Below are 60,948 nucleotides of genomic sequence, written 5' to 3'. Positions count from 1 at the left end.
TCTGGATTTGATATTGCAACAAACTCTGACACCACCATCTAATCTATCCTAGCTGTCAATCTATATCTCCCCATCCGTCATGTGTCTATCATCATTCATCTAATCTTATCTACTTCCTATCTCCCCATCCATCAACTATGTGTCTATCTATCATCCCTCCCTCCCTCCCTCCCCAGAAGCCATTCTACCCCTAGTTTACAAAGAAAAACAAGAGGGATTCCAGGAGGGGCTGAAGACCCCCGCCCCATTTATTTATTTATTAATTGGTGGGTTGATCGAGTCAATGTACGGGCCGCTCAGCCAGCAGCTGCAGCCTCCTCCACGCTGCTCTCTCCCTCTCATTTGAAAATCCACCCGAAACCACTTTCCGTCCGGTCCTTTCTGTCTCTCCCAACTTCCCCCGTGGGGGTATGGGGTGCTTTTTTCCCCCACCCCGTCCTTCAAGCCGTCTTCTTTTTGACGTGGGCGCAGTCATATTTGCCACGTATGATGCGGACTTTGACGCCGGGCAGGTCCTGCTTGCGCCCACCTTCTACCAGGACGGCCATGTGCTCCTGGAGGTTGTGTCCCTCGCCGGGGATGTAGCACACCAGCTCTTTGCCCGTGCTGAGTCGCACCAGGGCGCACTTCCGGTTGGCCGAGTTGGGCTTCTTGGGCTTCCGGATCAGGACCTTTAAGACCACCCCTTTCAGCTGAGGATGCCCCTCTAGGGGCCCCGGGGGAGACGGGGGGCGCTTGGGACGGCCCAGACGGTGCATCTGCATCAGCGTGGCCATCCAGCGGGCACCTGCGGGATGAGAAGAGAGAAGATGGTGATAAGAGTGGGGGACCAGTCATCCCTCAGGGTCTCCCCTCAAACGCGGGATCTTTCTGCTCCCTGTCCCCGTGCCCTACATCACCACCCCTCCGCCCCAAGGTTACCCAGGTCGCCCAGGTCCCCCCTGCCCCAAATCCCAAGTCCCCCCCCCTCTGTGGCTTATTCCCCCTGAATCCTCAGATCCTCCCTACTGGAACCCTGCCAAGGATCTGCACCCCAGATGCCTCCCAATCCCAACCCCAGATCCTCTTCTCTTGTCCCTGCCTCCCACAGGTACCTTGCCCTCCCCACTTCCCCCCCTCACCCCCCCCCCCCGTTCCAAGGTCCACCCACAGTCCCAGGTTACCCCTCCAGAGGAGACGCATCAGGTCTGGTTACCTCCCACGTCTCCCCAGCTGCCCCTTCGCCACCCCTAGGACTCCCCTCCACAAAGTTTATCTCCCCCACTCCAAGCTTGGCAGAGCCTACCAGGTCCTCCCACTCCGCCTAAACCCCTATAGCTCCCCCCTCCCTATAGCTTACTTCCCCCCTCACCCCCAGATCTTCCCCGTCGGCATTTCATCTGCAGGACCCCACCCCCTTTTCCCCAGGACCCCAATGGCCCCCACCCCAAGGCCCCTCCCCAGGTACTTCCCAAAGCCTCACCAGCTGTCCCCCAGGACCCCTCCCACCCCAAGCTCCGCCCATTCTCTCAGGTTACCCCGCCCCTGAACCCCCCAATTTCCCAAGATCCTCCCCGCCACACCCCAAGCCCCGCACGCGTTCCCAGGTTACCCCGCCCCAGTATTTCCCCGATGCTTCCTCAAATCCTAACCCCTGCCCAGCCCACCTGATGACCCCCAGCCCCACATTCTTCCCCCACCTCGGCCTAGGAAGAACCCGGCAACCGCCATCAGCGCAGGACAGCAGAGAAGCGACGAGACTAGAGCGCCGCCGGAAACGCGGGAGGCGTACCCGGAAGTTCGAACCCGATCGGCCGGTACTGTTCCTCGCGCGGGGGACTTCAACTCCCAGAGGACCCCGCGCCGAGAAGCCCCGCCCCCGCGGCCTGTCTCCTCTCCCGTTGCCTGAGGGCAAATCTCAACGCGGAACCTGGGAGGCACCGCGGAGCATGCGCAGAAGGCGCTTGGTGATCAAGCTTCTGAAGAATGTAAGCCCTCCCCCTCCCCGAATCCGGAGTGGGGGAGGGGGAATTTATTAATTTATACATAAATTTATACAATTTATGCAGGGGTCCTCGATTTACAGCCACCACGGAGCTCAACAGTTCCGTCGCTAAGTGAGCCACCTTGCCACCGTTCAGTGAATCCCTGCCCTGGTTCAACGGGTACCACGGTGGGGACCTCAGAGGTCATCTATGCTGACCCCTCCGCAGGGGTCAGGAGATCCTTACAGACTCAGAGTTGGAAGAGACCTCAGAGGTCATCTAGACCAGGGATCTCCAACCTTGGCAACTTTTAAGACTTGTGAACTTCAACTCCCAGAATCCTTCAGCCAGCAAAGCTTTGCCCTGATCTAGACCAACCCCCTCCTCAAGCAGGAGGCCCTTTGGGAATTATAGAAGGACAGAGTTGGAAGGGTCATTGGACGTCATCTAGTCCAGCCCCCTCGCAACCCTCATGGAAGCAAAAATGGACAAAGGGACCTTGGAGGTAATCTAGACCAACCCCTCAAGCAGGAGACCCTTAAAGCAGGGGTCTCCAACCTTGGCAACTTTTAAGACTTATGGACTTCAACTCAAGAGTTCTTTGAAGTCTTAAAGTTGCCAAGGTTGGAGACCCCTGCCTTAGAGAATAGCGGCAGCTACCCCAATACCTGGATGAATCTGTCTATCTAGACCCGTTCTAGTCCGGCTTCCGACCCGGATACAGCACGGAGACAGCTTTGGTCGCATTGGTGGATGATCTCTGGAGGGCCAGGGACAGGGGTTATTCCTTGGCCCTGGTCCTATTAGACCTCTCAGCGGCTTTTGATACCATCAACCATGGTATCCTGCTGCGCCGGTTGGGGGGATTGGGAGTGGGAGGCACCGTTTACCGGTGGTTCTCCTCCTATCTCTCCGAGGACGGTGTTGACGGGGGCAGAGTCGGCCGCGAGGGCTCTCACTTGTGGGGTGCCGCAGGGGTCGATTCTCTCGCCCCTTCTGTTCAACATCTATATGAAGCCGTTGGGTGAGATCATCAGTGGCTTTGGGGTGAGATACCAACTGTACGCTGATGATACTCAGCTGTACTTTTCCACCCCAGGCCACCCCAACGAAGCTGTTGAAGTGCTGTCCCGGTGTTTGGAAGCCGTATGGGTCTGGATGGGGAGAAACAGGATCAAGCTCAATCCCTCTAAGACGGAGTGGCTGTGGATGCCGGCACCCCGATACAGTCAGCTGCAGCCGTGACTGACTGTTGGAGGCAAGTTATTGGCCCCAATGGAAAGGGTGCGCAACTTGGGTGTTCTCCTGGATGAACGGCTGTCATTTGAAGATCATTTGACGGCCGTCTCCAGGGGGGCCTTCCACCAGGTTCGCCTGGTTCGTCAGTTGCGCCCCTTCCTTGATCGGGATGCCTTGTGCACAGTCACTCATGCGCTCGTTACCTCTCGCTTGGATTATTGTAATGCTCTCTACATGGGGCTCCCCTTGAGATGCACTCGGAGGCTTCAGTTGGTCCAGAATGCAGCTGCGCGGGTGATAGAGGGAGCTACATGTAGCTCCCAAGTAACACCACTGCTGCGCAGACTGTATTGGCTACCTGTGGTCTTTCGGGTGCACTTTAAGGTTTTGGTTACTACCTTTAAAGCGCTCCATGGCTTGGGGCCTGGGTACTTACGGGACCGCCTGCTGTTACCTCATGCCTCCCACTGACCCATACGCTCACACAGAGAGGGTCTTCTCAGGGTGCCGTCCGCCAAGCAATGTCGGCTGGCGGCCCCCAGGGGAAGGTCCTTCTCTGTGGGGGCTCCTACCCTCTGGAACGAACTTCCCCCGGGCTTACGCCAAATACCTGACCTTCGGACCTTCCGCCACGAATTGAAAACACATTTATTTATTCGTGCGGGGCTGGCTTAAATTTTATTAGTTTTAAATTTTTATTATTAATTTTTAATGGGTTTTAGTTTTATATGTTCCAAAATTTTAGGCCAATTATGTAATAAGTTTTTTAATTTGTATTTTAATTGTATATTGCACTGTTTGTTTTACCTTGGCTGTACACCGCCCTGAGTCCTTCGGGAGAAGGGCGGTATAAAAATCGAATAAATAATAATAATAATAATAAAGAATCATAGAAGGACAGAGTTGGAAGGGGCCTCGGAGGTCGACCTTCATTATAAATATGAACTGGATCCCCTCCAACTCTTGCCTTTGATATTTCTTCAATAGAATTATAGAACAAAAGGGGGTTGAACTAGAGGACCTCTGAGGTCCCTTCTAGCTCTACTCCGATTGATTGATCTTCATCGTTATTCCTCCTCCTCCTCCTCCTCCCAGCACTGATGGTGTTCCCTAGTTGGGTTGTGAAACATCTGCGAGAAAACCACCCAGCTCAGAGAGCACACAGGACCCCCCCCCCAGTCCTCCTCCTCCTCCTTCCACTTTCATGCTAGAAATATTCTGTATTTATCGGAGACCCCCCCCCCCAAAAGTGCCTTGAAGTCTTCTCCCGCAGGTGAGCTCAGCCCGATGGGAGCCAGCCAGGTGAGGGGGGGGATCCCTGGATGCCAGCCAATCAGCACAAGCCCAGGTGGCAACAAGCCTGGCCGGGGAATTCTCCCTCTGCTTTTTGAAACCCAGAGCCGGGCATCGGACGGGCTGCCAGTTCAAATCCCTCTTTTCCTCCCTCCCTCCCTCATTGCGTGCAAAACAAGGAGTGTCTCCCGTGACCGGAATTTGCCCCCGGGGCTTTCCCGGTTGCGTAATTGCCTTTGGCATCCTCCGCTGCCCTTTGACGGGAAACTGCGCGTGGGAAAGCGGGCCAGACAAAGCCCCGCCTTTTGGTTGGGATCCCTCCCCCGCGGGCTCCGAGTCCGTCTTTGTTCTGGGTTGCGGGACAGGCTCTTTGCTCCGGGCTCTTGCGTGGCGTGTGTGTGTCTGTGTACTGCGACCTTCGCTCCCCTTCCTCTTTGCCTCTCCCCACGGCAGCGCCGGTGAGTGGGTCCCTCCACCTGCCAGCTTTGGGTTGGGAGGGCTGGGTAAGCTCTCTCCCCGGTGGGGGGGAGGGATCGGAAGGGAGGAAGGGAGGGAGGGAGGGAAGAAAGGAGGAAAAGGGGGAGGAAGGAAGGAAAAGAGGGAGGAAGAAAGGAAGGGAGAAAGGAAAAGTGGGAGGGATGGAGGAAGGAAGGAAAAGAGGGAGGAAGGAAGAAAAGAAGGGAGGAAAAGGGGAAGGGAGAAAGGAAGGAAGGAAGGAGGGAAAAGAGGGAGGGAGGGAGGAAGGAAAAGAGGGAGGAAGGAAGGAAAAGAGGAAAGGAGGAAAAGAGGAAGGAAGGAAGGAAGGAAGGAAAAGAGGGTGGGTGGGAGGGAGGGTGGGATGGAGGAAGGAGGAAAAGAGGGAGGGAGGAAGAAGGAAGGAAGAAGGAAAGAAGGAAGGAAAAGAGGGAGGGAGGGAGGGAGGGAGGAAGAAGAGAAGGGAGGAAAAGAGAAAGGGAGGGAGAAAGGAAGGAAGGAAGGAAAAGAGGGAGGGAGGAAGAAAGGATGGGAGGGAGGAAGGAAGGAAGGAAAAGAGGGAGGGAGGGAGGAAAGAAGGGAGGAAAAGGGGAAGGGAGAAAGGAAGGAAGGAAGGAAGGAAGGAAAAGAGGGAGGAAGGAAGGAAGAAAGGAAGAGAGGAAAAGAGGGAGGGAGGGAATTCGAATCGAGCTGGAAGTCGAAGTTGGGAGATTTTCTAGTCCAGCCCCCTGATTGAGGAAGGAGCAAGGGGTGGGGTCGTGGGGAGTGAAGGGCTGCCCAGAAGGAGCCCTGGGCCCACCTGGGGGGGGGAGTCATCCATTGTGGAACCAAAATCAAAGGCCAAATGAGTGCCATGGGGAAGGGCAGCTCCAAGGCAAAGCAGGAATGCTGGAGGAGGTGGGGGAGGAAGGGCTCTGGGCACACCCTCTTTTGAAGACCTTCGGAGCCCCCAGTGGGAGTAGGGCAACTCCTCCCAAGCGGGGTGGGACGGGAGGTGGGGGCCCCGTAGCCCCATATCCCCCTTGCCGGCTCTTCTTATTAGCCAGAGGGCTTCCAAAAGACCCCTTCCCCATGCTCACCCCCCCAATCTTAGCCCGAGAGACTCCTCCCCATGTCTGCCCCTCCCAGAAGCTTCCTTGCGATCCACAAGGAAAACCAGCCGAGGCATTCACACCTGGTTCGCCCCCACCTTTGAACCTGGGACAGTGAAAGTACAGGCTCCACCCCCCCTCCAGGTGTCCCAGCCCTGTGTCATCCCCCCTCCCACCTCCGGGTTTTTCCACCTGCTCTCACCCTTCCTTCTCTACCCGCCAGCTGCCACTTTTCTCGCCCACCGACTTGCTAGGAAGAAGAAAGAAGAAGGGGAGTCATGGCAGGCCCCACGCTGAAGATCGAAGGGACTGAGGTGGCCCTGGGGGGCTCTGGGGGGACCGTAGTTAACATCACCCTCCGCCAGGAGTCCGGGATGGCTTACCTGTGCAAAGGTGCGGCGTCTCTGGTTCGCCGCAGAGCAGCCGCCAAGGATGCCACTGGCGCTCCCCCCTCCCGCCGCCCACGCAGGGGGGAGCAGAAAGCCTTGGGGGTAAGATTTGGGGTTTGGGGGAGGGGGTTCAGGTCTGGGGACGATGGATCGGACAGGGGTCTTGCCTTGCTGAGCCCGGAGGGACCGTATCGCCTCTTTGTTGTGACCACAATACAGGTTTGATTAGTTTATAGTATACAACGCACACCCAAATCACAGGAAAAGGGGGGGGGAGGAAAAAAGGAAGGGCAGAGTATAGAAAAGAAGAGAAAAAAGAGGCATTGACATCTGACTCTATCAAAATATACGTAGTCCTCGACTTACAACAGTTCGTTTTGCAACTGTTCGACACGTATAACAGCATCGGAAACAGTTGATGTACAACAGTTTTTTCCCCTACACTTACCTTGCAATCACACAATCAAACTTCAGATGCTTGGCCGCCGCTTCGCCTTTATGACAGTCACAGGGCCCACGGGGGAGGGGGGGATTTCCCACAATCGATCCCCTTTTGCCGCCTTTGGCGAGCAGCCAAGCCAGTGGAGAAACCCGATTCATGGAACAACTGTGTTCCTAATTGAACCCCTGCTCTGACTCGCTGAATGACCATCGTAAAATCTCGTTTGTGGTCATGAGTTGAGGACTCCCTGTAAGATCGTAACATCAAACGTTCACTTTTACCTTTTGGCCATTTGTATATCAACAAAACTCATTGGGAAACCCAGACTTGCTTTTCATAGTTTTTTCCCCCACCACAAGCAGAAAGTCCAGAAACGGTTTCCGAGTAGAGACAAAAGTAATTGTAGGGTTTTTTGTTTTTTTAACAAAGTATGCAAGAACTCTAGATGCTCAGTGGCACCTCTCCACCTGCATCATGACTCCCCTTCCCTCCCCCCAGTCCTCAGACCAGAGGCAATTCTGAGCAGGGTTCTCACTAAACGGGCAGGTTCTCACTAAGCTGAACCGCTGTGTCCACCTAAGAGCTCTTCAGTGATCCTGAACCTGATCCTGGCACATTCATCCACTTTGGGGTTTTGCACCCTGAACCGAACCAGGAAGGAACCGAGGGATTGTTCCTTTCTCTTGGTTCCGGCCACAAACAGAACAGGCACTGGGTCCAATCAGGTCTCTAGCTAACTTCTCCTGGTTTCCTCCCCCCCATGGTAACCCCACCCTGGTCCTCTTGTGCTGGGATTACCTGTGCTCTCCCCTCTCCACCCCCCACAGGTAGCCCAGATTCTGCTTGGCATTGTCTGCATTGGCATCGGCGTGGCACTGAGCATGGTTGAGCCAAATGGTGACATACCCTACTACTACAAGAGAGCAATCTATAACGGAGTTCCTTTCTGGTCAGGCAGTCTGGTGAGCACTGGGGGGAGGGAGGAACAGGGGGGAGGAACCTCCTGGGTCAGCGGGCTCCCCAAGAACCTGCAGGGGAGGATTGGGGTGATGGAAGAAAGACGGCATAGTGACACGGCTATGAGGGAGGCTGGACTGCTGCCTTGCAGACATCTCTAGCAGTCAGTACAGTGCCCAAGGGGGTGGTGTACCGGCCTATGGGTTGGGGGCTTGCTTCCTGCTGGTGGGGAGGGAGGGAGGCCCCGATAGATATCACCTCTCACCTGTTGGCTTCCCTCCTTTAGTTCATTCTCTCCGGCACCTTCTCTGCGGTGGGCGCACGACACGGCGGCAACTGGGTAAGTGGGGAGGGTCCTGTCCCTGACCTGTCACAAGGACCTGGTGCCCATTCTCAGCTGTGCCCTTCCTTGTCTCTTAGGTCCACCTGGCCACGTTCCTCAACCTGGGCAGCGTTGTGGGGGGTTCGGTGGCCTTCACGGTGGGTTTGACGGAATTCCCATCGCTGACTTACCAACCCTACTTTGTCGAGAGCCTCTGCAAGCACAGAACCGAAGGCCGGAGCTACCGGTACTGGGAGCAGACAACCAGCCCTCCGTATGACAACCAGAAGGACCAAGAGCGAGCCAGCCAGTGCCAGGAGGCACTCTGGGCGCTCATGGTGAGTGTGTCTTCCCCGGAGAGGGAGGCAGGCAGCGGCGCCCTGTAGAAGACAGCAGTCCCAGGATGAGACCTTTGAAGTACGGTCCTCCCTCTGTTGGCTTGTTCTGAATGTCAGCCTGAGGGGCAGGCAGGGCTCATCTGCCCTCAGGTGGCTTCAGGTGTTTGGCTCCTGGGAAGAGGCGCCCATTGGTCATCACATTCCCTCCTCCTGACTCCCCACTGAGGACCCTGCCTGAGTCCCAGCTGTGTAGACAGAGCACAGGAACCAGTGCCAGTTGACTCTGGTGGACCGAGCATGGGTGTGCGTGGCCAATCTCTTGCCCCCCCCACTCTTTCTGATTTGAGCCCCCCTCCCTCCCCAGCGCATGTGGAGCTCCACCCATATCCTCCTGTTGATCCTGCACTCTGCGGCTCTGGCCATCGCTCTCTTCTGCTTCGGATACGGCCTCCATCGCCTGTGCTGCTCCTGCTGGGTAGGTCGACGAAAGGGTTCAGGGCTCTGGCCCCCAGTTAACATGGCTGGATTGGGCATTCTGGAGGGCAGGGCCCCCTCTCCAGGGATCCATTGTGGTGGGAGAGGGTTTCACCCGCCTTGGCTCCCTGGCTGTTGTTGCTCCTGGTACTCCAGAAAACTTCACACTGCATCGCTCGGCATCATAAGAAGAGCTGTTACAAATCATCCTAAACTCACAAGAGTTTGTTCAGTGACCGTTCAAAGTGACAGCAACACTGAAATGGTTAACCACCTTTGTCGTACCCTGCGGTCCCACCATCGAATGTCAGACGCCGAGTGAGCGGTTCACACTTCTGACCGTTGCTAAGTGCCAAGGTTGCGCAATCCCTTTTTGCAAGCAAAGTCTGTGGGGGAAGCCAGATTCGCTTAACAACCAGGTTTTTTGACTTTGCAATGCGGTGGGGATTCACTTAACGACTGGGACGAGAAAACATCATAAAATGGGAGCAAAACGCCCGGAACAAAAGAAATGGTTGGCTCGAGGGTGGTTGTATGTCGAAAACTGTATCTTCCTCTGGATTGGAATGAACAGTGGGGAGGGGTGTGTTTCATGGGAACTGACCAGTCCTGGGGAAGCCGTTGTAAGCTAGGTTCGCTTTTCTTTTCCTTGCAGGGGGGCTGGCAGGACTACATGGCCATGGAGGATGCAGATGCTTCTGAAGAGCCGGGCAAAGAGCAGAATCCTGCGTGAGGGGCATGGAGGGGAGCCTCCCCCCCAACCCAGCCTTTGGATCTTCCCAGGAATCGAACGGCAACCCAGCGCTTCCCAAAGTCAGATGCTCCTTTCGTCGCTTCTCACGCCAGCCAACTCTCCTCCTTGCACACCCGATTAATAAAAGTTGAATTTCTGGAATTTTAGCTCTTGTCTCTTGGGTGGGATGGCCGAACTCGGGACCCCATGGGGCGCGTGGGCAGAAGGTGTCATCCGTCCCACTTAGTTTAATTAACTTCCTTTTTCCAAGACTAGACTTTACTGCACAGCTGTGAAACTCGCCATATCATGTGGACGTCATGTGACTTTTTTTTGCCTGTGTGGTCTGCAGGTGACGCATCCGGCCCACAGACTGCCAGTTGGACACCCTTGCTTTACTGAGAACAAAGCAGTTCCAGATTAGAGCAGGGGTCCCCAATCCCCCATTCTGTGGACCGTCATTGGGCCGCAGCACACAGGCAACCGGGTTGCGCAAGCAAACGAAGTACCCCATCTACGGGACACAGGCAGTCCATGAAACCGCGTTCCCTCCGGAAAACCCTCTCTCTACGGAACCCAAATGGTTGGGAGTCCACTGGACTAGATGATCTCTCTGACCCCGGGAAACTTGCCTTTGCTGTCAGGAGTTGTAGAGAGGTCTGACAGGCACAGAACAGCATCTGGGTATAAAAGGCCAAAGGGCTTTGCAGCCTAAACTGGGGCTGGACTAGATGACCTCCAAGGTTCCTCCATGCCGATCACATCTCTGCTAGCTGCCTTGTTACCGCTTGGTCCAGGAGACCGCTGTGCAGGATGAGTTTAGGATGGGGGGGAGCTGGTTCTTGGTCCCTCCCCCCCTTTGGGAGCTGGGACCCTCCCCTCCGCGGCCACCTGACACACTCCTCCATCCCTCCCATCTTGCTTCTCCTGGCTCCATTTTAAAACCAGCCCCCCCCCCCGCCAATTCTGCCACTATGATGGATGTTGTCCGCTCTTCTACTCCTCCTTGCGGAAGAACCGAGGACTGACTGACTGACTGTCTATCATCTCTCTCTCTCTCATCTCTCTGTCTGTCTTCTATCATCTCTATATCATCTACCTGTCATCTCTATCTTTTTTTATTTATTTATTTTGTCACAACAGTATAAACAAACATCAACATAAACAATAATTCATGAGAGAAAAAGTATATATAAGTAAAAGTATAAGTAAAAGTATGCATATAATACTATAATGAAGAGAACAATAGGACAGGAATGGTAGGCACTTTTGTGCTCTTATGCACGCCCCTTATAGTCCTCTTAGGAATGGGGTGTGGTCAATAAAATCGCTCAGATCCGGGATGGGTTGGACATAGATTGGGTAGATCCGGACGGGATGACGCGGGCACGTCTTGAGAACATTGTTTGGGCTGAGTTTGATCCTGTGACTCCCGATGACATGGACAGGATACTGGGGAGGTTGAATGCCACCACATGTTTATTGGACCCATGTCCCTCCTGGTTAGTACTGGCCACCCAGGAGGTTACACGAGGCTGGCTCCAGGGAATTATCAGCGCTTCTCTGAGGGAGGGAGTTTTCCCAGCTGCCTTGAAAGAGGCGGTGGTGAGGCCCCTCCTTAAGAAGCCTTCCCTGGACCCAGCTATTTTAGCTAATTATCGTCCAGTCTCCAATCTTCGCTTTCTGGCGAAGGTTGTAGAGAGTGTGGTGGCTTGGCAACTCCCCCAGTGCCTGGAGGAAACTGTTTATCTAGACCCGTGCCAGTCCGGCTTCAGGCCTGGGTACAGCACAGAGACGGCTTTGGTCGCGTTGGTTGATGATCTCTGGAGGGCACGGGACAGAGGTTGTTCCTCTGTTCTTGTCCTGTTAGATCTATCAGCGGTGTTCGATACCATCGACCATGGTATCCTGCTGTGGCGGTTGGAGGGCTTGGGGGTGGGAGGCACTGTTTTACGGTGGTTCTCCTCCTACCTCTCCGACCGCTCGTAGACGGTGTTGACAGGGGGGCAGAGATCGACCCCTAGGCAACTCACTTGTGGGGTGCCGCAGGTGTCGATTCTCTCACCCCTCTTGTTCAACATCTATATGAAGCCGCTGGGAGAGATCATCCGTGGTTTCGGAGTGAGCTGTCAGCTGTATGCTGACGACACTCAATTGTACATCTCCACCCCGAACCACCCCAACGAAGCCGTCGATGTGATGACTCAGTGTCTTGAGGCCGTTCGGGTCTGGATGGGGACGAACAGGCTCCGACTCAACCCATCCAAGACGGAGTGGTTGTGGATGCCGGCGTCCCGGCACAGTCAGCTTACTCCATTGCTGACTGTGGGGGGCAAATCGTTAGCCCCCAGGGAATCGGTGCGCAATTTAGGCGTTCTCCTGGATGCACGGCTGTCTTTAGAAGACCACTTGACAGCTGTCGCCAGGGGAGCTTTTCATCAGGTTCGCTTGATTCGCCGATTGCACCCTTTCCTGAACCGGGACACGTTATGCACGGTCACTCATGCCCTCGTCACTTCCCGTCTGGATTACTGCAATGCTCTCTACATGGGGCTCTCCTTGAGGAGCACCCAGAGGCTCCAACTGGTGCAGAATGCGGCCGCGCAGGGGATTGAGGGAGCTCCTCGTAGCTCCCATGTAACACCTCTCCTGCGCAGGCTGCATTGGTTGCCGGTGGTCTTCCGGGTGCGCTTCAAGGTGTTGGTTATCACCTTTAAAGCGCTCCATTGCATTGGACCGGGATATTTACGGGACCGCCTGCTGCCGACAGTTACCTCCCATTGTCCGATACGTCCAGTGCGCGCCCACAGGGAGGGTCTTCTTAGGGTGCCGTCGGCTAGTCAATGTTGGCTGGCGGCCCCGGGGAAGGGCGTTCTCTGTGGGGGCCCCGGCTTTATGGAATGAGCTGGCGGTGGGACTCCATCTCCTCCCTGATCTCCGGACCTTTAAGCGCGAGCTCAAGACTTTCTTTTTTCACCAAGCGGGGCTGGCCTGACTGATTTTAGTATGGGGGTTTTAGTGGGTTTTAATAGGGTTTTTACCAAGGTTTTAGTTTTGATAAATTTTAGCTAATATTTTAAGTTACAGCGATTGAATCAGTTTTTTAAATTTGATAGTGTATTTTAAATTTGTTGGGATTTTTGTCATTTTATTGGCTGTACACCACCCTCAGTCTTCGGAGAAGGGCAGTATAAAAATATGAATAAATAAATAAATAAATAAATAATAGTAGACAGTTTTTGGTTGAAGATTTTGGGGTTTTGAGTAGAGACTATAGAGTCAGGTAGTGACTTCCAAGCATTTACAACTCTGTTACAAAAGTCATATTTTCTACAATCAAGTTTGAAGCGGTTGACATTAAGTTTAAATCTATTGTTTGCTCTTGTATTGTTGCGATTGAAGCTGAAGTAGTATTTTACAGGGAGGATATTACAATAGATGATTCTGTGTGTTAAACACAGATCATGTTGGAGTCGGCGGAGTTCTAAGTTTTCTAAACCCAGGATTTCAAGCCTGGTGGTATAAGGTATTTTGTTGTTTTCGGAGGAGTGAAGAACTCTTCTAGTAAAATATTCCTGGATGCGTTCAATAGTATTAATGTCAGAGATGTGGTATGGGTTCCAGACGGATGAGCTGTGTTCAAGAATAGGTCTGGCAAAAGTTTTGTATGCTTTGGTTAGTAGTGTAGATTTTTTGGAAAAGAAGCTACATAAAATTAAGTTTACAACTCTTAGAGCTTTTTTTGTTATGTAGTTGCAGTGAGCTTTGGCATTTAGGTCATTTGATATGAAAACTCCAAGGTCTTTGACAGGTCCCTACCTGTCGTCAGTAAGGTAATGTCCAACAAGCTTGTACTTGATATTGGGGTTCTTTTCACCAATATGTAAGACTGAGCATTTGCTGGTTGATATTTGAAGTTGCCAAGTTTTAGACCAATCAGAAACAAAGTAGGTCATTTTGAAGAGTAGAAGTATTGTTAGTGGTATTGAATAGTTTGACGTCTTCAGCGAAGAGAACACAATAACTTGAGATGAGGTCACAGAGATCATTTATGTATAGTATGAAGAGCATTGGTCCGAGAACACTACCTTGCGGAACGCCACTTTTGACAGGAACAGGATTTGATATAGCGTTGCCAATTTTGACCACTTGTTGTCTGTTTGATCTATCCAATTGTGGAGAGGTCCTGAAATGCGTAGGATTTTAGTTTTAAGAGAAGTTTGTCATGTACTACTGAGTCAAAAGCTTTGCAGAAGTCTATGTAGATTGCATCTATTGCTTTTCCTTGATCAAGGTTGGTAGTCCATATGTTTTTGCAGTGAAGAAGTTGTAAGTTACAAGAGAATTTTTTTCTGAAACCAAATTGTTTATTAGAGAGTAGATTATTAGTTTCAAGGTGGAGTGTAATGGATTGGTTTATGATAGATTCCATTACTTTACATGTGACGCAACATAGAGAGATAGGTCTGTAATTTTCAACTAGGCTGGGGTCTCCTTTTTTGAAGATAGGGATGACTGTGGCTAGAGACCAGAGTTTTGGAAGGGAACTCTACCATCTCTCTCTCTCTCTCTCTCTCCATCCATCCATCCATCCATCCATCCATCCATCCATGGTTCTCCGGCGAGGGGGAGTGAAAGAGCGGAGCAGACCGCAATAGATATTGGGGAAGACCGGGGAAGGGAGAAACCAGCGCCGCCCGCGTCTTTCTCTCCGCGGCCGCCGAGCTGAGTTGCTGTCGGAGCGACCCTGGCCGATGCCAAGCGGGGAGGGCAGGGAAAAGGGGAAGGGGGGAGAAAGGCCAGGGGGTGGGTGGGCGGAGCGCCGAGGGGGTTGCCGGGAGTCGTAGTCCACCCTCCCTCCCCAGCAAAGGCGGCGGCGGGCGGGGAGAACGCCCTTTCTCGGGCGCCCAGGTGTTTCCCCCAGGTGGCATCTCAGCCCCCTCCCCATCGGACAGGTAAGGGGAAGGGAAAGAGGGGAACCCCTAAGGAGTGGGGGGCGCCGCCCTGCCCCTTCCCTGCCCCCCCCGAAGACCCCCATAGCCTGCTGTTGGACAGCTCCCTCAGATCCCCCTCCCCAAATACAAGGCCGCCTACCTCAAGGGGCGCCTGCTCTTCCCGACGCCCCCGTCCCGTCCCGGATCCCTGCAGGGTCCGCAACCTCTCTTTTGAGTGTGGGTGGGGGCTACCCCCGGCCGGCTTTCCCACTATCCCCACCCCTCCCGCGAGGAGAGGAAGCGGAGGCTACGGCTCAGAGGTCCGGGGCTCCGAATCCCCCGAGAAGGGGGACCCCGAGCTGCGGATCTCACCCCCCTCACCCCCGAAGCTTTCGGGGCGGTGGGCTCTTCTTTGGGTTCGGCGGGGTCTGGGATCCTAACGGGAAGGAAGGGGTCTGCCCCCACCCCGTCTTCCTCCTGGGGTCCCCCTCCCATCTTTGCGTGATTTGGGGAGGGGGGCACTGCCTGCGTCATGTTTGAACCTTTTGATGCCGGAACCCCCCCCCCCCAATTAAGGAGAGGAACAGGGGAGGAAGGGATAGGTCAGCAATGCGGCATTGACTGCCGGGGAGGGGGGGCGGGGCAAAGGCAGGCAGGGAGGCGAGCCTAGCCCGTGTTTGGACCGGCTTGCTTCATGTTGCACTGATGAGGTTACCTACTTTGGTAATGAGACGTCTGGAAGGAAACCACCGTGGTCAGAGAGCACCAGAGAGCCCACAGTACTCCTCCTCCTCCTCCCCCCCCTCCACAAACCCCCTCCCTTCTAGCACTGATGCTGTTCCCTAGTTAGGTCGTGAAACATCTGCAGGAAAACTACCCAGCTCAGAGAGAACCAAGGACCCCACAGCGGTCCAGATCTCTGCCAACGAATGCCACCCTCTATTTCAGCGGCCCAGATGGGCAGCTCTTTGGATCCCTCCAAGCCCAGAAGGTCTTCCACTTCCTACTTAACCGGCGTCTGATCCTCTCTGTGTCTTGCCAGAAGATGGTCTCCTGAGGAAGCTCCCATGCTGAACGAGAAGACCAGAGCCCGAGTTGCGCTTGGGATGGTTCCGATCTAGGCCACTTGGCGTTGGGACTGCCTCTTCTTCCCTTGCCCCCGTTTCAGCGTCTGACGTGTCCGAAGGTAGGACGGTTGACGCAAAGGAGGGGAGGTGTCCGGATTCCCCTGGAAAGTTAATTGCTTAGACAACTTGAGCCCATGGAGGACGCCCCTCATGTGAAAGGAGGGTCAACTTAATTTGACCATTAATTTATTTTGATCAATGTCGTTCTCTGAAGCGCCGGAAGGCAGGACGAGAAACGACGGATGGAAACTCATCTAGGAGAGAAGCAACCTGGAACTAAAGAGAAATTTCCTAACAGGGAGGACAAATAACAGGGTGGAATGGCTTGCCACCAGAAGTTGTGGGCACTCCGTCACTGGAGGTCTTTAAGAAGAGACCAAACAGCCATTTGTCTGGATTGGGATGGGCCGGGTCTCCTGCTGGAACGGGGGGTTGGACTAGATGACCTCCAAGGTCCATTCCAACTCTATGATTCTGTGATTCTGTAAAGGTCTGTGGCTTGAGCAGGGGGTTGGACTAGATGACCTTAGAAGTTCCTTCCAGCTCTGTGATTTTGTAATCCTGAAATATTACAGGGTCTCCTGCTTACTTACTTTGGAAAAGTGTGAATCAGGTATTACAGATCGGTCACACAAGAAGAGCAGATTATCCAAAAAGAGAAGCCACTTTCTGATTGGTGATTCAATTGTAAGGGATGTAAATTTAGGGAAGGATATGGAGGTTTTGAAAGAGGTCAGGTGTCTACCTGGTGCTACTGCCAGCAGAGACAAGAGGCGTATTCTTAAGATAGTCAAGAATGCCAGTAAGGATTCTGGTATTGATGCTATTATACATCTTGGCACAAATGATCTGTCCCAAAAGGATGTACTTTCTGTGCAGAATGATTTCCAGAGCTTGGGGTATGAACCAGGGGTGAAATCTAAAAATTTTCCCTACCAGTTCTGTGGGCGTGGCTTAATTGGTGGGCGTGACTTGGTGATCAGATGGCTTGGTGGGCGTGGCCAATAATAATAAATAATAAAAATAATAAACAAAGTATAAAAAAACAATAAGAGATACCAAAAACCAACTTTCACACTTTACACACACACAACACAACTGACTCACACACAGTGTAAAAGCAGCTGCACTTCACACTTCACATAGCCAAAAAAAGCTCAAAAACCAACTTTCACACTTTACACACACACAACTAACACACACACACAATACAGCTTTCTGAGATTTTGTGTGTTTGTGTAGTTAGAGTAAAACACTACAAAAACACACCAAATCTCAGAAAGCTGCACAAATATTTTATTTTATTTTATTTTATTTTATTTTATTTTATTTTATTTTATTTTATTTTATTTTATTTTATTTTATTTTATTTTATTGTGGACTTCAAATCCCAGAGTTCCTCAGCTAGTAAAGCCAGCCAGTTGATCACCGAGGAAATAGATTAGCTGAGCGATTGATGCTGTCTGGCTGAAACTGAAACTGCTTTCGGGCTGTGGCCATGCGTTCCTCAGTAATCAGGAAAGTGCCTTAGAAACATGTTTTCTACAAGTAAGAGTACAAGTAAGGTTCTGCTGTTTTTTACTTTTAAAGGCCTGTTTCAGCTGAAGCAAAACCGGCTTTTAAAAGTTAAAAAAAAAACACCTCTGCAGATGGTGCGGCTCAGCAGAGGCAGGGGGTGTGGGGCCAGGGATTTTGCTACCGGTCCTCCAAACCAGCAGCCACCATCGCTACCGGATTGCACGATCCCGTCCGATCTGGGAGCATTTCACCCCTGGTATGAACTTAATAGTATAGATTGTAGGCTTATCTTTTCAGAGGTTTTACCACTACATAAGGAACAAAAAGGTAAAGGCCAGTTTGTAGTGGAGTTTAATGTGTGGCTAAAGGAGTGGTGTAAAAGGGAAGGTTTTGGCTTTATTAGTCACAATGTCTGCAACTGGTCCAATGAAAAACTGTACAAAAGAGATGGATTGCATCCATCAAAGAAAGGGACTGAAAATTACTTAGCAATAAATTCAAGGTTTTCTGGATAAACATTTAAACAATGGGGACAGAGAATTAATTGATACAGAAAATTTCTGTCCCCAGCAATCCAAAATTAATAGGGTTATCAGTGCATGTAACATAGATGTCTGTGTGGGTAAGATTATCAGCCCTGCTATCAAGCAAAACCAAGCATTTAACAGTGAATGCCATACCATGTGCACTAAACCAACAGGTGGCATGAAAGTAGGGGCAGTCAACACAGGTTATGTAGACAGTAAACACAGGGTCAATCCAAATGGACTCAAATGTCTATACACCAATGCACAGAGTATGAGGAATAAACAGAGTGAATTAGAAATTCAAGTAAATGAGGGTAGATATGATATCGTTGTCATTATGGAAACTTGATGGGATGAAACCCACAAATGGAACATACAGCTAGAGGGATATAAATTATTTAAAAGAAATAGACCAAATAAAAGAGGAGGTGGAGTTGCACTATATATAAGAAATAACTATATCTCTACAGAAATAGGGCACAACAATGATGAAAATCATCTTGAATGTATTTGGGTCAATATAAAAGAGGTGAAAAATGATATTGCCATAGGTCTATACTATAGGCCACCCAACCAAACAAAGGAAGTAGATGAACTTTTTGCTAGTCAGCTAACTAAGTTATGTAGGAAGCACATCACAGTAGTAATGGGGGATTTTAACTATCCTGACATCAACTGGGAGACAAACTCTGCACCAAGTGGAAGATCCAACAGGTTCCTAACAAACCTAGCAGACAACTTTGTTTCCCAAAAAATAGAGAAGGCGACAAGGGGATCAGCCATATTGGACTTAATTCTCACTAACAGAGATGAAAGATAGAAGGTGTTGAAGCTACAGGAACCTTGAGAGCAAGTGACCACACAATATTGGAATTTGACATTAAGCAAATACAAGTAGTAGAACAAAGTCAAACTAAGTCTTGGACTTTAAGAGAGCTAATTTCAATAAACTTAGAGAGAGCTTGAGAAGGATTCCATGGATGAGAATCCTCAAGGGGAAAACAACTCAAGAAGCTTGGGAAATTTTGAAAAGTGAGATTATAAAAGCCCAGTCTAGCACAATACCAATGAAGAAGAAAAATAATAGATCTCAAAAGAAATCAGCATGGATGCATAAAGAACTATCTGACAAATTGAAAGACAAAAAGGACAAGTATAAAAAGTGGAAAGAGGAGCAAATAACTAAGGCAGAATATCAGCAAATAGCCCAAGTCTGTAAAGATGAAGTGAGGAAAGCTAAGGCTCACAATGAACAAAGGCTAGCGACAAAAGTAAAAAATAACAAAAAAAAGCTTCTTCCAACATGTTAAAAACAAGAAAAAAGTCAAGGAAACAATTGGCCCATTGCTGGGAGAAAGTGGCAAGAAGATGACAAGCAACAGGGAGAAAGCAGATCTACTTAACTCATATTTTGCATCTGTCTTTACACAAAAGGAAAAAACAATCCAACCTATCAAAAACAGCACCTCAAAAAACAGATTAGAAACACAAGTTAAAATAGGGAAGAAAATGGTAAGTGAACACCTGTCTACCCTAGACGAGTTCAAATCACCAGGACCAGATGGATTACACCCCAAGGTTCTGAAGGAACTGGCAGACGAGATCTCAGAACCACTGAATTATATCTTTCAAAGATCCTGGAGCACAGGGGAGCTGCCAGAGGACTGGAAAAGAGCTGATGTAGTTCCCATCTTCAAAAAATTAGTAGACCAGAGGAATACTGTCGATATAATTTACTTGGACTTCAATAAAGCATTTGATAAAGTAGACCATAACAGCACCACCACCAGATGGATTCGTAACTGGCTGACCAACAGCACTCAACGTGTAGTCCTCAACGGAACTACATCCACATGGAGGGATGTATGCAGTGGAGTACCCCAAGGATCTGTTTTAGGCCCAGTACTCTTCAACATCTTCATCAATGAATTGGACGAGGGGATAGATGGGAAACTCATCAAATTTGCAGATGACACCAAGCTGGCAGGAATAGCCAACACTCCAGAAGATAGGCTCAAGTTATAGAAGGATCTTGACAGACTTGAACATTGGGCGCTATCTAACAAAATGAAATTCAACAGTGAAAAAAGTAAGGTTCTACATTTAGGCAAAAAAAAAAAATGCACAGGTACCATATATGTGGTACCTTGCTCAATAGTAGTACCTGTGAGAGGGATCTTGGAGTCCTAGTGGATAACCATTTAGATATGAGACAGCCGTGTGCAGCAGCTGCCAAAAAAGCCAACACAGTTCTGGGCTGCATAAACAGAGGGATAGAATCAAGATCACGTGAAGTGTTAATACCACTTTATAATGCCTTGGTAAGGCCACACTTGGAATATTGCATCCAGTTCTGGTCGCCACGATGTAAAAAAGATGCTGAGACTCTAGAAAGAGTGCAGAGAAGAGCAACAAAGATGATTAGGGGACTGGAGGCTAAAACATATGAAGAACGGTTGCAGGAACTCGGTATGCCTAGTTTAATGAAAAGAAGGACTAGGGGAGACATGATAGCTGTGTTCCAATATCTCAGGGGCTGCCCCAAAGAAGAGGGAGTCAAGCTATTCTCCAAAGCACCTGAGGGTAGAACAAGAAGCAATGGGTGGAAACTAATCAAGGAGAGAAGCAACCTAGAACTAAGGAGAAATTTCCTGACAGTTAGAACAATTAATCAGTGGAACAACTTGCCTGCAGAAGTTGTGAATGCTCCAACACTGGAAATGTTTAAGAAATGGTTGGATAACCATCTGTCTGAGATGGTGTAGGGTTTCCTGCCTGGGCAGGGGGTTGGACTAGATGACCTCTGAGCTACCTTCCAGCTCTATTCTGATTGATTGATTGAGGGGGAAACAAGGGGCATCTAGGAAGCAGCAGAGGCGACTCGGGACAGCAACAGATGGTCCTCGACTTACATCCACAATTAAGCCCCAAATGTCTGTTGCTAAGCAAGACATCTGTGAAGTATGTTTTGCCCATTTTACAACCTTTCTTGCCACTGTTGTTAAGTGAACCTCTGCCATTGTTAAGTAAGTCGCCCAGTGACTCCGGCTTCCCCTTCGACTTTGCTTGACACCGCAACCGTCATAAACACGAGTCAGTTGCCAAGCGTCTGAATTTCGATCACGTGACATTGGGGAGGCTGCGACGGTCATAAGTCAGTCGATCACCTTAAACAGCCACTAAATAAACTGCCATAAGTCAAGGACTGCCGGTGCCTGTAATGTGAGCATCTGGAACCTCCCAAGTTGAACCCTGAGCTACATGTATTCGATTCTGTGTAACCAGATGCTGTTACCTAGTTGGGTTGTGAAATGTCTGTAGGTAGGGAGGTGATGGGGGACCCTCCTTTTGGCTCTGGGGGTTGGGGGGGGGCTTCATCCTCCTTCACTTATGACATCTGCTCCTGTCCCGGACAGGACCCACTGATGTGACCCTCTTGGTCGGAGGAGAGAAGCAGGACGCCTGGCCACTGTGAGAAGATGGAGGCCCGTTGGGTAAGACCCGACCTCACCAATGAAGGTGAGCGACCGCCAGGTGAGATTCTCTTTCAGCCCCCCTGATCCAGATGAGGAGGGGGACACTGGAGATGGCGTGGAGGCCAATGTTCTGTTTCCCTCCCCCCAATACTCCCAGCAAAGAGTCCGTCAGAGGCCTCCTTTTCTGATTTATTTACATATATATAAATGTCCTGGCTACGTCTACCCACGGGCCTGCCAAGTTTCTGGAGATAACGAGGAAATTACAGATAAGGCCAGAATTACTCACGAATAGATTCTTCCCTCCATTGAGACAGTTTGCCCGCGCAAATTCCTTGCTTTGTCCAAGACAAAAAACCAGGAAGTCCCGCCTCCTATTTATAGTCTCTGCAGATGTCACTGCATGACAATTATGACTTGGCTTTGTCCCAACTCTTCCGCTGCTGCGCACGCCGATCACGTCTATGTAACCTTGCATCGCTCCAAAACTGTTCTTGGGGCGTTGCCAAATCAGAAGGAGGCTCCAGGGAATCAGGCTTTGCCGGCCCCTCCTCCTCCCTTTGAGTGGGTGCCAGGGAGGGAAAGGGCTCAAGAGAAGCAGGGCTGGCCAGGTCTTCTCCCTCACTTTCTTAATCATCCGAGTCCAGGAGTCCGGGTCCAGGAACCTGGGTCACAACAGCCAGACTCACTCCCGGGATGGAAGCACTCCTGGCTGGATTGCAATTTGATAGCCTCGCTTGAACGGGGAACCCCTTGACCTACGCTCACGATCAAGCCCAAAATGTATGTCAGTAAGTGAAGTGAGTTTGGCCCCATTTGACCAGCTTTCTTGCTGCAGGAGTTGTGAATCATTGCAGTTGTTGAGTGAGTACACAGTTGTTAAGTGAATTGTTGCAGTTAATTTGAGTATAGTTGTTAAGTGAAATATTGCAATTGTTAAGTGAGTCACACAGTTGCTAAGCGAATCATTATGGTTGTTAAGTGAATCATTGCAGTTGTTCAGTGAGTCACACAGTTAATTGAATTGCAGTTGTTAAGTGAGTCACACAGTTGCTTGTAGTTGCTAACGGAGTCACTTAGTTGCTGAGTGAATCCGGCTTCCCCACTGATGTTGTTTGTTGGAAGGTTGCAAAACAGGGTCGTGTGAGCCCAGAACTCTGTGACCATCATCAATACAAGTCAATTGCCAAGCATCTGAATTTTTGTTCCTACGACTGCGAGTTACGCTGCGATGGTCGTAAGTGCGAAACATGGTCCCAAGTCACTTTTTTTCACTGCTGTAGTGACTTTGAATGTTCACTAAGCGAACCCTTGTAAGTCAAGGGCATGTCTCCCTGATCGGCCTGGCGGCACGTGAGAGTGAAAGAACCCTCCCTTCTGGTGGACACCAGAGGCCCCTTTATCTGGGGATCGCCCCCTGGCCCCCTTGAGGGGGACTTCCTGCCTGCTAAGGGGAGTGGCACCCCCCTCTTCGGGTTGCCCCTCCCTTCCTTTCCCCTTGGCAGTGTTTAAGTTTCCTGGAAGCCTCTGGAAGACCCCCCATCTAGGTAGAGGAGTAAGGAGGGGGGTCCCCGGCTGCCTGCCCAGAGGGCGGGCGGGTGAGACTTCTTCCTCCTGATTGGCCTGGAGTCTCAAAGCCCCATTCCCTTGCTTTGCTTGGGGTTGTTGGGTCTTGGCAGGGGTGGGACTTCAGGGGTGGGACTTGGGGGGAGAATGAGGAACATACCTGTGGCCCCTGTGCCTTGACTGTGCCCCCCCTCCCACCCTCCAGGGGCCAAAGTGGCAGTGAAAGAGGAGCCGGGGGAGGAGTTGTGCATCGGGTGTCCGCTGGACCCAGCCGAGCCAGGGAGGTTGTCGCTATCAAGCCCCACAGCAGGTAAGGCCTGATGGTGAAAACAGTTAACCGGTGGAACAGCTTGCCACCAGAAGTTCTGGGGGCTCCATCATTGGAGGTTTTCAAGGAGAGAATGGACAGCCACTTGTCTGGAATGGTAAAGGGTCTCCTGCTCGAACAGGGGGTTGGACTAGAAGACCTTCGAGGTCCCATCCAACCCTGTTATTCTCTTATTCTGAAAGGTATGGACTGTGATGCCGAACCTATGGCACGCATGGCGAAGGTTGCCCGCATAGTCATACCGGTGGGCACGTGAGCTCAGCTCTGGCGCGCCGGCTAGCTGATTTTTGGGCCTTCTGGGCCCACCAGAAGTAGGGAAACAGGCTGTTTCCTGCCTCCGGAGGGCCCCGGGGGGTGGGGGTGGGGAAGGTCTGTTGTCTGCTCTCCCCAGTCTCCAGAGCCTTTCTAGGAGTCTGGGGAGGGTGACAATGGCCTCCCGCCCCCGGAGGCCCTCCAGAGGCTGGAAAGAGGCCGTTTGCCAAGTTCCAGTGGGACTGGAAGGCCCGTTTTTTGCTCTCCCCAGCCTCTGGTGGGATGGAAGTTGGCCACCGGGCCATTTTTGGCCTTCGGAGGGCCTCCAGATGAGGGGGAGGCCATTTTCACCCTCCCCAGACTCCTAGAAAGGCTCTGAAGGCTGGGGAGAGCAAAAAACGGGCCTACCGTGCCATTGTGTGCCAGGAGCGTGGGGAGTGTGGGGGGGTCATGCACCCATGCGCAGGGGTGGGGCGCATAGCATTATGGGTGGTACCCCCCCGGCTCCTGGCATGCAATGGCAAATAGGATAGCCATCACTGGTATAGGAGCTCCTGCTTGAGCAGGGGGATGGACTGAGTCCTTCGGGAGAAGGGCAGTATACAAATTAAAATATTATTATTATTATTATTATTACAGATGACCTCCAAGGTCCCTTCCAATTCTGCCATTCTCTTATTGGTCTAGTCCAACCCCCTGCTCAAGCAGGGGACGCTATGCTATTGCTGACCAGTAAGAGGCTGTCGAGGCTCTCCGCAGTAACATGCCACGGGAAGGTGGGTTTTCACGAACTACCCCAGACAGGACCCTGCTGCTTGCTCCAGGCGTGGTCCCCTTCCTCTGGGAAGTGTGGCATCTGCATTTTGGGGGGGGGGGCGGTGCACCACTGCCCCAACAACACAATTGCGCATCTTGTTCCAGGGATCAAGAAGGAGCCGGAAGAACCATCGTACCACATCGGTCTCTGGGAGGACAGCGACGGGGGGGCCAGCACCGATTCCTGTGAGTTTGTCTGGCCTCAACGCTCTGCCTGAGTAGAGCAGCAGGTGCCAGATATGGGGTGTGTTCCACAATGAGGCTGCTGCCCCCCATTCCCCCTTCCCTGCTGACCCGCCTCTCTCCTCCTGTCCCCAGCGGACACCAAGCCCAATGTTATTGTGAAGGTGGAACCGGAGGAGGAGGAAGGAGACAACGATGACGAGGTGGGCGAGGAGGACTTTGGCTGCTCCCCCACTCCTAGGCCTGCCCCCCTGGGTGAGTTTGACCCACTCTTTGACACCCCTATCCAAGATCAGGCGTCCCCCTCAATCCCTGGGCCTTGAGCCTTTCAGAACCAGCCTGCAGAAGTGGCGACTGAGTGTGTGCATCCCTACTCACGCGAGCAGTGGGCAAGCACATGGTCACATCCTCTGTTTGCGCGCTGGGCGTGCACAAGTCCCTGCCAATCCCACGGACCCATGCACTCTCTCCCCCCCCGCCAGTGCACAAAGTCAAAAAGACTCTATCCTAGATCATCCTGCTAATTCTTCTTTCTCCTCTGCTAGCCGGATGTTTGGAGCTGAGTGCCAACTTGTCACATGGAAAGATGGCTCAGGAGCCATGCAGAGAGAGCGCGGATGGAACTCCTTCTCAGGGTTCGTTGAAGAGGAAACGCAGCACATCTTGGTGGGCACAGTTGAGATCTCCTGGGACTTGGAGTGCGGCTCCGGCATCTGTACCTGCGTCTGGAGGATCTTTCAGAGCTGCTAAAACAGTGACTGTGGTCGTCTCTGGGGCGGCTGAAGCCCACCAGCACCCCAAGAGTCCTGCCAGTGAGCGGCCCTTCGCTTGCAGTGTCTGCGGGAAGCGGTTCCAGCACCGGGGCAACCTGGTGACCCACCTACGGGTCCACACGGGGGAGAAGCCCTTCCCTTGCACCGAGTGCGGGAAGAGCTTCAGCCAGAAGGGGGACCTGATGCGCCACCTCCGTGTCCACACGGGGGAGAAGCCCTTTGAGTGCCCTGTCTGTAGTAAGAGCTTCTGCTCCAAGCAGACTTTCATCTTGCACCAGCGCATCCACACAGGCGAGAAGCCCTTCTCCTGCCCCGAGTGTGGGAAACGCTTCAACCGTAAAGCCAACTTCGTCACCCATCAAAAGATCCATCGGGGCGAGCGGCCCTTCGTCTGTGGTGAGTGCGGCAAGGGCTTCTGCGCCCGGAAGACCTTTATCCTGCACCAGAAGATCCACGTGGGCGATCGGCCCTTCATCTGCCCCGACTGTGGGAAGAGCTTCAGCCGTAACGGGGACCTCACCCGGCACCAACGCATCCACACTGGCGAGCGGCCCTTTGCCTGCGCTGATTGTGGGAAGAGCTTCAGTCACAATGGGGAACTGATCAAGCACCAGCGCATCCACACCGGCGAGAAGCCCTTCTCCTGTGCCGAGTGCGGGAAGAGCTTCAACCGCAAGGGCACCCTCGTCACCCACCAGCGCATCCACACTGGCGAGCGTCCTTTCGTTTGCGGCGAGTGCGGCAAGACCTTCAACCTAAAGACCACCCTGATGAAGCACCGGCGCATCCACACCGGTGAGCGGCCCTTCAACTGCTTGGAGTGCGGGAAGAGCTTCAAGTACAAGGGGAACCTACGGACTCACCACTTGACGCACACGGTGGAGCGCGTGTACCCTTGCACTGAGTGCGGCCTGGTGTTCGGCCAGCGGAAAGGGCTGAAGGGGCATCAGGCAGCCCATGCGGGGGACCACTTGCTGCCCTGCTACCGGGACAACGGGGAGAACGTGAACCCCTTCCTCCAGGTGCACCCTCTCCTCCTATCCTGCACCCCGCTTCCCGTGCCCCTGGAGACTCTGACCAAGTTCAAGCAGGAAGCTGGTGGCAAAGGTCTTGGATTTGAGGATGCCAATGCTTAGACTTGGGAATGGTTGAGAGGGGAAGGCACTCTTTAATTGATCTCTGGGATACCGTTTTTGACGTGAACAACATAGCAACCCGCTGTACTCGGCCGCAGGAGAGAGGCTGGCTGAGGCTGACTTGGGGGGGAGGACTTTTGTCCGTGATATGGCAGCCTCAGCCACAAAAGAAGCTGACCACATGGGAGCATTTATGGTTTAGGGTAGGCAGTTGCCAAATTCTTAGTTTAGCAAACTGTGCACTTACTAGGGGATAGTCAGTTGGACGTTAGGCAGTGGTACCTAGCTTGTAGAAAGAGGAGGAAGGCTTGAGTCCCTGAAAGTAACGGGGGATCGGCAGAAGCAACATGAAATGAAGGATAGTAAGGTATGGAGTAGCTTTTCTGAAACGGAGGCCAGGGTACAATTGGCGAGTTAGCCAAAACCAATAAACCACCATGGTTCAAGAGCAAATGACTGACATGACTCCTTGGGGGCGGTGGTGTGTGTGTGTGTGTGAAGAGGAGGAGTTGGTGGCTTCACAGGGGTGCTCTTGTGAGGGGAAGGGGAGAAAGGCACAAGCACATATTTTATCTGGAAAGAAGAATGACCAAACAGATCATGGGTTGTCTGGCACAATGGTCCCCAACTTTTGTGGCTTGACGGCCTGGCTGGGGTGGGGGAAGGGGAACTGGGCCCTGTGAGTGGTGGGCTGGTGCACGCGTGCGTGCACACAAAGCTCAGCTGCAAGTTGCATGATTGACTGGCTGATTGATTAACTGAGTGACTGATTGACTGATTAATTGATTGACTGTCTAACTGATTGATTGATTGATTGTCTGATTAACTCACTGACTCATTGATTGTCTAATTGATGGACTGACTGAGTAGCTGGCTGATTGATTGACTGACTCTAATTGATTGAGTAACTGACTGACATTGATTGACTGCCTACCTGATTACCTGATTGATTGATTATCTGATTGACTATCTAAGTGATTGACTGAGTAACTGACTGACTGATTGACTACTAGATTGACTGTCTAACATTGACTAACATTGATTGACTGACATTGACTCACTAACTGATTGACTGTTTAACTGATTGACTGAATAACTGATTGATTGATTGATTGATTACCTGACAGATTGTCTGATTCACTAACTGACTGATTGATTGACTCTGACTGACTAACTCACTGACTCATTGATTGACTGACTGTCTAACTGATGGCCTGCCTGCCTGATTGATTATCTGATTGATTGGTTGATTGATTATCTGACTGATTGAATGACTGATTAACTTAGTGACCCATTGATTGACTGACTGATTATCTAACTGATTGACTGACTCTGACTGTTTAATTCACTGACTATCTAACTGATTGACTAACTGACTAATTGATTGACTGGCTGATTGATTAGTTGATTGGTTTCAAGGGCCACCCACCCACCCATACAACACTCTGGACATTTTAGGAGGGTCTCTTTTCAGGTCCTCCCCCAGTCCCTGGATGAATCTGTCTATCTTGACCCGTCCCAGTCCAGCTTCTGGCCTGGGTACAGCACAGAGACGGCCTTGGTCACGTTGGTAGATGATCTCTGGAGGGCCCGGGACAGAGGTTGTTCCTCTGCCCTGGTCCTATTAGATCTCTCAGCGGCTTTTGATACCATCGACCATGGTATCTTGCTGCGGCAGCTAGAGAGGCTGGGAGTGGGGGGCACCGTTTTTCGGTGGTTCTCCTCCTTCCTCTCTGACCAGTCGCAGACGGTATTGGCAGGGGGGCAGAGATCGGCCGCGAGGCGCCTCATGTGTGGGGTGCCACAGGGGTCGGTTCTCTCGCCTCTCCTGTTCAACATCTATATGAAGTGATGTCCCAGTGCCTGGAGGACGTGCAGGTCTGGATGGGGAAAAACAGGCTTCAACTTAACCCTTCCAAGACTGAGTGGCTGTGGATGCCGGCATCCTGGTACAGCCAGCTGACTCCATCGCTGACTGTAGGGGGCAAGTCATTGGCCCCCACGGTTCACAATCTTGGCGTCCTCCTGGATGTACGGCTGTCTTTAGAAGAGCACATGACGGCCATCGCCAGGGGGGCTTTTTATCAGGTTCGCCTGATAAGCCAGTTGCGTCCCTTCTTAGACCGGGATTCCCTATGCACGGTCACTCACGCCCTCGTCACTTCCCGCCTGGACTACTGCAACGCTCTCTACATGGGGCTCCCCTTGAAGAGCACCCGGAGGCTCCAACTGGTCTAGAATGCGGCTGCGCGGGTAGTAGAGGGAGCAACTCGAGGCTCCCATATAACACCTCTCCTGTGCAAGCTGCACTGGTTGCCGGTGGTCTTCCGGGTGCAATTCAAGGTGCTGGTTACTATCTTTAAAGCGCTCCATGGCACAGGACCGGGTTATTTACGGGACTGCCTGCTGCCACCGATTGCCTCCCATTGACCAGTGCGCTCCCATAGGGAGGGTCTCCTCAGGGTGCCGTCAGTCAGACAATGTCGACTGGCGACCCCCAGGGGGAGGGCCTTCTCTGTGGGGGCTCCTGCCCTCTGGAACGAGCTGCCTCCAGGGATACGTCAACTCCCTGGCCTTCGGGCCTTCCAGCATGAGTTGAAGACTCTTTTATTTCATCGTGCAGGACTGGCCTAATAGTTTTTAATGGGGGTGTTTTATTAGAGTTTTTAGTTTTTTAGCCAAATTGAATTAGTTTTTAAAAATGTTTTTAATTTTTGTGATTTCTTGTTTTACTTGGCTGTAAACCACCCTGAGTCCTTCGGGAGAAGGGCGGTATATAAATTAAAATAATAAATAAATAAATAAATGTCTCCCCCAAGAAAAGATGGAGCCACCGGAAGCCTTGAACCAGATTCCTAATTTCCCACCTGAGAATCCTTTTCTGATCGATCAATCACCTTGATTAAAAAATTCCAAGAAACCACACGGCCCCAGGAGCACCCCCGCCCCCCCAACAATCCATTGCATCTAGGGCAGTCTCCTTCCACACTTGGTAGTCCTCCACTTATGACAGTTCACTTAGTGACCATTCCAAGTTACAACGGCCCTGAAGAAAGAGACATAGGACTGTTGTTCAGACTTACAACCTTTGCAATGTCTCCAGTGTCACACGATCAAAATTCAACCGCTGGGCAACCGACTCATATTTACGACGGTCACAGTGTATCTGGGTCATGTGATCCCTTTTTGGCAACCTTCCCCCGAGCAAAATTCCATGAGGAAGCCCGATTCGCTTCCCGAATGTGTTTCTAACATGGTCGTAAAACAGGGCAGAATGCATTTAACAAATGTCTCACTTAATGTCAGGAATTTCAGGCTCAATTGTGGTCATAAGTTCAGTACTATCTCTTTCTCCCTCTTTCTCTTTCTCTTTCTTTTTCTCTCTTTTACACACACACTCTCTCTTTTTCTTTCTCCCTTTCTCTCTTTTTCTCACTCGTTTCTTCTTCTTTTTTTTTTTTTTGTTTACATTTATACCCCGCCCTTCTCCGAAGACTCAGGGCGGCTTACAGTGTATAAGGCAATAGTCTCATTCTATTTGTATATTTTTTACAAAGTCAACTTATTGCCCCCCCAACAATCTGGGTCCTCATTTTACCTACCTTATAAAGGATGGAAGGCTGAGTCAACCTTTCTCTCTCTTTCCCTTTCTTTCTCCCTTTCTCTTTCTCTCTCTCCCTTTCTCTTTCTCTCTCGCTTTCTTTTTCTCTCTTTCTCTCTTTCTCTTTTTCTCTTTCTCTTTTTTCTTTTCCCTTTCTCCCTTTCTTTCTCTCTTTCACCCTCTTACTCTTTCTCTTTGTCTCTCTCTCTCTTTCTTTTTCTCTTTCTCTCTTTCTTTCATTCTCCCTTTCTTTCTCTTTCTCTTTCTCTCTTTTTCTTTCTCTTTCTCTTTTACTTTCTCTCTTTCTCTCTTTTTTTTTTCTTCTTCTCTCTCTCTCATTTTCCCTGTCTCTCTCTTTCTTTCTTTCTTTTTCTTTCTTTCTTTTCTCTCTTCTTTCTCTCTCTTTCTTCCTCCCCCCTCTCTTTCTCTCTCTTTCTCTTTCTCTCTATTTCTTCCTCTTTCTTCCTCCCTCCCTCCCTCTCCCTCCCTCCTCTCTCTCACACTCACATGTCAGATAATTTAAAAACCCTGAAAATCTTTTTTTTTTTTTTGGTGGGGGGGGATAAGAATTTGTCCTCTGCGTGTTTTTAAAAGCTGGGTGTGTTTTCCCTGATTAAAGCTCTCTTGAGAGGAGTCTTTGGAGCCAGCCCCCTCCCCCTCCCCCTCCCCTCCCTTAGGAACCACAGAGCTTCCAGATCAGCTCCATCTGTTCTCCAAAGAGCACCAGAAGGCAGGACAAGAAGCAATGGATGGAAACTCACCAAGGAAAGAAGAAACCTGGAATTAAGGAGAAACTTCCTAATGGAGGACAATTAGCTGGTGGAACTGCTTGCCACCAGAAGTTGTGGGTATTCCAACACTGGAGGCTGTTAAGCTGAGACTGGACGGACATTTGTCTGAATAGGATAGGGTCCCCTGCTCGAGCGGGGGGGGGTTGGACTAGATGACCTCTGAGGTCCCTTCCAACTCTGATTCTGTTCACAGCCAATACCAGAACAATTCCTCAGTCCAGCTGCTGGGAGTCTGTTGGAGCTGCAAGGCATATGCAAGGCATAACGTGTCTCTCTCTCTCTCTCTCTCTCTCTCTCTCTCTCTCCACACACACACACACACACACACACACACACACACACACACACACACACACACACGTTTTGATCCTGACACAGGAATGCTGTTAGTAAACAGTCTGGTCCTTATTTACAGAGTCCAGGACATGGGAAGGAGTGTGAAGGACCAGATGGGACGGATTCTCCCAGCATTTCCACCCCCACCTTCCACTCACCAAATGCCACCAGCTGCTGGGTGAACATCAGCCAGCATCTCTCCTTAATGTGGCCAGAGCTGGAGAGGAGGAGGAGGAGGAGGGGGAGGGAGGAGGAAGAAAAGCCAGAAAAGAAGGAAGAGGAAGAGGACAAGGAGAGATGGGATGAGGGGGGAGGGGGAGGAGGAAAAGAAGGAGAGGGGGAGGAGGAGGAAGAACAGGAGGAGGAGGAAGGAGTACGAGGAGGAAAAGCAGAAGGAGATAGGGAGGAGGAAGAGGAAGAGGAGGAGAAGGAGGAAGAAGAACAGGAAGGACAGAAAGAAGAGGGAGGAGGAGAAGCAGGAGGAGGTGGGGAGGAAGAGGAGGAGGAAGAGGAAGAAGAGGAAGAAGAAGAGGAAGGAGGAGGAGGAAAAGCAGAAGAAAGAAAAGAGATGGGGAGAGGGAGGAAGAAGGGGAGGAGGAAGAGAAGGAGAAAAAGAGGAAGGAGGAGAAGGAAAAGCAGAAGAAGGAGAGGAGAAGAGAAGAGGAAGCTAACAAGCTACTTAACAATCATCAGAAGAAATCAGGCACCTGAGTGTCCTGCTTTACGACCGTCGTGACTTCCAACCATAAAGGATAATTCTCCATTTATGGCTGTTACATCGCAGGCTATCGGTTAAGCTAGCTTGTTGGCTGATAACCAACCCCTTAAACTTTCCCCCTTTAAAGCAGAGCCTTCACCGACATTGGCGTGATCCCCTCTCCTCTTCCTTGGATGGTGGTTTAATGCTGGCCAAAAAAGCTTGGTCCTTTATGAGGGCTTCTAAACCCGCCCGGATGGCACCAACCAACATGCCAACCCAGGACTTATGAGACCAGAGACCACCGTTGGCTTCATGCCCAGGTTTTATTGGGAAGAAGCCGGCCAAGCCCATCATAGAGTTTCCAGTTGACCTCCTTAGTCATCTACAAATAGGACAGAAGAAGTGAAGCTACAGGAGATCTCCTGTTCATCAGGCATGGTGGAGATGGAAGCCACGCTTGCCTGATTCAGCCCTTAGAACTTTGAGGGCTTTCAGGGCCTTCAGAGATCCCAAGCAGAGAAGCTTCCTCAGGTCTTCCACTGGAAGGTCACCTGCAGCTGGGCTTCCTTGGCCAACGTCACGATTTTGGAGAGGCCCACAGCTACTTTGGCTGCCTGATCCAGATCATCGCAGGCCAAGATCTCCAGTTTGCTCTGGGCTATCAAAACCTTCGCCTGGTTGACTTGGGTGCCCTGCAACCTGACCACCACGGGAGTCTTCAGCTCCAGCTCTGTGGCTGCCAGGATGATGCCTTTGGCGATGATGTCGCAGTGCATGATGCCACCAAAAATGTTGACCAGGATGGACTGCACCTGCTTGTCAGATGTGATCAGCTTGAAGGCCTCCTTCACCTGCTCTGCCGTGGCCCCTCCGCCGACATCCAGGAAATTGGCCGGTGAGCCTCCGTGGAGCTTGATGATGTCCATAGTGGCCATGGCCAAGCCTGCCCCGTTGACCAGACAACCAATGTTCCCATCCAACGCAATGTAATTCAGTTCCGCGTTGGCAGCCTCCCTCTCCTTCTCATCCATCTGGGTCCAATCCTGCAGCTCAAAGACCTTCTTCTGACGGAAGGCCGAATTGTCATCAAAGTTGATCTTGGCGTCCACGCACATGACAGTCCCCGTAGAGTCTTCCGCTAGCGGGTTGATCTCCACCAGGAGTGCATCATACTTGATAAACAGGTGGTACAGCTTGACAATGTTCTCAGCAGCTGCACCCGCCACCTTGGTGGGAAAACCCATTTTCTGGGCCAGCCGTAGGGCCTGATCTTCCTGGATGCCCTCCGCGATGTTCACCGGTTCTTTTATGATGGCTTCCGGGTTCTTGGCAGCCACCTCTTCAATGTTGACTCCACCTTGGGAGCTGCCAATCAACACCGGTCCCTGGAAGCTGCCCTCCATGGTGATGGCGAAGTAATACTCCTTCCGCAAGTATCGGCGTTCGCAGACAAGAACCTGGTTGCAGATCTGTCCTTTCTCACCTGTCTGCTTGGTGAAGAGCTTCTTGCCGATCATTCTTGCGGCCACCTCCTTGGCCTCCTCCGGAGACCCCACCATCTGCACGCCGCCCTTCAGCCCACCTTCGAAGGTCCCTTTGCCACGCCCCCCGGCTAAAACCTGGGCCTTCACCACCAGGTCCTCCGTCCCGATCTTCTTGGCAGCTTGGAAGGCCTCCTCAGGGGTCTTCGCCACCAGGGCCTTCGGCACCGAGACACCGGCTTCCTTCAGCAGCTGCATGCTCAGGTATTCATGGAGGGACAGGCACCTTCGCTGAAGCCCCCAGAACCCGGGACAACCCACGGCGCCTAGTCCGCTACTTCCGCCCATCCATCGTACTATACTCGCTGCCCAGTGACTGAACATGGAGGAATCCCCTCTATCTTTCTTGTCTTCTTCAGACTCCCAACTGCCCTTCTGAGCAGAAGCAAATTCCCAGAATTCTTTCTCTAACTGCCTCTTGGCTGCCTGCGATTGGTCGGATCCAGGGTGCTGAGCACGTGACCAGGTGGCCAAAGGTTCCCAGCTGCTTCATATGTACACACACACACACACACACACACACACACACACACACACACACACACACCTCTCTCGATAGATAGATAGATAGATAGATAGATAGATAGATAGATAGATAGATAGATAGATAGATCATCCAATCCCCTGCTCAAGCAGGAGACCCTTACAGAATTACAGAATCACAGAGCTGGAAGGGACCTTGGAGGTCATCTAGTCCAACCCCCATGCTCAGGAAGGAAAGCCTATCTACCTTGATGTTGAACTTATGGCACACATGGCAGGCGGAGCCCTCTCTGCGGCCACGTGAGCCATCGCCCAGCTCAGCTTCACTAGGCCTGCGCACCTGCTTCCTGCCAGCCACCTGATTTTGGGGTCTCTGCCCTGCAAGGGGGAGACGTACGCACATGCGCGGGGATGTGGGGCGGGGCTGCTACCTTTCTCCTCACTTTCTGCGGAGATTCCCCTCCCAGCCCTGTTTTGGGAGGCGAGGCTTTTTTTCCTCTCCCAGCTGTTTTGGGATGTGAAGCCAAAAGGGGGGTTGTGTCCAGGGGTGGGTTTCAAATTTTTTACTACCGGTTCTGTGGGTGTGGCTTGGTGGGCGTGGCATGGGAAGGTTACTGCAAAATCCCCATTCCCTCCTGATTAGCTGGGATTCGGGAGGCAGAGAAGAGATGGGGGAGGGGCCAGTCAGAATTTTTACTACCAGTTCTCTGAACTACTCAAAATTTCTGCTACCGGTTCTCCAGAACTGGTCAGAACCTGCTGAAACCCACCTCCGGTTGTGTCCGTGTGCGCGTGGGGGTCTCGCGCGCATGTACGGGGGGCGGGGTGTGTGGGAGGGGTATTGCATTATGGGTGTGGGCGCACTTTTGGCACCCGAGGGAAAAAAGGTTAACCACTACTGCTATACACCATTTCAAAAACAGCCTCTTCTGAAAAGCCTCCCGTGATGGAACACTCACCACTTCTGGTGTGCGGGATTTGTTGTCTAGTTTGGAAATAAACAATCACCAGCCAAAACTTCCAAGAAGAAAGCAACAGTCATCTTAGTTTTCACTTTTCAAAGCGGGTGGACTACACACACGCATGGACAGTGGACACACCCTAAATCGTCACTACATTTGCCTTAAATTCCCTACTATCGTTACAAATTTGCCTCCCGCCTCTTCTTCATTGGCTTAGTAACAATGATGTCACAACCAACTTCTTGGTAAGCTAGAAAAAAGTAGGATAGACAGCTTCACCGCCAGATGGATTCACAACTGGCTGACAAACCGTACTCAACAAGTAGTCCTTAATGGGTCTAAGTCTACATGGAGGGAAGTAAGCAGTTGGGTACCACAAGGTTCTTAGGCCCAGGACTCTTCAATATCTTCATAAACGACTTAGATGAGGGAATAAAAGAGGAACTCACCAAATTTGCAGATGATACTAAGCTGGCAGGAATAGCCAATACTCTAGAAGATAAACTCAAGTTCCAGATGGATCTTGAGAGACTTGAATCTAACAAAATGAAATTCAATGCAGAGAAAAGTAAAGTCTTACACTTAGTAAGAAATACCAAAAGTACAAATATAGATTGGGAGAAACCAGGCTCAATAGTAGTAACTGTGAGAGGGATCTTGGAGGCTTAGTGGACAACCAGCTAAATATGAGCCAGCAGTGTGCAGAGGCAGCCAAAAAAGCCAATGCAATCTTAAATTGCATTAACAGAGGGATACAATCACGATCAAGTGAGATACTAATACCACTCTATAAAGCCCTAATAAGATCAAACCTAGAGTACTATGTCCAGTTTTGGTCACCACATTATACAAAAAGATGTTGAGACTAGAAAAAGCACAGAGAAGAGCAACCAAGAGGATTAAGGGACTGGTGGCTCAAACATATGAAGAACGGTTGCAGGAACTGGGCATGGCCAGTCTAGTGAAGAGAAAGACCAGGGGAGACAGGATAGCCATCTTCTGATACTTGAGGGGCTGCCACAGAGAGGAGGGGGCCAGGCTGTTTTCCAAAGCACCCGAAGGCCAGACAAGGAATAATGGCTGGAAACTGACCAAGGAGAGATTCAACCTAAAAATGAGGAGGAACTTTCTGACAATGAGAACAATCAACCCATGGAATAGAAATTGCCTTTGTAAGTTGTGGAAGATTCATCACTTGAGACTTTCAAGAAGAGATTGGACTGCCATTTGTCAGAAATGGTGTAGAATCTCCTGTTTGAGCGGGGGTGGGGGAGGTTGGGGGGTTGGACTAGATGACCTATAAGGTCCCTTCCAACTCTGTTAATCTGTAAACTTGTGCAAAGTGTCTAAAATGAATACATTATCTCCATCCCTGATTACCTCTCCCACTACTCTAATTCTATCTCCCCCTGCCCATATTTACAAATTTCCTTTTATGGGTCTAGTTCCTAAGGGTTGTCTTTAGAGTAACAATTATATCAGTAAATTCTGGTTATGGATGGTTTCTAGCACAGCTGAGGCCTCTAATCCTAGCTCCTATGTACAATTCTCAGGCTTCAGCCCAGCTCATGAGATTAGAAACATATACAATGTACTTTGTTCACAGGCCAACATGTCTTCTTACAATTTCGTAAAAACAATACAACTCTTCCCCACAGTTCCACTGGTTAATTGTCCTCCCTGTTAGGAAGTTTCTCCTTCATTCCAGATTTCTTCTCTCCTCGGTTAGTTTCCATCCGTCCTGCCTTCTGGTGCTTAGGAGAATATTATATGACAGATGATAAATTACTGAAGATATGTATGTATGTAGGTCAGTAGGTAGGTAGCTAAGTAGATGATAGATAAAGAGATAGATAGATAGACAGTCCTTGACATACAACAGTTCTCTTAGTGACCAATGGCACCAAAGAAAGTGACCGATGACGGTTTTCTACACTTGTGACTGTTGCCGCATCCCCGCAGTCATGTGGTCATAATTCAGTACAGTCAGCTGACTCCATTGCTGACTGTTGGGGGCGAGTCGTTGGCCCCCACGGAGAGGGTTCGCAATTTAGGCGTCCTCCTGGATGCACGGCTGTCTCTAGAAGATCATTTGACGGCCGTCGCCAGGGGGGCTTTTTATCAGCTTTGCCTGATTCGCCAATTGCGTCCCTTTCTAGACCGAGTTTCCCTTTGCACAGTCACCCATGCCCTCGTTACATCCCACCTGGACTACTGCAATACTCTCTACATAGGGCTCCCCTTGAAGAGCACCCGGAAGCTCCAACTGGTCCAGAATGTGGCCGCGTGGGTGATAGAGGGAGCCCCTCGTGGCTCCCATGTGACATCTCTCCTGCGCGGCTTGCACTGGCTTCCGGTGGTCTTTCGGGTGCAATTCAAGGTGCTGGTTACCATCTTTAAAGCGCTCCATGGCTTAGGACTGGGCTATTTACGGGACCGCCTACTGCCACCAACAGCCTCCCATCAACCTGTGCGCTCTCACAGGGAGGGCCTCCTCGGGGTACCATCGGTTAGACAATGTTGGCTGGTGACCTCCAGGGGGAGGGCCTTCTCTGTGGGGGCTCCTGCCCTCTGGAATGAGTTGCCTCCGGGGCTTCGCAAACTCCCCGACCTCCGGACCTTCCGCCGCGAGCCGAAGACTCTTTTATTCCATCGAGCAGGGCTAGCCTAAAAAATGCTGTTTTAATGGGGTTTTAGATTGTTATTATTTAGTTTTTAGGAAAATTTGGCCATAAGTTATATTAATTTTATCCTGTTTTTTAACTTGTATAATAACGTGTTTTTTAAATTGGCTGTTAACCGCCCTGAGTCCTTCGGGAGAAGGGCGGGATATAAATATGATTAATAAATAAATAAATAAATAAAATTCAGAAGCTCAGCAACTGATTTGTATTTATGACGGTTTACGTGGCGCCAGGGTCGGGCGATCCCCTTTTGCGACCTTCGGGGAAGCCGCAGTCACTTAACAAACGTGGGACTCATTTCGCAGCTGCGATGAACTGCTGTCGTAACTTCGAATGGTTACTAAATGAGCTGTTGTAAATTGAGAACTGCCTACTAATTTTCTGGTACCAAAAGCGACAGAATAGACAACTAATTTCAGGTGGAAATCGGCATCTGTTTCTTGGGAGCTTTTCAGGAGGGTCAGCAGCAGAGAAAGTAAGTCCTCCATCTTGGGGTTTTCCCTGCGGGGCATTAAGGAGGCGGGGCAGAGGCAAGTGACGTCACAGAACCTCCGGCTTCAGCCAATGAGAAACCAGCAGGAAGCAGCGGGCTGTTTTTTTTTCTTCCAAACTATAACAGACAGTTGGAAGGTCTCCTCTGTTGGAGGAGATCCTGAAGGCTCAACTTGGCTGAAGGCATCTAGCCATCTCCAATGTTCTGGACACAGGCAGTCAGAGCAGCCCAACTGATATGGACCAAGGTCTTCTGGACAGGCCAGGGCACCGGGGCCTCGGGGTTCAGGGCCAGCTGCCAATTTTCTACGACGTCTCCCACCCGGCAACTACAACGTCAACGTCTTCGGCACCTATCCATCCATGAATACCTGAGCATGAAGCTGTTGAAGGAGGCTGGCGTTTCTGTTCCATATGGTTTGGTGGCGAGGACACCAGAAGAAGCTCATAAAGTGGCAAGGAAGATTGGCACCAACGACTTGGTGGTGAAGGCCCAAGTGGTCGCTGGGGGACGGGAAAAGGGAGTCTTCGAAGGAGGCCTGAAAGGGGGAGTGCAGATTGTGTGTTCTCCAGAGGAGGCCAAAGAGGTGGCCACCCAGATGATCGGCAAGAAGCTCTTCACCAAGCAGACGGGCGAAAAAGGACGGATCTGCAACCAGGTTTTCATCTGCGAACGACGCTACCTGCGGAAGGAGTACTACTTTGCCATCACCATGGAGAGGAACTTCCAGGGACCGGTCATCATCGCCAGCTCTCAGGGTGGCCTCCAAATCGAAGATGTGGCAGCCGAGAAGCCGGCGTCCATCCTGAAGGAGCCGGTAGACATTGTGACGGGCCTCTGCATGAGTCAGGCCGTTCCATTAGCCAAGAAGATGGGCTTCCCTTCGCATCTGGCGGAAGAGGCGGCAGACACCATGGTCAAGCTGTACAACTTCTTCATCAACTATGACGCGGTTATGGTGGAGATCAACCCGCTGGTGGAGGACTCCACTGGGAGAGTGATGTGCATGGACGCCAAGGTCATTTTTGACAGCAACTCGGCCTTCCGTCAGCAGAAGGTCTTCGAGCTGCAGGACTGGACCCAAATGGATGAGAAGGAGAGAGAGGCAGCCAATGCAGATCTGAACTACATCGCATTGGACGGAAACATTGGTTGTCTGGTCAACGGGGCAGGCTTGGCCATGGCCACCATGGACATCATCAAGCTGCATGGTGGCGCGCCGGCCAACTACCTCAGTGTGGGTGGAGGGGCCACAGTGGAGCAAGTCACCGAGGCCTTCAAGCTGATCACCTCTGATGAGAAGGTCCAGGCGATTCTGGTCAACATCTTCGGTGGGCTCATGCGCTGCGACGTCATCGCACATGGGATCATCATGTCAGTTGAGGACCTGGACCTGAAGATCCCTATCGTGGTGCGTTTGCAAGGGACCCGGGTGGCCGACGCCAAAGTCCTGATTGCCGAGAGTGGCTTGAAGATCCTGGCTTGCGATGATCTGGACCGGGCAGCCATGATGGCTGTCACGCTTGCCGAGATCATGAGGTTGGCGAAAGAGGTGGACATTGATGTGAAGTTTCACTTGCCCTCCTGAGACAGCCGCCGCAGAGAGCCTGTTCCCGAGCACAGCTCCCTCCCCCTTCCTCTGTCCTATTTTGGGCTGGGGGGCAGCTTAGGTTTGCCTCCATATGCTGCTCAATTTCAACATGGCCACTATGCAAATATCCCGTGGTTGCCCTTGTTTGCGAATTCTTGTCAGAGAAACTGGAAGGTGAAAATATGTTGCCGGCTAATAAAATCTAAGTTTAAAGAAAGTTTATCTCCTTGACGGCGAGGGATAGGAGGGGTGGGGAGGATAAGTCTGGTTCTGATGGGGCGGAGGTGAGGGTCTTCCCTGGCTCTGTTGAGAGACATGGAGGGGGGGGGGGCTGTGCTGGATTGCACCAGGGAGCACTGTTTTCTTACACCCCCATTACTGATAGGCCTCTCTCTCTCTCTCTCTCTCTCTCTGCATTTCTCTCTCTTTCTCTCCATCTCCCTTTCCACCTTTTTCCATCTCTTTGTCTCCATCTCTCTCTCCATCTCTCTCCCTCAGTCTCTCTTCATCTCTCTAGTTCTTTCCATCTCTCTCTCCATCTTTTTCCATCTCTTTTTCTCCATCTCTCTATCTCCATCTTTTTCCAACTCTTTCAATTTCTCTCCATCTCTAGTTCTCTCCATCTCTATCATTTTCCATCTCTCTCCATCTCTTTTTCTCCATCTGTCTTCATTTCTCTACCTCTTTCCATCTCTCTCTCCCTCCCTCTGTCCCCCTGTCTCTAGTTCTTTCCATCTCTCTCTCCATCTTTTCCCATTTCTTTCTCTCCATCTCTCTCTCTCCCTCTTTTTCCAACTCTTTCCATCTCTGTCTCTCCATTTCTCTCTCCATCTCTATCTTTTTCCATCTCTCTCCATCTCTTTTTCTCTCTCTCCATCTCTCTCTCTCTCAGTCCAAACCTACCTCACAGGTTTGCCGTTGGGGTAACCAGGGTGGGTGGAGGGCTGGCTTATGTCCTACTGACCTCGTTGCACTGCATCTCCAGCACTATCCTCAAGCCTACCTTGACCTGTATGTCTAACTCGGACATTCAGAATTCAGCCCAACCCAACTGAACTCAAGTCTTCAATTCAATTCAATTCAACTCAACACAATCCAACTCAACTAATTCAATTCATTGGATTTCTATAGTTGACCAACTCAACCAAACTCAACCAAACTCACTCCTTGCTACCCTCTAGTGGGCCACTGGGTTTCTGTAGCCCAGGAACCTCTCCTGCAGCTGGAGACAGGCCATTTTCAGAGACTCTGTTGTCTTTTCTGAGAAGAAAAAGGAGAGAAGGAGAACAGGAGTGGAAGGAAGGAAGAGGGCAGAGGGAAGAAGAACGGAATAGAAGGAGAAGGGGAAGGGAAATAAGAGGGAAGAAGGAGAAGGAGAAGGGGGGAGGAGGAGGAGGAGGAGGAGGAGGAGGAAGAAGAAGAAGAAGAAGAAGAAGAAGAAGAAGAAGAAGAAGAAGAAGAAGAAGAAGAAGAAGAAGAAGTAGTAGTAGTAGTAGTAGTAATAGTAGTAGTTGCTGCTGCAAGGGACTTTGGAGGTCTTCTAGTCCAATCCCCTTCTCAAGCAGGAGACCCCCTATCTTTTGAGACAAATGGTTGTCCAGTCTCTTCTTAAAATCCTGCAGCGTTGGAGCACAAACACACCCATGCATACATGCACACTCACTCACTCACACATACACACGCGCACACACAGATAACAGCGGTTCAATAATGCGCTTTATTTAAAAATGCAGAAATAACCATTTTACAACTTTGACAAATTCATAAAACCTTTGTAAAACTTTGGAAAATTCACAAAACTCAAGGAAGTACCTTTTTATAACTTCAGCAAACACATCTTAAAAACTAGTAGCAACTTCTCAGAAATTCATGCTTCTCCCCCCAAGGGCCCAGGAGAAGGGTTCTCGCCCCAGGATTGTGGCTGACTGTGGTGGTGGGGAATTGGAGCCCTTTCGGGGTGAAATTTGACCGGTTTGGACTAGCTTGGGAGAACCGGTAGGGACGATTTGAATCAGTTCGCTGAACCAGTAAAAACCACCCCTGGTTGGCCCCTCCCACGCCCACCTGGTCACCTGCCCACCTGGTCATCGCTTAACCCTTCTGGCTGCTCGCTTTTTCTCCCTCCATTCACAGCGGAGCTGCTGCAGCCTGTCCCTTTAAGGTGGTCCCCAGGAGGGAGAGGGCCGGGGAGGAACCATAAAGGCGGCAGCAGCTTCGCTGTGAATGGAGGGAGAAAAGTTCGTATTCACTATGAGCCCTTCCGGTGCTCATACACACATTTTTTCCTACTGGATTCTGTGGGCGTGGCTTGGTGGCGGGGTGTCATGTGACTGGCTGGCCATGGCCATGAGTGACATTCACTTGGCCACACCCACTCAGTCACAACAAGCCATGCCCACAGAACCCACCGCTGGGCAGCTGCCCAACCCAACCACAGCAACTGGAAACCCATTGGGGGAAGTGACAGACCCACCAAAAGGGGGGGGGGGCTGACTGTCAGGTGTCAAGCCCCTCCCAATCTGGGGGAATGAAGAAACCATGGGAGGTGATTCTGAGGCAGCCCATTCCTCCTCAGCCCAGACTCCCCCCCCTCTATTCACCAGCAATGTAGATGAACCGATGTTTCTCCAGGGCGCTGATGTCGTGTTCCAGCTGTTTCATCTCCGTCTCCAACTTCTCCTTGCGGAGCCTCTGTGGGATGGTGGTAATCTCCACGGAGAGGCTCTGGAAGTCCTTGTTGAGTTCCTCCCAGTTATTCTTCAGACCCTGCGGGGTGGGGACAAAGAGAGGAGGGTCCGGTGTGGGTTGCCAATATTCCCCCCCCCCCCTCATGTCCAGCCATGTAGGATGGTGTTGCCTAGTTGGGTCATGAAATGTCTGCCAGGAAACCATCAAGCTTCGAGACCATCGAGGATGCACAATCCACACCTCCTCCTCCTCCCTCCCCCTCCCCTCTTCCCCTTCCCTTCCCCCTCCTATCCCCCTCCCCACCTTCTAGCACTGATGATGTCCCCTAGTTGGGTTATGAAATATCTGCAAGAAAACCAGAGAGCACCAAGGACCCCACAGTCTTTTTCCTCCTCCTCCTCCTCTTCTCCATAAATCTACTCCCTTCTAGCAGTGATTATGTTTCCTAGTTGGGTCATGAAATGTCTGCAAGGAAACCACAAGCTCAGAGAACACCAAGGACCCCACAGTCCTCTGCCTCCTCCTCTCCACACACCTGCCCCCTCTAGCACTGATGCTGTTCCTTAGTTGGGTCATGAAAACATCTGCAAGAAAACCACCCAGATACCAGCAAGAATTCCACAGGATAGAAATCGTGGACCAAAGTCATACTAACCCATTAATTTTAAAAAAAAAATAAGGGAGAGGTATGTAAGCTTTAAGGGTATAAACAGGATCCAGGGGTGTTTACCACTCCTTCCACAACTTGATGCTCCCAATGGATTGCACTGATTGACCCAAAGTCTAAACCAGCGACCCTCTGAAGTGTGTGCAGGTAAGGTCAGGCACTGAGTGGACCTGTGAGGCCCCGGGGTAGGAGTGAGTGGAGTGGAGTGAGATGCTCAGGAGGTGTTAGACATTCTGTTTATATATAGCACCACAGATCAAACAATGTGTACAGTAACAGGGAACAGGACACAAAGGAACTATAGATGCTAACTAAACTGTATAACTATAGATGCTAACTTAATATCTGTAATACCATAGATGCTAACTAAATACTGCCATCTACTGGCTGATTAATTCTGTATTTTGTGTTGCAATACAAAATACATTCCAACAAGGAATTCCAATAGGGTTGGGGAGGTAGCCATCTGCTTACATCCAAAATGTTCTCCCGTTCACGGGAGGAGAGGCGGGTCAGCCGTCTCTTCTGCAGGCAGTCCCGCCGAGCGGCCACTCGCTCTTTGCGCACGTCCACAGCTTCTTTTTTCCGCCTTTGGATGTATTTGGGGGTCACCCCAAAGTCCTGTGAAGGAAGAAGTGGGGTGCTTGCAATTCACGAGGGAAAGATGCAGACAGTCTCTTTCAGAGCTGGTTCCTGGCGAAGGAGGAGGGAGCCTGGCACTTGTCCAGGGGAGTGGGCTCCTTTGTTGGGAGTGGTTGAGGCAGGGTCAACTTTCCACCTTGCCCCAAACTCCGCAGGGTGCCCTGCCCCAAATGAAGCCCGCAGAAGACAACAAGCGTGCCAGGCATTCAATGTCTGTCCATCTGTCTATCCATCTGTCATCTATATCTATCATCTATCACCTCTCTCCATCTATCTATCATTATCAATCTCTATTACTTCTCTCTCTCTCACACACACACACACACACACACACATCTCATCCATCCATCCATCCATCCATCCATCCATCCATCCATCCATCCATCTATCTATCTATCTATCTATCTATCTATCTATCTATCTATCTATCTATCTATCTATCTATCTATCTATCTATCATCCATCTATCATCACCTCTATCTTTGTCTTTCTCTCTCTCACTGTATCTATTTATCTCTTTCTTTCTATTGAGTATCTATCTATCTATGTTCTAGCCAAGATGGCGCCGACAAAGGTTGCCTCGGTGAAATGCTCTCTAATTGTTTCTTTATTTCTAATTGTTCTCTGTGACTCACTATGGATTTCCTACTCACGAGACCATCTGCTAAAAATTAAGGAACATTTATTTAAGGAGCAGCTTTCTTTGATCTCACCCCCGCCTGTCTTTATAAACACGGAGGAGATTCTAACACAGGAGGAGACAATTCCTACGGAGCCATGGATTACTAAAAAAACCAAACGACGGAAACGAAGGAAGAGAGGTAAGCGATCTGGGATCTTAATCAGGCTAAGAAATCGCATTAAAACTCCTCTGCCTTCAATTTTCCTAACAAATATACGCTCACTTGCAAATAAGATGGATGAAATACTCTTAAACAAATACTATTCTGATTTTCGCAATTCAGCAGTCCTATGCTTCTCTGAAACCTGGTTAAATGAATCAATTGACAATAGCAGCCTGAACATTCCAGGGTTTCAGATTGAACAATCAGACAGGATTCCAGAAACATCTGGTAAAAAGAAAGGAGGAGGCCTATGCCTATATATTAATAGAAACTGGTGTCAAGATTTTAACATAATTTACAAATTCTGTGACAACAATTTAGAGACTCTAATTATCAACTGCAAACCTTACTATTCACCTCGTGAATTTTCCTCATTTCTTCTAATTGCTGTTTATGTCCCACCACAAGCCTGTGTAAACAAGGCATTACGAACTCTAGCTGACCAAGTCATGGAGACTGAAGCCAAACACCCTGATTCGCTGGCCATTGTTTTGGGAGATCTAAACAAGGCAAACTTAAGGAAAGAGCTACCAAAATACTTTCAGCATGTCAATTGTCCCACCAGAGGCAAGAATACTCTAGACCTTTGCTACACAACACTAAAAGATGCTTATTGGTCTTTATCACGTGCAGCTGTAGGACACTCTGATCATTGCATGATTCACCTTGTACCTGCTTACAGTCAAAGACTTAAAGCCACAAAACCAATAATTAAATCAGTAAAGACCTGGACGGAGGAATCAAAATTAAAGCTACAGGCATGTTTTGACTGCACTGATTGGAATATTTTTAAAGGTACCTCTGCAGGCCTGGATGAACTCACAGATACTGTAACATCATATGTCAGCTTCTGTGAAGACCTATGTGTACCTACAAGGAACTTGCGAATATACAGTAACAACAAACCTTGGTTTACACCTAAACTTAAGCAGCTACGACATTCCAAAGAGGAAGCCTACAGAAAAGGTGATAAAATGCTGTACAATCAGGCCAGAAATGCACTAACAAGGGAGATCAGAGCAGCAAAAAGAAGCTACTCTGAAAAGCTAAAGAATCAGTTTTCAGCAAATGAACCAGCAAACATGTGGAAAACTCTTAAAAATATCACCGGCTATGGCAAACCTCCTTTCCAGGCTGAAGGTAATCAACAACTGGCAGATGACCTGAATGAGTTTTACTGCAGGTTTGAAAGGAAACTACAGCCAACTATCTCCACAACCCCCATCTCAGACACACCAACAACAGCAAGCCTCCTACAACTGACCCCATTTCATTGGGTTCACAACCCCTAGTGATCACAGAAAAGGAAGGGCAGGACCTATTTCACAGACAAAAGCCAGGAAAAGCTCCAGGCCCAGACAAGATAACTCCTTCTTGCTTAAAAGTTTGTGCTGACCAATTGGCCCACATCTTCACCCATATTTTCAATAAATCACTAGAGATGTGCTATGTTCCTTCTTGCTTCAAACGCTCTACCATCATCCCAGTGACGAAGAAGCCCACCATCAAGGAACTGAATGACTACAGACCAGTTGCTTTAACATCTGTAGTCATGAAAACCTTTGAAAGGCTAGTGCTTTCCTACCTGAAAACCATCACGGATCCGCTGTTAGACCCCTTGCAATTTGCATACTGAGCAAATAGATCAACAGATGATGCTGTTAATACGGCTCTGCACTACATCCTACGACATCTTGAGTCTCCAAAGACCTATGCAAGGGTCCTTTTTGTAGACTTTAGTTCAGCATTCAATACCATCATTCCAGACATTCTTCTAACTAAGCTAAACCAGCTACAGGTACCGGAACAGACTTGTAAGTGGATCACAAGCTTCCTAACAAACAGGAAGCAGCAGGTGAAGCTAAGCAAGATCACATCAAATACCTGTACAATTAGCACAGGGCCCCCCCAAGGCTGTGTGCTCTCCCCACTTCTCTTCTCTCTGTATACCTATGACTGCATTTCCAATGATCCATCTATTAAGCTACTGAAGTTTGCAGATGACACAACAGTGATGGGTCTCATTCGAGACAATGATGAATCTGCATATAGACGAGAGGTCGAACGACTAGCCTTGTGGTGCAACCAAAACAATCTGGAACTGAACACACTCAAAACCGTAGAAATGAAACAATTTAAAAATGATGTGATTTGTTTGCAAGAGACACATATAAAATTATCAGACCAAAAATATTTAATTAATTCAAAATTGGGTAACCATTTTGTTGCATCAGCTTTGGAAAAGAAGCATGGAATTGTTGTATATATCAGGAAGGATATACCAGCTAAGTTAATTGAGGCAGATATTCAAGGAAGATTTATTGCTATTGAACTGGTGATAGATGCAAAAAAGACTTTGCTGATAGGTATTTATGCACCTAATCAGCAACAAGAAAAGTTTTACAAAATGTTACATGAGAGGTTGACCCTCTGGGATTATAGTTCGTTTATTTTATTAGGAGACTGGAATGGAGTAATTGATACAAGAAGGGATAAGAGAACCTCCTCCAAGAAGATACCTATACATGCAAAACTACCAAAATCCTTTTTTGAAATGATGGAAGACTTTGAGTTTAGAGATATATGGAGGTTACGGAATCCAGATGAGAGAGATTTTACCTTTTTTTCTGATAGGCATCAATCTTTTTCACGTATTGATTTTATTTTAATTTCTAATGACTTGCTTTCTAGGGTGAAGAAATGAAGATATTTCCGAGGTGTTTAACTGACCATAGCCCAGTATGGATGGAATTATTACAAGGGAAAAAAGGTGGTAGAACATGGAGGTTGAATGAAAATCTGTTTAGATATGAGGATAATGTAACTTATTGTAAGAAACAGTTGAAAGAATTTTTTGATTTTAATATGTACAAAGGGACACCTATAGGAACTGTGTGGGAGGCGAGCAAAGCGTTTATTAGAGGGTTATTGATTTACTTGGACAATAGGCAAAGGAATAATAAACAAAGGCAGCGTAGGTACTTGGAAGAAGAAATTCAAAGGAAGCAACAGTTATTAATTCAAAACCCACAAGATTACAAACTTAAAGAGGCTATAAAAATATTACAGAGTCAATTTAATATGTTAATGGCAGACCAGGTGGCAACGAATATACAATATGCTAAACATAATACCTTTTGTAATGCAAATAAACCTGGGAGATGGTTGGCATATAACTTAAGGAAGAAACAGAAAGCACGTGTTATACAAAAAATAGAATATAAAGGCAAAGAGATATATCAACAGGATAAAATTAAAAAGGCATTCTCAGAATTTTATACTGCACTATATGCAAAAGACAAAATATTGAATAGGGACATTTATGATTATTTGAAAGATTATAAGGTTAATATTCTAACATTAGAACAGAGGAGGAGCTGAATGGCCGATAGCTACTGGAGAAATAGTGGAGGCAATTAAACAATTAAAATGGGAAAACCCTGGTACAGATGGTCTTACAGCAACTTATTATAAAAACACAGGATGAAATATTAGGCCCACTTAAAGAATTATTTAATCAGATACAATTAGGGTGGGAATACCCCGTCATGGAAAACATCTTTTATTTCACTGATACCAAAAGAGGAGCAAGATTGCTCTAAACCCGGTAACTACAGGCCGATTTCACTTTTAAATAATGATTATAAGATTTTTGTAAAAATAATAGCAAATAGATTAATGTTAGTTTTACAACAAAGAATTCATACTGATCAATCTGGTTTTATAAAAGGGAGGCAGATGAGGAATAATGTTAGACAGATTATTAATATATTGGAACATTTGGAAAAGAAGAATACTTCAGTAGCACTTATTTTTTTGAATGCAGAGAAAGCCTTTGATCGATTGCATTGGGATTTTTTATTTAAATTAATAGAGAAAATGCAATTTGGAGATTGTTTTGTTAGAATAATTAAAGCGATTTATGGAGAGCAAACAGCACAGATCATAATAAATGGTAGCTTGACAGAAGTTATTAAGATTGCGAACAGAGGAAAGAATTTTGAATATAGAAGGTTATGACTTGTTATATGGATGGCATGCGATTTATTTTATGGAAAAAAGTGGATAGGGCTTTTAAGAATCATGTGTTGAGAAGTGCTCTTTATGGTCTGGAAAAATATTCCTATAAATTAGAATACAAGATTCCTATATGGGCAAGCCCTAGACATGCAATAGAGAATATAAATATAGAACAGAAACAGGAAATGATTACTTATAAAGAACTTTTGTATGCTGAAGGAGGTAGATTGCAATTAAAATCATTACAGCTATTAAATGAAGAAGGAGGAATTATACTTGGTTTCAATATGGGCAAATAAGTGCTAGATGGAAAGAAGATCAAAAATTGGTATAATGCAAAGGAGGAAAATTTAATAAAGCAAATTAGAAATCAGACCCAGGAGCATATAAAGAGATTGTATAATGTGTTGCTTGAAATAGATTCGGAAAAGGATTTGGTAAAGGATTGTATGATAAAATGGGCACAGAATATTCAGGAACCAATAATGTTGGAAACATGGGAGAAAATTTGGGTTAGAAATGTTAAGTTTACACAAGGACAGAATTTAAGGGAAAATTTTTATAAGATGTTTTATAGATGGCACTTAGATCCCAAAAAATTATCATGTATGTATCCTAATATCCAAGCGAAATGTTGGAGGTGTGATTGTGATGACGCTACATATTTTCATATTTGGTGGACTTGCAAGAAAATTAAGGTCTTTTGGATAAGAATTTGGTGGATTATTCAAAATGTACTGAAGAAGAAGATAAAGTTCCTGCCACAATTTTTCCTTTTGGGAATTATAACGGATTGTACAGGGATTGAGACTAAATTGATTCTGAATTTAATAACAGCAGCAAGACTGTTGATTGGACAATATTGGAAGAAAGAAGAGGTACCTACAATAGAAGAATGGATACTGAAAGTCATTAATTTGGCTGAGATGGCTAAAATCTCAGCGTTTTTAAAAGACAATACGCAGGAAAGATATTTAATTGAATGATAAAAATGGATTGATTATTTACAAAACAGATATCAGATTAAGAAATATCAGATTGCCTTTGAATAATTAGAAAGTTATTTTAGGTAATGGGGAGGGGGTTGGGAGATGAAAAGCTTTGGATGTGGTTATTTGGATTGGAAGGGAAAATTTTATTCTATGTTTGGTTTATGTATAACAATACCTTGTGATTGACCCGGGAAGCCGGGGGGGGGGGAGGGAGGGGGGAAGGGGGTTTTTTTTTGGGAGGGAGGGGGGAAAAGGGGGAAATGTTTTTGTTTTTTAAAACTCTTTCAATAAAAAAAAAAAAACCGTAGAAATGGTGGTAGACTTTAGGAGAAACCCTTCCATACTTCCACCTCTCACAATACTTGACAACACAGTATCAACAGTAGAAACCTTCAAATTTCTAGGTTCTACCATATCGCAAGATCTCAAATGGACAGCTAACATCAAAAACATCATTAAAAAAGGACAACAAAGAATGTTCTTTCTGTGCCAACTCAGTAAGCTCAGACTGCCCAAGGAGCTGCTGATTCAGTTCTACAGAGGAATTATTGAGTCTGTCATTTGCACCTCTATAACTGTCTGGTTTGGTTCTGCAACCCAACAAGAAAAACACAGACTTCAGAGGATAATTAGAACTGCAGAAAAAATAATTGCTACCAACCTGCCTTCCATTGAGGACCTGTATACTGCACGAATCAAGAAGAGGGCCGTGAAAATATTTACAGATCCCTCGCATCCTGGACATAAACTGTTTCAACTCCTACCCTCAAAACGACGCTATAGAGCACTGCACACCAGAACAACTAGACACAAGAACAGTTTTTTCCCGAAGGCTAAACAAATAATTCCCTCAACACTGTCAGACTGTTTACTGAATAGAATAGAATAGAATAGAATAGAATTTTATTGGCCAAGTGTGATTGGACACACAAGGAATTTGTCTTGGTGCATATGCTTTCAGTATACATAAAAGAAAAGATATGTTCATCAAGGTACAACATTTACAACACAATTGATGGTCAGTATATCAATATAAATCATAAGGATTGCCAGCAACAAAGTTACAGTCATACAGTCATCTGCACTACTGCACTACAGTCATACAGAATCTGCACTACTATTAATTGTTTCATAGTTCCCATCACCAATCTCTTTCCACTTATGACTGTATGACTATAACTTGTTGCTGGCAATCCTTATGATTTATATTGATATATTGACCATCAATTGTGTTGTAAATGTTGTACCTTGATGAACGTATCTTTTCTTTTATGTACACTGAGAGCATATGCACCAAGACAAATTCCTTGTGTGTCCAATCACACTTGGCCAATAAAATTCTAATCTAATCTAATCTAATCTAATCTAATCTAATCTAATCTAATCTAATCTAATCTAATCTAATCTAATCTATCATCCATCCATCCATCCATCCATCCATCCATCCATATATCATATCTATCTGTCTGTCTGTCTGTCTGTCTGTGTCTCCTCTCTCTTTCTCTTTCTCTCTCTCTCATCTATCTATCTATGTATCTATGTATTTATCTATCTATCTATCTATCTATCTATCTATCTATCTATCTATCTATCTATCTATCTATCTATCTATCTATCTATCTATCTATCTATCATCTATCTCCATCCATCCATCATCTATCATCTCTACATCCATCTCGCCAGGCGACCCTGGGCAACTTAGAGCCACCGAATATAAATGCTGTATCAAACCTTAAAGTGAGGTTTGCTGAGAGAAAGCAAAGCAGGAGATGGGAGGCGGGGGGGGGGGAGGTCTTTCTGCAGATCCCCCTTCTCCCCCCTCCCCATTTCAGAGAGCCACTTTCACCAGCCTGGGCCTGGCCTTCCCTGCCCGTCAGCCTCTGGGGGGGGGGCACTAGGGAGCCCACCTTCTTCTTGAGGAACCTCTGGACCAAGCCGGATCCATCCAGCAGGAACTTGTCTCCCCTTCGCTGGTCCACGCAGGCACGAAGGGGCTTCTTGGCCACGGTCATGATGGTCTCGGCCACGTTGGCTGTGACAAAGTTCTTCTCACTCTGGATGCCCATCAGTGGCCGGTCGGACTGAGGAGGCAGCTGGGCTTTGCCGGGGAGCCTCTTTTTACGCTCATACGTGCCTGGGGTCGTGGGAGGAAAGACAAAACACCTGGGTGGGTGACGGTGCAGTAGAAGTTTGGGTCAGAACCGAATCCAGCTCATCTTCCACTTATGACCGTTCATTGAGTGGCTGTTCGGAGCTACAAAAAGCGACTTTGGATCATTTTTCGCACTTAACAACCATCATAGTATCCCCAGTCAATATTTGGACATTTAGCAACTGACTCGTGTTTCTGACGGTTGCGGTGTCCCCTTTTGCGACCTTCTGACAAGCAAAGTCAACAGGGAAAGCCAGGTTCTATATTAATAACGTAATAACTGCAGGGATTTGCTTAACAACAGTGTCCAGGGAGGTCATCAAAGGGGGCAAAACCCACCTAACAACTGTCTTGCTGAGCCACAGAAATTTGGGGCTCGATTGTGCTCATAAATCAAGGATTACCAGTAACTGGGGTGGGGCGTGGTGGGATACATCCAACATGCCCGCTCAGTGGAAGAGATGGGTGTGAAGCCTGAAGTGGTATAAGGTCTCCTGCTTGGGCAGCGGGTTGGACTAGAAGACCTCCGAGGTCCCTTCCAGCTCTATTCAAACACAGAGGGTGAAAACAGCTCAGGGTGTTTCCAAAACTGACAGGGTGGGTCAAAAACACCCCAGATTTTCCTGGGCTGGTAGGGATCCCCTGTGGGAACCTCACAGCTTTATTGAGCTCCACTGGGTTTTCCCCAGCCCAGCTCCAGCTGCTTTCTTTTGACATCTAAAAGCAAATCCACTCCAAGCGATCTCAATCTCAGGATCTCTATCGATCTCTAACACCACTCCCTTCTAGCCAGTGGTGAAATCTGGACCGGTTTGCTATCGGTTCGCTGGCTGCGCATGTGGGCTGCATGTGCTGTGCGCACAGATGCACAATAGGCACCAAATGAAGGCTTGGGAAGGTAAGTAGAACAGCAGGGGTAAAGGGGGGAATCAGCTGTTTTTTACTTTAAAAAAGTAAAAAAAAAGGCTTGGACAATCACAGCTGTGCTGTCTGATCGTCCAAGCCTTTTAAAAACTTTTTTAAAGCATTTTTTACTACCTATTCGTCTGAACCGGTAGTAAAAAAATGCTTTAAAAAGTTTTTTTAAAAAAGGTTCCGATGATCACAGCTATGACACATGATCGTTGGAACTTTTTTTTTTACTTTTTACTTTTTTTTTACTACCAGTTTGCCGAACCGATAGTTTTTATCGCTACAGCTTCACCCAAACCAGTAGCATTTCAACCCTGCTTCTAGTGCTGATAATGTTACCAAGACGGGTCACGAAATGTTGGCAAGAAAACCACCCAGACTGGTGAAATTCCATAAGTGTCCAAGTTGCCCCTGATCTAGACGGAGGAGTGAAGTTGGAGTCCTGTTTCCCCCAGGGGTGAAATCTAAAAATTTTCCCAACAGTTCTGTGGGCGTGGCTTAATTGGTGGGTGTGGCTTGGTGGTCAGATGACTGGATGGGCATGGCCAATAACAATAAATAATAAAAATAATTAACAAAGTATACAAAACAATAAGAGGTATCAAAAACCAACTTTCACACTTTACACACACACAATACACACACACACAAAATGCCACATACAGCTTTCTGAGATTTTGTGTGTTTGTGTAGTTAGAGTGAAACACTACAGAAACACACCAAATCTCAGAAAGCTGCACAAATATTTTATTTTATTATTTTATTTTATTTTATTGTGGACTTCAAATCCCAGAGTTCCTCAGCTAGCAAAGCAGGAAGTCAAAGCAAGCTTTTTCTTTTCTTCAGTAGCTGAAGAAAGCATGCACTAATTATAGGTAAGTGAGGAGGGGGAATCGGCTGGGCATGGGTGGGGGCTCTTGTAAGTGAGGGCTGTTAAAAAGTGAGTTTAAAAGCCTGTGAGGATCAGGAAACTCCTCTGGGATTGCCAGAAGAGGCTTTTAAAACCTCCGGTTTTTTTCGTTTTTCTTTTCCCCTTCGGCTGAAGAGGGTTTTTTAAAAAAATTTTTTAAAGGGTTTTGATCTCTGCTCAGCCCCGCAATCATCAGAGGTGTTTTTTTTTTTTACTTTTAAAGGTATGTTTCGGCTGAAGAAAAACTTTTAAAAGTAAAAAAAAACCCCTCTGCTGATGGTGCGGCTCAGCAGAGGCGGGGGGGGGGGGGGCAGAGATTTTTGCTACCGGTCCTCCGAACCAGCAGCTGCCATCGCTACCTAATCCGGGGAGCCGGTGCGAACTGGGAGCATTTCACCCCTGGTTTCCCCCCTTCCTCCTGGGAAGGTGAGCGATGCATGGCAGAGAAGAGCGGGTGCGTCAACATACATTTGGGGACCCTCTGCTCCTTGGAGTGTTTCCGGAGATACTCCTTTGGGCTGGGCACTTGCAGCTTCGGGATGCCCATGGTTTGGCATGGCGCCTTCCTCTTCTCTTCCATTTCCTGTTGGATGAACGACCGGAAGGTGGAGATGTACCTTCGGTGGAGAATAAAGGAGATGGTGAGTGCGAGCCCAAGAATGGGGATCTGCCCCGGCTGGGGATGCGGGAGGGAGAGGGCTGAGTAGATGTTTCTGAAGGACCCCAGGCTCAGGCTGGCTGGGGAAGGAGCTGGATTAAACACACCCACATTTACACAACTCACAAAAGCTTCCACTTCGGCACCTGGATCGGACAGTTGCCATTTCCAGAGAATTGACTTTGGACAATAATGCTCCCACAGCCCATAATAGTCGGCTTCCAGAGGTCCATTTGGCCAGAATATTTAGAGAGCCAGCTTGATTTGGTGATTAAGGTACCAGGCTACAAACCAGGAGACGGTGAGTTCTAGTCCTGATTTAGGCATGAAAACCAGCTAGGTTCTCTCCCCCCTCTCTCCTCTCTTTCTCTTTCTCTTTCTCTCTCTCCTCTCTCTCCACCACCTCAAATTGGCTGCATGATGCCCGTTTCAATCCTTACCTTAACGGGGGCTTGGTGGGCTCTTCGTCCCTGGTGGGCAGCCAGTGGTAGATGCTCTCCTGTTGCTGTGATTGTGGTTGAGGGCAAAGAATTTCAGCCATTTCAGCTGCGGGTCATGCAAAAAGCCGGGCTAAAATTACAGAAGGGTGAATTTGGGGGTGAGGGAGAGAAGTGGGTTTAGGGGGCTTCTCAAGTTGGGAAATTAACTGTGGGGAGCAGCTAGCCTAGGAAGAAGAAACCCCCCCCTTGGGGAACAGCAGAAGGGGGCAAGGGTCCCAATCCACACACCCCACACACTGGGGTCTCTCAAATCTACAGGATGGTAGGGGCAAGGGTCTTGCAACCTTAACCCCGCCAATTATTCCATTTTCTCATAATTCAGCCCCTCTCCCCTGAATTTGGGGGAGGGGTCGAGGATGGCACTCACTCCAGACTCACGGCAAGAAATCGGGTCTACTTTTTGATGAGGGAGGGGGTTTCCTCTCTTCCACACACACCCCACGCCTGTGGATGGAAATGAGGCTTCCACCATCTAGTAGCGGCAGTTGGTTCTGAGGGGGAGGAGCCTGCAGAGGCCCCACCCATGGGGTTCTGAGGCTCTGGTTGGGGGCCAAAACTGCAGCCCGCCCACCCGGGTGGTGCATGAGTCCCATTGACCCCTATTGGCAGGAACCCCCATAAAGTCTCAATCGTATTATTTCATGTCTATCGGAATCAGGGTGGGAGGGAAGGTCCTGGCAGAACACAGGGGACCCCTGCCGAACCCTGTTTTGGGCTCCCTCCCATAGCCTGAGCCACAGATTAAGTCACCGTGGAATCCCAGAGAGTGGACCGTTGGTGGTCTTTTCCCCCTGGAAGGTTGAGTTGGAGTCAACCCCCGGGATGATTTTGGGGGGTAATGAAGGACCCACATCTGCTCCTTCCATTTTGAAATTGTGGATGAAATTGTGCACTGCCAGGATTCTCCCCAAGCTGCAGAAGGGACCCCAGTCCCACGGGTAATGGTGAGCACCGGCCCAAGAGGTAGACTCGGGTCACCCCTCACCAGGAGATCTTTGACGCCAGGAGAAAGCCAACTCTGATCAAGGGCATTCCATGCCACTGGATCTCAAGGAGTTAGAAGAATAACAACAAAAGATAGCAACAGAACAGAGCTGGAAGGGACTTTGGAGGCCATCTAGTCCAACCCCCTGCTTAATCATTCCAGGACAAATAGTTGTCTCATTTCTTCTTAAAAAAGGTTTTTTTTGTTTTTGTTTTAAATCTCAGCTCCCTTTTGGTCATCAGGGACCAATTCTGTGGGAAGTTTTTTTGTGGACTGGAGTGGCGTGGTTTGGTGTGCTGCCTTCACCCCATGGATTGGGATTTGCTTTCTTGCGTGGCCCGGTTTCTGGCATGCTGCAGCCAGAAAAATGCTTTTAAAAGTTAAAAAAAAAGCCTCTGATGATCAGGCAGCTCAGCTGGGATCGTCAGAACCCTTTAAAAGCTTTTTTCCCTCTGGTGATCCCAGCTGAGTTGCCTGATCATCAGAGGCTTTTAAAAGCATTTTTCTACCTCTGCTGAAGAGGTTGTAGAAAAAATGCTTTTAAAAGTAAAAAAAAATGGCCACACCCACCCACTTATATTACTCCCCCACCAAGCCACACCCACAGAACCGGTAGTAACAAATTTTACATTCCACCCCTGGTTGGGGACTCCTGGTTGCTACCCCGTAGCAGAGAGAGAAACAGTGTGCTTTTCTGGAAGAATAGAATAGAATAGAATAGAACAGAATTTTTATTGGCCAAGTGTGAATGGACACACAAGGAATTTGTCTCGGGTGCATAAGCTCTCAGTGTACATGGCATCTGGGGTGGGGGTGGGTGGGGAAGGGAACACCAGACCAAACACTGCAAGGTGTCCAGAGGAAGACTGCGTTGTCTGGCTGAGGTAGGCCAGTGCGGGGCTCCATCCCCTCCTGCCTTGTGGTGGGAGCACTGGTGCTCCATGTGGCCCTCTGCCCCACTGCAAGCAAGCAGGAATGGGCCTCCTGTATAGGGGGGGGGGAAATAAGACATCCCAAAAATAAGCCCTAGTGTTTATTTTGGGACCCAAAAGAAAATAAGACCTGGTCTTATTTTGGGGGAAACATGGGTACGTATGTTGTGTTATGACAGCAGCAAGTTTATTTTATGCACAAACATGGAAGGACACTTTGATCCTCAGAATGGACGAAGGGATGCCAGATTTGACGGAGTTAGCAGAGACGGTTATACTGACTGCTTTGATTAAAGAAAAAACAAACAAACCACAATTCCTTTTGGGAAACCGCTTTTGGACTTTTGGTGGAATGATGCCTCAGCCAAAATAGTATTTAAAGAGGGGTTTTGCCTGTTGGTCTTTTGCTGGGTCACAATAAACTAAAGAGCTGTTGTCACTCGTATGGTCTCCTGCCTCTTCATTGGCCAAATCTAACATTGGCGACGAAGGTGGGATACTGAGGCAGCGAGACCAGGAAAAGAGCTGATGGAGTAACAGATTCGCAAAACCCAGCCAGTATCGGAAGCGGTTACATAGCAATGTCCTAGCGCGTGCTCACGACACTATTTTAGCTGGTCCAAAGACAGGGGGGAGGGGTCTGAACAGAGCAAAGAGTACCATTCCATCTGTACGGTAAGTGGGACGGGCAGATATGGCGGAGGCAGGGGGTCGTATCGTTCTTTGGGAGCACGTGGCCGATGTTTAAAGGCGATCACGTGCTCCGGCCCCCCAGTCCTCACTCGTTCCCCGGATGGTCAAGATCCTCAGAGCTTGGGTCTACGGCTGATGCTCTGCAATGCCCAGTCCGTGGTTAATAAGGCTCCCCTGATTTGCGATCTGATTCAGAGGGAATCCACGGACTTTATGGGCATTACGGAGACCTGGTTGGGCACAGAAGGGGGTGTACCCCTGGTTGAACTGTGCCCTCCGGGTTTCTGTGCATTCCATCAGCCGAGGGCCCAGAGTAGGGGTGGGGGGGGATGGCGGTTGTGATTAGAGAAAGTCTGGAGCCGAGGGAGTCCACTGTTCCTCAGATAGCTGGCTGTGAATCCCTCCTTGTGAAGTGGGGCCATCGAAATCAGATGGGGTTGTTGATCACGTACCTGGCTTCTTGCTGCGTGACTACAGCCCTACCTGAGCTACTGGAGGTGCTTGCTGGCGTGGCGGTTGAGATTCCCAGACTTTTGGTCTTGGGAGATTTCAACTTGCCATCGGCCGGCCTGTCATCAACAGTGGTTCAGGAGTTCCAGGCTTCCATGACGGCTTTGGACCTGATTCAAGTAACTGATGGCCCTACACACATCGGGGGATGCGCGCTAGACTTGATTTTTATCTCTGGTCAGTGGGTAAATGATCTGGATTTAGGAGATATAGTGAAAGAACCGTTGTCATGGTCAGATCATTTTCTCCTTCGCCTAGACTTTCGAACCACTGCTCACCACCGCAAGGAGACGGAGCCGATGCGTTGGTTCCGTCCCAGGTGCCTGATGGACCCGGAGAGGTTCCTGACGGAGCTTGGGCCATTTCCTGAGGATCTTACCCATGGCACGACTGAAGAACTGGTTGTGGCTTGGGAACGGGCCGTGGCTGGGGCTTTGGACCGTGTCGTGCCTTTGCGGCCTCTGACCCGGCGTAGATCTCAATTGGCTCCCTGGTTCTCTGGGGAGCTGAGAGAGATGAAACGCCGGAGAAGACGCCTAGAGAGTGTTTGGAGGTCCAGCCGTTCCGAGGCTGATCGGACACTAGTGAGGTCCTTTACTAGGACCTACCTAGTGGCAATGAGGGAGGCGAAGCGTTCCTACGTTTCCACCCTCATTGCATCGGCAGATAACTGCCCGGCCGCCCTGTTTCGGGTGACCCGTTCCCTCCTTCAACAGGAGGGACGGGATGACCCCCTGTAGGGACGAGCCGAGAAGTTTAACGGTTATCTATACGATAAAATCGTTCAGCTTCGTGATGGCTTGGACCATGAGTGCGATGATTCAGCCGAGGTGGCAGAGACTCGTCTTGTTGAGGTTATTTGGGATGAGTTTGATTCTGTGGCTCTCGAGGATGTGGACAGGTTGCTGGGGAGGTTGCATGCAACTACGTGTTTACTGGACCCGTGTCCTTCCTGGTTAGTACTGGCTGCTCAGGAAGTGACACGAGGCTGGCTCCAGGGGATTATAAATGCTTCTTTGGTGGAAGGGGTTTTCCCCGCCGCCTTGAAGGAGGCGGTGGTGAGACCTCTCCTGAAGAAGCCTTCCCTGGACTCAGCTATTTTGGGAAATTATCGTCCAGTCTCCAACCTTCGCTTTTTAGCGAAGGTTGTAGAGAGTGTGGTTGCGTGGCAGCTCCCCCGGCACCTGGAGGAAGCTGTCTATCTAGACCCGTTCCAGTCCGGCTTCCGACCCGGTTACAGCACGGAGACCGCTTTGGTCGCATTGGTGGATGACCTCTGGAGGGCCAGGGCCAGGGGCTGTTCATCTGCCTTGGTCCTATTAGATCTCTCAGCGGCTTTTGATACCATCGACCATGGTATCCTGCTGCACCGGTTGGAGGGATTGGGAGTGGGAGGCACCGTTTATCGGTGGTTCTCCTCCTATCTCTCCGACCGGTCGCAGACGGTGTTGACAGGGGGGCAGAGGTCGTCCTCGAGGGGCCTCACTTGTGGGGTACCTCAGGGGTCGATTCTCTCGCCTACCCTGTTCAACATCTATATGAAGCCGCTGGGTGAGGTCATCAGTGGTTTCGGGGTGAGTTATCATCTGTACGCTGATGATACTCAGCGCTACTTTTCCACCCCGGACCACCCCAACGAAGCGGTCGAAGTGCTGTCCCGGTGCCTGGAAGCCATACGGGTCTGGATGGGGAGAAACAGACTCAAGCTCAATCCCTCCAAGACGGAGTGGCTGTGGATGCCGGCACCCCGGTACAGTCAGCTGCTCCCGCAGCTGACTGCTGGGGGCAAGTTAGTGGCCCCAAAGGAGGTGGTTCGCAACTTGGGCGTCCTCCTGGATGGTCGGCTGTCCTTTGATGAACATCTGGCGGCCGTCACCAGGAGGGCCTTTTACCAAGTTCGCTTGGTTCGCCAGTTGCGTCCCTTCCTTGACCGGGATGCCTTATGCACAGTCACTCACGCTCTGGTTACATCTCGGCTGGATTATTGCAATGCTCTCTACATGGGGCTGCCCTTGAGGTGCACCCGGAGGCTGCAGTTAGTCCAGAATGCAGCTGCGCGAGTGGTAATGGGAGCCGCTCGTGGCTCCCATGTAACACCACTGCTCCGTAGTCTGCACTGGCTTCCTGTAGTCTTTCGGGTGCGCTTCAAGATCCTGGTTACCACCTTTAAAGCGCTCCATGGCTTAGGACCCGGGTACTTACGAGACCGCCTGCTGTTACCTTATGCCTCCCATCGACCCGTACGCTCTCACACAGAGGGGCTTCTCCGGGGGGCATCCGCCAAACAATGTCGGCTGGCGGCCCCCAGGAGTAGGGCCTTCTCTGTGGGAGCACCGACGCTCTGGAACGAACTCCCCCCTGGCTTACGTCAAGTGCCTGATCTTCGGACCTTTCGTCGTGAGCTAAAAACATATTTATTTATTCAAGCAGGACTGGCATAAATAGTGGATTTTAAATTGGGGTTTTAGTAATATTTTAAATTTTTAAATCTTTTAAACTACCGGCCGTCTAGTAATAGTTTATTTTAATTTCTTTTAATTGTATATATTCTGTATTTTATTCCGGCTGTACACCGCCCTGAGTCCTTCGGGAGAAGGGCGGTATAAAAATTTAATAAAATAAAATAAATAAATAAATAAATAAATAATAATGTCCAGCTATACACCACCAGCGCCATTTGACCCTGCCAAGGAGAAATGGGGGTCGTACATGGCTCGTTTCGAGTGTTTCCTCGAAGCAAACGAACTACAGGGAGTCTCGGACAATCGGAAGCGTGCTTACTTCCTGAGTCACTGCGGACCAGAGGTTTTCGATACCGCCGAATCGCTGTCGCAACCAATGCCGGTACAGTCGGTACCATGGCAAACGCTGCAAATGACACTGAAAGCACACTACGCTCCGGTGCCGTCAAAGTTTGTTCAGTGATTCGAACTAAGACAGAGAGTTCAGCGAGAGGGCGAATCGGTAAGCGTGTACATGGCTGCATTGAGGAAAGCCGCGAACCACTGTGAGTACCGGGATTTGGATGACTCATTACTGGAACAACTCATTTGTGGGGTCTGGGATATTCGTTTACAGAGGCGGTTGCTGTCCAAAAGCAACCTAACACTAGCCCTGGCCCTGGACGAGGCAAGGGCACGCGAGATGTCCACCAAAGTGGCGGAGACCCTACAGAAACCGAACACACCGAACACCGGCATGAAAGCAACGCCAGTCCACAGCGAAGTCGTTGAGGCAGAATCCGGGGGCGAGGAAGAAGAAGAGGTCTTCCATACCGTAAGGGCAGAGAGAGGCAACCGGGACGAGTG

At 49.3% G+C, this 60,948-nt stretch overlaps 6 protein-coding genes across 18 annotated transcripts; 3 read left to right on the top strand and 3 right to left on the bottom strand.

Annotated features, from left to right (window-relative positions):
• Positions 1–217: 217 nt before the first annotated feature.
• MRPS12 (mitochondrial ribosomal protein S12) lies at positions 218–1,814 on the bottom strand. Its single transcript, XM_058179413.1, has 2 exons — positions 1,680–1,814; positions 218–787 (listed from the first exon to the last, which is right to left on the bottom strand). The coding sequence occupies exons 1-2, from the start codon at positions 1,708–1,710 to the stop codon at positions 441–443; spliced, it is 378 nt and encodes a 125-aa protein (XP_058035396.1). The 5' UTR covers positions 1,711–1,814; the 3' UTR covers positions 218–440.
• Positions 1,815–4,795: 2,981 nt separating this feature from the next.
• Positions 4,796–9,878, top strand: TMEM176B (transmembrane protein 176B). 2 transcript variants are annotated; one of them, XM_058179385.1, is made up of 7 exons: positions 4,796–4,954; positions 6,285–6,552; positions 7,720–7,854; positions 8,136–8,189; positions 8,270–8,509; positions 8,874–8,984; positions 9,639–9,878. In XM_058179385.1, exons 2-7 carry the CDS (start codon positions 6,340–6,342, stop codon positions 9,714–9,716), a joined length of 831 nt encoding a protein of 276 aa, XP_058035368.1. In that variant the 5' UTR covers positions 4,796–4,954; positions 6,285–6,339; the 3' UTR covers positions 9,717–9,878. The 2 variants fall into 2 exon arrangements, with proteins under 2 accessions (XP_058035368.1, XP_058035369.1); XM_058179386.1 differs by having other exon boundaries at positions 4,802–4,954; positions 6,316–6,552.
• A 4,658-nt stretch (positions 9,879–14,536) lies between these two features.
• LOC131196520 (zinc finger protein OZF-like) lies at positions 14,537–29,645 on the top strand. 12 transcript variants are annotated; one of them, XM_058179347.1, is made up of 7 exons: positions 14,557–14,671; positions 15,599–15,836; positions 21,239–21,341; positions 23,070–23,174; positions 24,366–24,446; positions 24,579–24,698; positions 24,989–29,645. In XM_058179347.1, the coding sequence occupies exons 3-7, from the start codon at positions 21,302–21,304 to the stop codon at positions 26,350–26,352; spliced, it is 1,710 nt and encodes a 569-aa protein (XP_058035330.1). In that variant the 5' UTR covers positions 14,557–14,671; positions 15,599–15,836; positions 21,239–21,301; the 3' UTR covers positions 26,353–29,645. The 12 variants fall into 12 exon arrangements, with proteins under 12 accessions (XP_058035332.1, XP_058035329.1, XP_058035335.1 ...); XM_058179343.1 differs by having other exon boundaries at positions 21,239–21,356; positions 24,989–29,644; XM_058179344.1 differs by having other exon boundaries at positions 14,587–14,671; positions 15,693–15,836; positions 21,239–21,356; positions 24,989–29,644.
• A 2,069-nt stretch (positions 29,646–31,714) lies between these two features.
• LOC131196523 (succinate--CoA ligase [ADP-forming] subunit beta, mitochondrial-like) lies at positions 31,715–33,813 on the bottom strand. Its single transcript, XM_058179362.1, has one exon. It carries the CDS (start codon positions 33,643–33,645, stop codon positions 32,308–32,310), a length of 1,338 nt encoding a protein of 445 aa, XP_058035345.1. The 5' UTR covers positions 33,646–33,813; the 3' UTR covers positions 31,715–32,307.
• A 4,491-nt stretch (positions 33,814–38,304) lies between these two features.
• On the top strand, positions 38,305–39,553 carry LOC131196544 (succinate--CoA ligase [ADP-forming] subunit beta, mitochondrial-like). The gene has a single exon (XM_058179402.1). The coding sequence runs from the start codon at positions 38,320–38,322 to the stop codon at positions 39,529–39,531; it is 1,212 nt and encodes a 403-aa protein (XP_058035385.1). The 5' UTR covers positions 38,305–38,319; the 3' UTR covers positions 39,532–39,553.
• Positions 39,554–42,126: 2,573 nt separating this feature from the next.
• LOC131196539 (enkurin-like) lies at positions 42,127–54,589 on the bottom strand. The gene is made up of 5 exons (XM_058179394.1): positions 54,461–54,589; positions 53,831–53,979; positions 51,296–51,522; positions 43,364–43,510; positions 42,127–42,300 (listed from the first exon to the last, which is right to left on the bottom strand). Exons 1-5 carry the CDS (start codon positions 54,559–54,561, stop codon positions 42,127–42,129), a joined length of 798 nt encoding a protein of 265 aa, XP_058035377.1. The 5' UTR covers positions 54,562–54,589.
• Between the last annotated feature and the right edge of the window lie 6,359 nt (positions 54,590–60,948).

Source organism: Ahaetulla prasina, chromosome 4 (assembly GCF_028640845.1).
Source record: "Ahaetulla prasina isolate Xishuangbanna chromosome 4, ASM2864084v1, whole genome shotgun sequence".
Lineage (NCBI taxonomy): Eukaryota > Metazoa > Chordata > Lepidosauria > Squamata > Colubridae > Ahaetulla > Ahaetulla prasina.
The sequence above is the reverse complement of the archived record's forward strand: the minus strand, read 5'-3'. Positions and strand labels throughout refer to the sequence as shown.

What these genes read in the sequence shown, in the direction of transcription:
- LOC131196520 (XM_058179346.1), top strand. Translation starts at nt 21,302, where the DNA reads ATGGAGGCCCGTTGGGTAAGACCCGACCTCACCAATGAAGGTGAGCGA. An exon ending in TGAAGGTGAGCGACCGCCAG is followed by an intron (nt 21,357 to 23,069) that starts GTGAGATTCTCT and finishes CCCACCCTCCAG; the next exon opens with GGGCCAAAGTGGCAGTGAAA. An exon ending in GCTATCAAGCCCCACAGCAG is followed by an intron (nt 23,175 to 24,365) that starts GTAAGGCCTGAT and finishes ATCTTGTTCCAG; the next exon opens with GGATCAAGAAGGAGCCGGAA.
- LOC131196523 (XM_058179362.1), bottom strand. Translation starts at nt 33,645, where the DNA reads ATGTTCAGTCACTGGGCAGCGAGTATAGTACGATGGATGGGCGGAAGT.
- LOC131196544 (XM_058179402.1), top strand. Translation starts at nt 38,320, where the DNA reads ATGAAGCTGTTGAAGGAGGCTGGCGTTTCTGTTCCATATGGTTTGGTG.
- MRPS12 (XM_058179413.1), bottom strand. Translation starts at nt 1,710, where the DNA reads ATGGCGGTTGCCGGGTTCTTCCTAGGCCGAG. An exon ending in CGGGTTCTTCCTAGGCCGAG is followed by an intron (nt 788 to 1,679) that starts GTGGGGGAAGAA and finishes CTCATCCCGCAG; the next exon opens with GTGCCCGCTGGATGGCCACG.
- TMEM176B (XM_058179385.1), top strand. Translation starts at nt 6,340, where the DNA reads ATGGCAGGCCCCACGCTGAAGATCGAAGGGACTGAGGTGGCCCTGGGG. An exon ending in GGGAGCAGAAAGCCTTGGGG is followed by an intron (nt 6,553 to 7,719) that starts GTAAGATTTGGG and finishes CACCCCCCACAG; the next exon opens with GTAGCCCAGATTCTGCTTGG. An exon ending in AGGCACTCTGGGCGCTCATG is followed by an intron (nt 8,510 to 8,873) that starts GTGAGTGTGTCT and finishes CTCCCTCCCCAG; the next exon opens with CGCATGTGGAGCTCCACCCA.
- LOC131196539 (XM_058179394.1), bottom strand. Translation starts at nt 54,561, where the DNA reads ATGGCTGAAATTCTTTGCCCTCAACCACAATCACAGCAACAGGAGAGC. An exon ending in CCCACCAAGCCCCCGTTAAG is followed by an intron (nt 53,980 to 54,460) that starts GTAAGGATTGAA and finishes TCTCCACCGAAG; the next exon opens with GTACATCTCCACCTTCCGGT. An exon ending in AGAGGTTCCTCAAGAAGAAG is followed by an intron (nt 43,511 to 51,295) that starts GTGGGCTCCCTA and finishes CTTCCTTCACAG; the next exon opens with GACTTTGGGGTGACCCCCAA.